The following is a 65,958-nucleotide window of genomic DNA, read 5'->3' on the forward strand; positions in this document are numbered from 1 at the left end:
GGTCCCACCTGATGACGGAGACTTGTGTTGTCTCCGAAACGTCGTGATTTTATTATTTTTACTAATTTAAATTTCATTTTTTACCTACGTGACTTTACCGAAAGAACTAAGAGTACTCCCACTTAAGCGAGCTCCTTGTGAGCCCATGCAACACAATTCTCTCCCTGTGAAATTGTCCTCATGAGCAGCTTCTTGGCACTGATGAAGTGAGCCCAATGCTCACGTTGCCTGAACCCTGCGTCACAGTCAACAGTGTCGCTGTTGTGTTTATAAATATAATAACATCTTTAGGGGTAACTTGCTCCAGGCTGAATTTCGGAACATGATCATGAAATATTTAGAAACAATTGCCATGAATTTCAAACTTTGTTTTCTCTGCTATATAAAAAAGACACATTCACAAAACTTCACCTATTATATACATGTATATTTCACATTTTTTCGCATCTAAGGGCAGTTTTTGACGAATATTGTCTTAGAGTGTAAGTCTTTTGGTGCACATGTACCGATGTCAACGTAGTCTCAAAAAATGTTTCCTACAACTTTTGCAGTTGAGTATATTTCCATGAATGAATATCATACTAATGTAACTTTTACACTCTTGGACACTGTCTTGTAAAAAAAAGTATTTTTATTGCACCAAATAATAATACGTGTCAATAACTACAGTAGACATCACGGTACTTAAACATGTGCCGTCTGTAATCATTGTGCCACAAACATCACAACATATTTCTCGTAGTGATATTTATTTTCCTAGAAACTAAGGATATTTATTACACCAGAACTTCAGTTGCCCATCTGTATTAAGACATGTCTTACAGGAAGAATTCGATTTTTGATATACATTACATTATACCAACATGTGAATTCATCACTCCGTGTATTTGTGCAGGGCCCCAGTGATAACGCTGTCAAAACTGCCCGCAGCAGTTCAATAATGGAATGAACTCGGCGTAGATCGTGTGCCGTGCAGGGTCTTTGCGCCCTACATTAACCCTCGCCCTGCTGATACAGCGAACTTGAGTCCCGCAGCCTTTTTAAGACTAATGACTTAAATAATGGGGGAGTAAATAATTCAGGTTATTTATCGCTGATGAGGTTGCATTTACAAAACAAAGGCACATTTCCTGACTTCACGGCTGTGTCCACGCTGGGAAGGGCATTTCATGGGATGCTGTCACTCAAGCCGGGCTGTAATGCACTCCGCCGTTCCCCTCCCTCCCCACAGAAGAGCGTTCAAATTGCTCGGTGGCGTGTGCGCGTGGGGGATTAGAGGGAGCTCTGGCCTGCGGAGGCCGTGCCCTGCAGGCAGATGGCTTGCACAGGCAGGAGGCGGCATTATTTATTGTTATCGATCGCGCTAATTCACACCGGTTATTCAAGGTGCCAAAATACCACGTGGCCTTTCCGTCAAAAGTGGGAAGCGATTAAGGCTCAGGGCCTTTTTTTTCCTTACCTTACCACTCTTGTTTCCTGAACCCATCAGCACACTTTGCTGATCTGCCGACTTTCAGTGTTTACTCGTTTAGGCTGTTATGGCATTATCACCTGGGAGGCTGCCCAATAATGATCCGCCCTGAATTCTAGGTATTGCGCGCTTACGACACAACTAGCGTTATAATGCGAGGCAAGAAAAACAAAGTGGATTTTTTTTTATGTCAAGTGGATTTCAGGGTCGACATTTTAGTTCATGTTTCTGTGCAAATGTGGCAAACTAATTAAAACTAAATTGTGTTTTTTACAATCCTCATAACCGTCTTGGCGTGGGTTGGCCATCGTCCAGCAGTGAATTGGCAAAGAACAGAAAATTATAAATGTTATTATGTTTTGCATATTACTGTTTTTTGGATGCACGCAGTATACTATATAACTTACTTTTAACTGGTCATCATCAGTAGCAATGATAAACCAACTACTGGATGAAGGCATCCCCAAGCACATCCGAGGTATGAGTACCTAGGACAGTTTTCTGGGTCTGAATCGAGATCAAAATGATGAAATGAGGCAGATAAGAGCAGATGAAAACTGATCTTAGTAACGAAAATCAACGTACCGATGTCCCCTATTCGGCTATATTTCCTGCCAGGGGCGTCAGGAGTAGACTGAATTTGCTACATTAGATTAACAGGTGACCAGACTACTTACGTGATGGTGTTCACCATCATCCCATCACTACCTCGCATGCAGTGGGCTACGTTACATCGTATCCGAACTGGCCAGAGGCAGGTGCAATCACTTGTCCACAAATAGGAAAAAAATAAGTCACCCAAATGGGACCGTGGTGCAACCACAACAGCAGAACACATCTTGAGTCTAAGGATCTCTTGCATGTGAACTCGTGTCCACTGCGATTATTCTCTGATGGCACAAGTGGATTCACAACCTGGACATCGATTTACAGTCGCGAATCAATTCATATCCAACCCAGTAAAGCCCCTCAACGAGTGGGCTAAACCGTTGGGAGAGCACATCTTGCCCTACTTACGCGAATACCTGACAGCGGCCACATAGGGTGTGAAAAATGTTCAACATACATCCATAGCCGCTGCCAAAGTGACACATTGACAAATCTGGTATGAACAGGCGAGGCTGGTGGTAAGCCTCTGGCTGTACTGTCTATAGAGATGGATACCGATCACCCAGTTTGCCAAGGAGCAGCGGTCGAACCAGACCGCTGAAAGAGAGAGAACCACGGTGGAAATCGTTGGGCCCGTTGTCACTAATGAGCTGACGGAAGGGACAGATGATGATCCTCTTCGTCGTGTCTCCTGTCTAACCTCTATGGTCTTCAAATATTGACTTAAAGCTTATTGTCTTTCCCCAATATTCCGCACAGCCCATCGTTGCTGGCGTTGGCATTTACAAATCTTGAGGAGTGCATTGTGGTGCTGCAGGGCATCTCAGGAGATGATCCATAGTTTGCTACTCCTGACAAGCTCATTGGTCGGTTGTGTAGAAGCCCCCCCCCGCCCCATGATTTCATGAGAGAGTTGCATGGCTGGTTTAGGAGTGGTTAATAGATTTAGCCTTCTGGGGAATAACCCTCCAGAAGTTACCAGGATGCACCGCGATGTTTGCGCGACCAGTTTGGTGAAATATGGTCAAACAACACCCCATGACTAACACGGTATGGGGAGGCCTTCAAATCAGCACTTGACTTCCAAAGGGCCATCAATTATTATTGCCGTGTTCTCCAAATTAAGACGCACCCCTCCCCCCCATGTAAACCAAATTTATGGATGCATCTAAACATCGGATAGATGTGTGGGACCGGATTTAGATACTTTGTTGACACCGAGCTCAGGTTTTTTTTGGAGGAAGGCTCAGTTTCCAGTGGGTCCCATCGTCAAGCCGTATCGCACTGCCATTGCCGAAAGAACAGCCAAAGTTGCATTAAGTGTGCATGTCTCTGTCAAAGAACGGCGGCATTTGTGAACTAGTGGCGTCACTAGGGGGGTGCGGACCCCCCATCAGAGAGGGTGACACCAAAATGACTGTCTGTACAATTTTTGTGCAGTGTTTCAGCATACATTTTTTATTTTAAAAATCCCTGTAGTTAGTTATACCAACTTTTTTGTTGTTATAACTAACTAAGCCCAGCTTACATGTACTGTATCAATATACCTACAAGGCTAAAACTCGATGCTAATTAACTTTTTGAACCGTCATTGTTACCCAACTACAGAGACGCTTCGAGTCACGTGGTCTCGCCTGCACGCGCTACAAGCACGCGCTGTTGTGTTCGTCGCTGCTCGTGTTTTTATAGTCGCTGATTTTGTCAAATTTTCTGGTGTTTTAGCTACAATATTGTGGTAATTTGTATTTGTGAACCTATATCAATAACTTTCTTGAGACCGAAGTAGTAATTAAAGAAAAAAATGCAATTTAAAGGTGTAATTTTAATTTTGCTAGTTGTTTAGGTCACTACCATTGCCATTGCATTCAGTGATATACGGAAATTACGATTTACGAGTAACATTAGTACAAAAAAACATTACTAAGGGTTCTCTATGGTCTGGTACGGGCAGAGGTCCATGAGGGGTGACACCATGAGTTAGCACACTGGGTGACACCAACCTTAGTGATGCCACTGCTGTGGACTCACCCACCGCCAGTGCTGTTTGATTCACTGCTGCATCCTTTAATTGTGATGGCTCAGATTGCTCGCCTGAAGCAGTTGAGACAAGTGAAAAGATGTCCTCTATTACACCCCGCCACCAGCACTTCTGTCTTAAATCCCCACCCCGACTATGTCCACCCAGCAGCATTCTTGTCTACTAAATGAAACTTTTTTTTACAGGCAAGGCCCACTGAATTATGTAGCTCTCTTTCAGAAGTGACATGGCCACAAATGATAGCTCAACGAAGTGGCTTATCATCATGTGGATATTTATGGCAGCCAAATACTCAAAGCGCATGTTTCTAAACGTGGAGGGGAAACCCGGAGAAACCGGAGACCACTGGGAGAACATGAAAACTCCAAATACACAAGCATCAGGGTCGGGATATAACCCACGAACCTCCTGTATACCAGGCGAGGTAGTTAACATCTCTCCACCGCGTGTGATGGGGTATATCGTGGCTATTCTCACCTCATCCAAGACGTCTGGTCATGCATTGAGTGCGTAATCGTCGAGCTGCGGGGATAGCGTCCTCGGTAGCCACATAGCACAGAGCTGCAGTGTTTGACATCATGTAGACCCCGACGGCGAAGGCCGGCTGCGCAAAGACCTTGTCCTGTGTCGGGAAGCTGTTCAGTAAGGCCAACTGAATGCGTGGAGGCTTGGAGCCAGGTGGAAAGACTGTAAGATCCGTGATAAGGAACTGGTTTTGGTGCAAAATTTTCCCCACGTTCCCAACCGCCAGTCACTCCGCCATGCAATGCTGGCGCGGCTGTTTGGACCGCAGTGGTCGTCCTGATGACCTAATGTTAGACGCGCGGCAGGTGGATTTGACGAAATGTGCAGTGGACATCTAACGAGCTATCTGCTCATGGATCGTGATGATGATGATGATGATCTTCTTGGTTCTTTCGGTAAAGTCACGTAGAAGGGAAGTAATAAAATAATAAAAATGAAACATAATAAAATAATTCTCACGACGTTTCGGCCACAACGCAAGCAGCCGTCCTCAGGTGAAAACCAGGTCTGTCGGGGAGACAGCGTCTGAATAACGCTGTCTCCCCGACAGTCCTGGTTTTGAATGACGCTGTCTCCCCGACAGACCTGGTTTTCACCTGAGGACGGCTGCTTGCGTTGTGGCCGAAACGTCGTGAGAATTATTTTATTATGTTTTATTTTTATCATTTTATTACTTCCCTTCTACGTGACTTTACCGAAAGAACCAAGAAGATGAATCCCTGCAGTCACGAAAGCTTTAAATCGAGATGATGATGATGTTGTAGGCTCCAATAATACCCTCTCGATAGAGAAGCTCCCGAAAAGATTCCCTGTAGTGGAGGCCTTTCCAGTTGCGTGGGCATGGCATTACTGTCGGGCTGCAACATTTATTTTCTACTATAATCACCCAGAATGTCTGTCCGTCCCGCGTGTGACGTCACTCCACATGAGGCCCACCCCCGCGTGACGTCACTCCACATGAGGCCCACCCCCCCTCATTATTTTTCATGAGTGGGTGGATTTTTACAGAAACGCAGAGGAAGGTCGAGCTGAATTAAATAATTTATTCCGCAAAGTCGCTTCAAATGTGACGTTTCTTTACAGAAAGTGACGGTTAAAAATAATTATACGCAGCACACTGCTACATCCGTACGTGACGTCACTGCAAAAGAGGCCCCTCCCCTTTCATTAATATTCATGAACGCGTGGAAATTTACACGAACGCACAAGAAGGTCGCGCACTCCACATGCCGCACCCCTCCCCTCATTAATAATCATGAGCGGGTGACGTCACTCCACATGCCGCACCCCTCCCCAATAACTGAGGGGGTGACGTCGCTCCACTTGCCGCACCTCTCCCCAATAACCATTAGCGGGTGACGTCACTTTACATAAGGCAACCCCCACCCCCCTCATTAATAATCATGAGCTGAACAATTTTTCTCTTTAATATTTCAGATTTACCGCAATATACACCCGTCCTTGGACGGGCAAAAAGCTCGTCTTTTATAAATATCTCACTTGTGTGGAGCTGAGCTTGGTGTAAGCTGTTGGCCACTGGGACAGCGCACACTTAGTCGGAGGCGTTGACGTTGAAATTAAGAACATCTTATCATCGCTAACCTCCAGTGCAGCTAACTCGACTGCACTCGTTACCAGTGCTGAAACAAATGAAAACCCTTCTGCTGTTTTGTGATCTTCGTCTGGATGATGTTGATGTCGAGCAACAAGTATCATTTTACACTTGAGATGGTTGACGAGCCTTTGTGTATTCGTGAATCTGACATTGCGTTCTCTTCTGGATGGCTCGAGTCGCACATAGCCGGAGCTTCTGTTTTATTTACATTGTAGCATAATCATCAGGTATGCACATCTGATACTGCGATGCTCTTGTGATGTTCTGATCAGGCTCACAACGCGAGTGCTGTACTCCATCACCCAATTCCAGCAGCAGTCGTCTGGCGGACTCGACGACTTGTTTGTGGACAATGCCCTCTATAGGACGTGGTACTCCACTTCAATCTTTGCTTTGCTGAATACAACATTGTCGATATTCTCATCGCCCTGCTCTGTGTGCCGTTATACATCGTCGGGGAAATTACACGTTTGGTTTATCGTAAAATAAAAGCGGTATAGAGAGGGCAACTGCAAGCGATTGCGTGTTACAAAAAAGCTCGGAAGCTGAGCAGGGCGTTGAGCCGGGAGTGCGCTTTGATGGGTGACCACCGCGCAACGAAGACGTTTTCAAAGGGCCGCTGCGGAAAATTACCGGTAAAACTCTCCCGGTTTGTGACTGCGGTCACCCAGCACAGGCCGTGGAACCAGTGCCGGATTATCCTCGGAGCAAACGTAGCTACATATGTAGTAGCTACGGGCCCCGCAATTTCAAGGGCCCCGCGTTAAATGCTTTAAAGCTATCAATTCCGGTTCAGCGATGCTGCACTTGCTCTATTACTATAGTACTATACTGCCTTCAACTTTTATGAACGACTGGGTGTTTAAGGTTAGCGATTTGTCGTATTATCTGGCTGTATAGCAAATGAAAAAATACAATTACTTTACTATGCAAGTAAAAAATTAGTGTTTTAATATTTACGTTTATTTATTTATTTAGGACCACTTTATAACATATGCTACAGGCATCGCACTAGCTTAATCCGGCACTGCGTGGAACATATAACGACTCAATGCCCGATTCACGAATGCGAAGGAGGCATCACAGCGACACACTCCACTACTACTCACGCAATTATCTGGCGCAACCACCGCAATTGTAAAACGACAATTATTTCTGTACGATCTGCATCGACATCAGCCAGGCTGCCGCGAGGCTTCCCGGTGGCCATTAGAGGGCAGTGCAGAAAGAAACAATCGACTTGTAGTAATTCGACTTCGATGCTTCCACATCGACGTTCACCGGCTTCGCTAACCCACAACTAGCGTCGTTAATGTACGGCCACATGAACCACAGAGACATTGCATGGCGTGGGGGAAGGGTTTCCCAAAATTGAGGTACACCAAAAAGCGAGATATATCACGAGAAGACGAATATCTCACAATATCAGAAGAGCGTAGAACGCCACGTGAATGTATTGATTTTGAGTGGTGTTTTATTGCGCGGCTGACAAAACCCTTGACTTTTAACGTCCTGTGAAGACTTACAGATTTCCCAGGGCAGTTACTTCAGAAAGAAGACATCCCTCGGAAAACCAGGAGAAGATGGCAACAGTCTAAAAAAAACCGGACCCACATGCACGGGCGTGTTTTGGTATTTAAAATACGTGCTTTCCAAAGCTCCTTTATATTTTCATTTCAATTCGTCGATTGTCATATCTGTAAATGGCGAGACAACGCCATCATCGTTACAGAACTAAAACAGACTGCAGGCTGGAAAACCACAAAGTTCCAAGTAACACAACGAAACGTGTAAAAAAGCACCGGGTCTTTGTGCATTATGCAAAACCCACGAGCATTTTATGAAGAAATGCATTGTGGTCCTGTTGTCTTAAGTCATCATCAAAATATTGTTGGGCACGTGATGGACTGACGGGCAGCAGCGATACACTTGGAGACCGTTGTCATTTTTTGTTGTCATCTTCAGAGAAAATGAGCGCTGAAGAGCAAAGTGGTCAGCTATTCCGCCTGCTTCTCCACCAAACCAGATCTCTCATCTTACCTGCCTGATAAACCCCTCTGTGTATATCGGTGTTTTGTACGACACTTTATCGAATATTTCTTTTTTGTGTTCTAACGTTTCTGAGTCGGTGTCTGGTGGATATTCATTCTCATTCGGATCCGGCCGGCAACCCCACCGAGCGTGAAGTGGCCATCATCCTGCAGTGGATTTACACCAAAACGACTCCACGCGCACAATGCACGCTTGGCACGTCGGAAAGGAGCATCGTGGTGATGTCGCAGAGGACTGACCTTTCCTCCGTTCAATTGACAATTCCAGGGGGGGGGGGAGCGCGCTGTGGGTAAGGGGCTGTGGATTGCGTGTAATTAAGGTGCCGTTTGATGGAGATCGCTGCGCAGCATGATTGGGAAACGGCGCGCGTGGGGAGCCACAAGGGGGAGGTTATTGATCGCAGGGCCAGATAAGGTGCAATACCCCTCATTAGAGCATGACTATCGACAGAGCATTGACCCTCTCGCTTAATAACCCTAACGAGCGGTGTCAAAATGTCAATGTGTGGTGTGGGCGGGAGGGTGGAGGTTGAGCGTCAGAAGATGCCAAGTGCTTATTAACGAACGGGAAGAAAAAAAAACTCATTAGTTTTGAGCAACCTTTTAAATCGCAGCCTCCTAATCGGTGCTTAAATTCAGCAGTCCGGAACGCTGTTCCAGAAATTATTTTTGGCACGCCACATCCGTCCAAGTCTTATTTTGTCTGTATAATTGTTTTTATTTACTGTAAACTAGCATTGCCTGCGCATTTACGCTTATTTTGGCACAGGTATAGTCCATTGGGCAATACATGCTCATTTTATATGGGAACCTAGTGACATAAACCTGGTTACAGTAAAACAAGTAGACAAAACAATCCACAAACAATTGTTCCAAAGTCAAGTTTGAAATGGCAAAGTCGTGTTTCGACGTGATACAACCAGTACTACGAATACAAGACTGGCAGAACCGCATCATATATACAACAAACATTTAAAATGTACAAAGCAGGGTGATCGATTGCAAATACATACAACAGTGATTTAAAATGGGACAATGATGGTGAGTTTTTAGATCCCCGAACATTTTCGCTCAATTATTCCAAAAATGAGGGGCCGCCACCACCACACGGAAGGAATTGAAACCGAGTTTGGTTCTCACATTGGGTGAGTGGGAGGGGGGCTTTGGGCAGGAGCAGGGAGAAGCTTCTAAGGATACGGGAATTAAACCTGGGGTTCAGATCTTGTCTGCGGATTGACTCAATTATCGGGTCGATAAAATAGGTACCACTTTATAGGAAAGTCAATAGTAGTTGTGCGATGGAGAGACTCACCCCCGCCAGAGTAATGTGCAATTTCTGGCAGTGGCTCTGGACTGTAAAAAGGGGCTGAGCATCACCTTAATGCTCACTTGAGAGGGGGTAAATCACCTTGACTTCAATGTTATTGTTCATAGGAATATCTGGCACAATATATGAGTATAGAAAGGAGCACTTTTTTATTCAAGTGGAAGTGCGTGGCTGATAATGCCCACTCTAAGCAAGCCGAGTAGCCTCCTGAAAGATATTCAAACTAAGCCCTGCTTTTCCTTGGCTGTTGTTTAACGGGTTTGTGTTTGCCTGGATTAGAAAATGGTTTCAGGGATAATTTCCGCAATCATTGGCAAAGGAAGTGCTCTCGTGGTTGACACAGATCATGTTGTATCTGTCACTCACGCATACGACTGGCATGCAACTGTGAGACATTACCTTTAACCTGAACTCAGTCGTGTCTGACGTCCACGACAGTGATTATAAATACTAATTACTTGAGCCCCTTTTTTCGATCCACTGCTAGATGACATATAGAGGTTTGACCCGGCTCAACCCCGCCTAGCTTGCGAGATTCGATGAGATCGAACCCATTCAGGGTGATCGAGCCACTAGACCCACATCTCACCACTTCACGGTAGTACAACGCTCATAAAAGCCATCGGTTTTTAAAAATGACATTTAATTGTTTATTCGTCAAAACCATCCAGATGAGTATACAGTAGTATCATTACAATACATACGCCACAGGCATATCAGAAGCATGGGTGGAGCAGTGTCGCACTGGTTAGCACGCTGTGGTGCTCTGAGCCCTGCCACGGCTAAACATCAGGGGCGAGTGCTATCTGAACCGGTCCTAGATCCTGCCTTCACCAACTCGGTTTGACCAGCGTGACAAAGTAATGTCCCCAAAAAAAACCCCGTGCTTAACATGGCTTGAGGAGGCCTCCATCCAGCAGTGGATTAGCAAAGAGCTTTGCATGTATCATAATGAATTGATGCATGTGCCACACTGGACTGTGATCTTAATGGACGAGCTGTTATTTTTTTTTCCATAAGGCATGGCATAGCGGTAACGTATTTGCCACTCATTGCAGAGGTTTGCGATAAGAATGCAACGGTCACCCTGATTAATACTGCGGGTGTATTGACTCAATCTACGTTTGTTCTACAGTGAACGTTAAATATTCCGGGATGTCATTGGCAAGAGTAGACCGTTGTGTGCTGGCGTCATGGTCGAAATTTGCAAAAAAATCATATTCCCGGAAAATTGCTTCATTGGAATGAAACCGAGCAACATCATCCGCTACTGCAACACTTGGCAAGGCCCTCCTGAAAAATAGTCATGAGACTCTTGCGAGACTTTTCTGGGTAAACAAACACAATAAGTCGAAATTAAAGTCGACACGATGCAGAGCATATCTCTCCACCCATCCCGTATCGCCTCTGGCTTGGGAGACTGCCTGCGCTGTCCATGGCCCAGGACTTGGCAGTACCCTGCGTGCCCGCAAGAACGCTTGGTGCCTTTACTCACCGACATGCATACACACACACACGCCCCGACACCAGTCAATTCATTTATTGCAGCCAATGCAGTTCCTCGGCCAGGTGGCTCAACGGTGGACTGAGCGGCTCGCAATCTGAAGTTTCCGAATTAAAATCCAGGTTGGGGGCATTGACTCAGCCTATAATCCCTCGGGGGTCGATAAAATATCTACCACTTTGGGGGGAAGTCAACAGTGGTTGTCGTATGGAGAGACTCATCCGCAACCAAAATCAATTTGGAATTTCCATTAATGACACAGGGCTTAAAATCGAGAAGCTCAAAAGTAAAGTAAGACCTCTGGGCCGGTGTGAATAAAGTTACACAAATGTGATTATACCGGGTTATAAGACGCACTCCCAAATGTTGCTTTAAAATAAAGGGGGGTGGCGGGGGGGTTGTGCCTCTTAAAGTCCGGAGAATACTGTGACCATTGAAGCTGAACCCTGATGAAACGCGTGCAACGTGGACATTAGACCACCAGAGGGAGCCTCGACAAACTCCTGAGATTTAGGGGCCCGTGCCACGCGTTACTAAATTGGGGTTGTTGGAGCGGTGAACGTGTCTCATCATCGATGACTCGTTCAGAGTCGGTCCAGTTGGATTTTCTGAAGTGAGCCAACTGATTGGCACGTGTGGACATTCGATCGCCACGGCGGTACAAAGTCACCATGTGGCACATCGGCCCTTAGTTATCGAGTGTACCGGGAGTGCAACTGCACCGGGAGCCCAGACATCGGGATACAAAGAGGGGGTGGGGGGGATTGGACACGGATCCCCTTTGCCTGCACCAGGGGCTCCAGGGTATGGGGATGGGTTTGAGGGGTCAGATTGGGCACGAGTGAATTTCCCGGAGCTGCGGCATTTGCCATGGGCCAAGCGTTAAGTGGCAGAATTTTTTTTTATGTGTACAGAGGTCCGTGTAATATTATGATTTGTGGGTGAATCGATGTAGCAACCAACTTTGAGCAACACATATGGTCATGAATACCCACTTTGTCTTTCGCAGGACACGTTAAACCCACAACAGTCTAACCACTGCACTTTAACGAGGAGTGGAGCAGTGGCACAGTGCTTAGCACACTATACCATGATTATGGCGACCCAAGTTCAATTCCTTTACGATGGTGAACATGAGCGGTGCGTCATCATACTCTCACTTACGAGTATGATGAAGTATGCCCAGAACAACTCCTAGGCCCTCATCCAGCAGTGTATTGACATATCGGCTGTAAATCACGTGTTATTTACACTTTCAGAGACACTTTCACCACCGATCCCTGACCAGGTGTGCAGTATTACTATCTAATCACGTGCTTTTCTTCTGATGCATAACTTGTGTTGCTTTAACTTACACGGCATGTAGTTACTTGCGATACGAACTTCACGGATCCTAATATTGAATAGATATTTTGCAAATTTGCTCAACTTAAACGTCGGAATGGGGGGGGGATTATCATGTATAATCGCAGATAATAGAATGAATTTGCCACGTGACGTATCTGTGTTAGAGAAAAAGAAAACATGCGGATAATAGGAAGCAATTCGACGATGGGAAAGCCTGCGGACGATAGGGGCCGTCCATATATGACGTCACGCGATTTTGGAGGATTTTTGACCCCCCCCTCGTCACACGGCGTCACAAAAAGTCAGACCCCCCCCCAAATATGACGTCATAAAGTTCTGCCCCTCGCCCTCAAACAATAAAACATGCTTCAAATCGCTTTAAGCTATTGTCATTGTAGTGCGTATTTAATGTGGCGCTGCACTCTGATGTTGTAGGAAAAAACATTTATTAAAAAGTCGATTTAATTAAGTAGAGCGTGTTGTCTATATGTATTTAAAGTTGCGCATTTTGATATGACGTCACATTTCTCAACCCCCCCCCCTCGTCACACATCGTCACAAATGTCTGACCCCCCCCCCCCTCCTAGATGCGTGACGTCATTTATGGACGACCCCATAGGAAAAATAAGAGGTACGTACAATAGGAGTTTGCACGCGTACTAAAGCTCCCGCAGATAAAACGGAGTTTTTTTGGGAAATAGGGTATCGGACAAAAAGGCCACAGCCGTTCCAGGTCCTCGCGGTGCCTCTGAGCCCATGCCGTGACACACGAGGCGGCTCACGATGTTGCACCCAACTTTTGCCGGGGGATTTTTTTTGGCATCCATGTGGTTGCAGCTGGCTTCTTGCAGAAATACCCACACGTGCATCCTGTTGAATTTTCATCTTTAGCAAAGTCACTGCGTGGGAGGGAGGGAGAGAGAGAGGAGGTAGGGAGAGAGAAAGAGAGGCAGAGAAGGAGCAGGGAGTGGGGGGGGGCCGGTTGCGGGGTGGGGAGCGGGAGAGCCTTCACTTGGGGGAGACCGAGGAGGAATCATATTTAGGCCACGGAGTTGCACGTTCCTTAAAACCGCTGCTGATTAAGGGCAGACTACTTCTAAAGCCTCGCCGACCTTAAAACAATGAACACATAAACGTAGCCGATGAACTCCCTTCCAAACCAGAGGCGCGTCTTTTAAAGTATGCGTATCTCGAGTAACCCTCACCGCGAAACAATAGGCCAGTGGTTCTTAGCCTGCGGTGCATGTACCCCCTGCGAGATGCCCTTTTGCGGGGGTGTTAGAAATGCCAGATTTTTGTTAGCGGGTAAATAATCGAAACACAAATTAAGCACGGTCACGTAAGTACAACTACTTTGTTTCATCAAACCTGTGTGTTTATGAAGATTGCACATTTTCTACGTTTGAGAACCAAGGCTGTGCAGTAGATGTTAAGAACCACTGCAATACGTGGACGGGACACACTTTACTGTGACGACAATTGAGCGTATTGGTCTGATTTGTCTTTACATGAAAGAGAGAAAGTAAAGTTTCCACAACAAAAATGGGTCTCTATGCGAGTCGACGAATCTCAATGATGTATGCATGTTGAACTTCTTTCGCACCATACGTAGCCGACCGTGCCAATCGCGAATCTCCACGTGCGTTTAACAACTCGAAACCATGCGAGCGCATAGTAATAACGCCACTGGCCACTTCGATCATTAGCTGGCATCATTTCAGGGCTTCACCGAGCTACTCATGTTGGCTCACTCGCCAGCCTCCGCGTGCACATACAGGGAGGGGGTAGTCTGAAGGTTGCTGATTCTTTCCCCAGCATAGGGAAAAGCAGCATTGTGGCAGTACCATGACCACCACCAGCAGCAGCTGTCACGTGTCGTTATGTAACTTGCCGCCGCACATTGTCGCCAAAAGCAAATAAAACTGATGTGAGCGAAGTGAAAATGGTTGTCTTGTTGTTTATGCAGTGCACGCACATACACACACCGATTTATGAAAGCAGTGTAAATGTGTTAAAACAGTAGAAAAATTATAAGAGCACCAGTGTTAGGCAATTTGTGCCATTTTTCAACTCTTTTTCGTTTAAGAAATGTAATTCACTTTCAGGTACATTTTTTCCATTATACACGTGCCAGTCCACCCAGCAGTATAAATTGATGAGGATGAGCAATACATTGCAGGGCCGCAACTTTATTATTTTATTCTACCTTGAATGCAGTCATATTCACAGCATACATTAAAGGGTGACACATACCACTTCCAGTATGATTATTTAAAACAAACACGTTCTCCTGTTGTGACAGAACAGCCTCTGGACTTTTTGAGTCTGTCCAAGTGGCAACTCTCACTTTGCCGCACCCAGATGATGAGACTCAGAAAGTGAAAACCATCCCGGGTTTTCCCACTTAAACTACTTTAAAACATTAGCCCATAAGACCGGCAGCCTGATGGGCATAAACATCACTGTATATTGCGGCGGAATATTTTTATTGTTGATAAAAAAAACAATGTGTTTCGCAACCCACGATAACCAATGGGCACCTTGAAATAACGGTTACATGACACCTCCATGACCCGCACGGAGCGGGGAAACCCCTCATCCAGCAGTGGATTGTACTTCGCAATCTGTCGGCATGCCCGACAAGGACTTTCTGTAACAAACAAAAAAAATGCCTTCCTTCGCAGTGAATCATGTCGGCAGCGGTTTGGGAGGGGGAGCTTTTTTATTTTTACCCTCCAGCCACCAACTCCTCCTCCGTAAATGTACTTTTTTTTAAACAAGCCAATTTTTTTTAAAAGGAGAGAGAAGAAAAACAATCCATGGAACCTGTTCAAAATGCTGCTGCTGACCCCCCCCCACCCGAGACACACACACATACAACTTCCTCTTGTGGAAAAATGGCAAGAAATGTGATCGGGGCTAGCTGCTCTTTCTGTACACCCACGCGCTCCATCACCACCACCACTATAGCCACCACCACCACCACTATAGCCACCACCACCACTATAGCCACCACCACCACTATAGCCACCACCACCACCACTATAGCCACCACCACCACCACCACTATAGCCACCACCACCACCACTATAGCCACCACCACCACTATAGCCACCACCACCACTATAGCCACCACCACCACCACTATAGCCACCACCACCAGTATAGCCACCACCACCACCACTATAGCCACCACCACCACCACTATAGCCACCACCACCACCACCACTATAGCCACCACCACCACCACTATAGCCACCACCACCACTATAGCCACCACCACCACTATAGCCACCACCACCACGACAGCCATCACCACCACTATATCCACTGCCACCACCACCACTATAGCCACCACCACCACCATAGCCACCACAACCACCACTATAGCCACCACCACCACTATAGCCACCACCACCACTATAGCCACCACCACCAGTATAGCCACCACCACCACCACCACTATAGCCACCACCACCACCACTATAGCCACCACCACCACCACTATAGCCACCACCACTATAGCCACCACCACCACTATAGCCACCACCACCACTATAGCCACCACCACCACTATAGCCACCACCACCACTATAGCCACCACCACCACTATAGCCACCACCACCACGAAAGCCATCACCACCACTATATCCACTGCCACCACCACCACTATAGCCACCACCACCACTATAGCCACCACCACCACTATAGCCACCACCACCACTATAGCCACCACCACCACGAAAGCCATCACCACCACTATATCCACTGCCACCACCACCACTATAGCCACCACCACCACGATATCCACTGCCACCACCACCACTATAACCACCACCACCACTATAGCCATCACCACCACACCAGTATAGCCACCACCACCACCACCACTATATCCACCACCACCACCACTATAGCCACCACCACTATAGCCACCACCACCACTATAGCCACCACCACCACTATAGCCACCACCACCACCACTATAGCCACCACCACCACTATAGGCACCACCACCACTATAGCCACCACCACCACTATAGCCACCACCACCACTATAGCCACCACCACCACTATAGCCACCACCACCACGAAAGCCATCACCACCACTATATCCACTGCCACCACCACCACTATAGCCACCACCACCACGATATCCACTGCCACCACCACCACTATAACCACCACCACCACTATAGCCATCACCACCACACCAGTATAGCCACCACCACCACCACTATATCCACCACCACCACTATAGCCACCACCACTATAGCCACCACCACCACTATAGCCACCACCACCACTATAGCCACCACCACCACCACTATAGCCACCACCACCACTATAGGCACCACCACCACTATAGCCACCACCACCACTATAGCCACCACCACCACTATAGCCACCACCACCAGTATAGCCACCACCACTATATCCACCACCACCACTATAGCCACCACCACCAGTATAGCCACCACCACCACTATATCCACCACCACCACTATAGCCACCACCACCACCACTATAGCCACCACCACCACCACTATAGCCACCACCACTATAGCCACCACCACCACTATAGCCACCACCACCACTATAGCCACCACCACCACTATAGCCACCACCACCACTATAGCCACCACCACCACGAAAGCCATCACCACCACTATATCCACTGCCACCACCACCACTATAGCCACCACCACCACGATATCCACTGCCACCACCACCACTATAACCACCACCACCACTATAGCCATCACCACCACACCAGTATAGCCACCACCACCACTATATCCACCACCACCACCACTATAGCCACCACCACTATAGCCACCACCACCACTATAGCCACCACCACCACTATAGCCACCACCACCACCACTATAGCCACCACCACCACTATAGGCACCACCACCACTATAGCCACCACCACCACTATAGCCACCACCACCACTATAGCCACCACCACCAGTATAGCCACCACCACTATATCCACCACCACCACTATAGCCACCACCACCAGTATAGCCACCACCACCACTATATCCACCACCACCACTATAGCCACCACCACCACCACTATATCCACCGCCACCACCACTATAGCCACCACCACCACCACCATATCCACCGCCACCACCACTATATCCACCACCACCGCTGCAGCGCAGTGGGAGGTGTTTTGCGGTGAACATTGCTGTCCCCATGCATCTCGGCCTTCTCGTACCAGATGATTACTTCATGTGGTCGATGAAGAGACGCTGCCATAGATAGACTCAGCCGAAACTATTTAGCCATTGTATGTAACAAGATAATACTCTACCAAAACGGAAGTTTTCATCCTGATTGTCGCTGTTGGGGTTTTTGCTGTTGCTCTCGGTTCGCAGTCGTAGCACAATACGATATCCTTTCCTGGACACGAAACAGCCGTCTGTAGATCCACTGCTGGATGAGGGCCTCCGCACGACGTTTCAGATCGCGGGGGTTGTTGGACCATACTTCGCCACGCTCCCCAGCGCGGGTTGGAACATCATACTGCACATACTCGTAGTTTTTTCGGTAAAGTCACGTAGGTAAAAAATGAAATTAATACAAAATAAAATAATTAAAAAATCACGACGTTTCGGAGGCAACACAAGTCTCCGTCATCAGGTGGGACCGTCACAGCAAATCTGGCTGTATAAATACAGCAAATCTGACTGTATCAATACAGCAAATCTGGCTGTATCAATACAGCAAATCTGGCTGTGATGGCCCCACCTGATGACGGAGACTTGTGTTGCCTCCGAAACGTCGTGATTTATTATTATTTGATATTTATTAATTTTTATTTAATTTTTTACCTACGTGACTTTACCGAAAAAACTAAGAGTATGAATCCTTGCAGTCATGAAAGCTTCAAATCTCGAATCATACTGCACACTTTAATTATGTACGGTGGAACTTCTTTCACACCGTACGTAGCCAACCGTGCTGATCGGATGTGCGGGGAAGGACAAGAAACTCAAGTCGAGGACAGCACTGGAATTGTTTGTACTCCCCGTCTGCTCACCAACACTGAGCCCAACTCAATCGAAATGCTCCTGGTCCCGTCCGATCTCAGGATCGTGCTTCGCTCGGGTGATCACCACGTGCATCATAAGTAGAACACTATCTCTGTTCTGTATGTGTGCGTGTTGAACTTCTTACGTAGCCGATCGTGATACTCCAATTGACCTGTTGGCTTTCCAGTTCCACATTATCCGGCGACATTGGTTTAATCAACCAAACCCGGTTTCAACTCGACGGGTCTCATCAGTCGTGGCATGCTCGTTAAATAAGCGCTGGCTGAAGGTTTAGATTTTTTTGCTGGTGGTGTGTCCGTGTGAAATGCTGTGTTTTTATGTCTTTCTCACGCGCCTCACGGCGTTGTTGTCGTAAGAGATGGTGATTAACGTGCCTGGCGAACACGTGTGACTGGACAACACACGTGGAAGCCAAATTGATTTCAGCTCCGGCTAACAGTATGTGGTTTAAAACATTTTTATTTAACACACTCGCTATACCTGTAATGTTTGCACGTGAGCAGTGCCGGATTATCCCAGTAGCAAAAGTAGCTACACGTGCAGCTACGGTCCCCGCACTTTCAAGGGCCCCGCGCTAAATGCTTTCAAGCTATCAATTCCGGTTCAGTGATTCTGCATTTGCTCTGTTACTATAGTACTATACCGCCTTCAACTTTTATGAACGACTGGATGTTTAAGGTTAGCGATTTGTCGTATTATCTGGCTGCATAGCAAATGAAAAAAATACAATTACTTTACTGTGCGAGTAAAAAAAATTGTGCTTAAATATTTACGTGTGTTTTTAAAAATATATTTCAGGCATCATGCTACAAGTCCCGCACTAGCTTAATCCGGCACTGCACGTGAGGTCTGCGCCAACATTACAGGTGAGTGGCAGTAGGTGGGCTCGGTCACGAGTTTGACTGCACGAACGCAGCGTCTCTTCACCTTACCGGGGATTGCCACACCTGTGACACGAACTTTGTTCCGGCTAGAAGAAACAACAACAAAATATGTTCCAGCGTAGCGGCGGGGATTTTGTGCCGACTTTGCGACAGATTGTCATGTTGTGTATGTGCGCGCGTGACTCATTCCGACTCTTGTCATTTTTACAGATTTGGCCCCGGGGGGGGGGGGGTCGAGGTTTTTGTGTGTGCGTGTGTAGACAGAGCAGGTAGAGGCCAAACAAACAATACGCATCACCCCCCCCCCCTTACTTTCCTTTTGCCCAAACATGGCCAAGGCTGCCTGACTCACTTCCGACAGTGCGCTCCCCTCCCTCCGCTCGCTTGCTCAACCACTCACTCGAAATCGTGCCGCTGCTGCTCAGAGTTCTTGCCGCACCCTCTCGTCCAGACGTTACCGCTGGGCAAATCGGCTGTCAGCTTTTATTTACTTATTGGCCGCCGCGTACAAATTCATCTGAGATGCATCACGCGCGCGCGCACCGCAGCTCTTTGGGGCCGTCCATAAATGACGTCACGCGATTTTGGACGGTTTTTTTACTCCCCCCCCCCTCGTCACACGGCGTCACAAAAAGTCAGACCCCCCTTCAAATATGACGTCACAAAGCTCTGCCCCCCCCCAAAATAAAACATGCTTCAAATCGCTTTAAATTATTGTCATTGTAGTGCGTATTTAATGTGGCGCTGCACTCTGATGTTGTAGGAGAAAACATTTATTAAAAAGTCTATTTAATTAAGTAGAACGTGTTGTCTATATTGATTTAAAATTGCGCATTTTGATGCGACGTCACATTTCTCACCCCCCTCCCCTCGTCACAAATGTCTGACCCCCCCCCCCACCTAAATGCGTGACGTCATTTATGGACGGCCCCTCTATTATTCAAGTCACCTCCGTGCCATTTGAAGTGGCCTGCGTTCTGGGCAGGTGCAATGTTGAACGCCGATAATCTGCGTTAAGCACGAAAGTGCCACCAGCTTAGAGTACAAAGCAGGCAAATGTTCCCCCCCCCATCGCCGTCTCGGCACACTTTCATCTGGGATTGTGAGCTAACACTTTCCATACAGCTTGCTTTCGTGCATTGTAATGTTTTCCTTCGGTGGGTTTAAAACAAAAGGAAAAATCCTCTCGCCACCGTAGAATGGTACAGTATATGGTTCCTCGGGCCTTCGTGAAATGCGGTATCAGCAGTGATCTATACACTTCTTGGTGAAGGCCTCTCAACATTGCCACCCGTCACTCACGGGCCCATGATGCCACAATCCATTCCACTCCTGCGCATGAGCTGATTTAGTAGCTTCGTCTCTATTCTCGAGGGCAAGTTTACCCCGTTGGCTGCAACTCTGTCGTTAGCCTCGTCCATCGGTTTCCATCCCTTCTGGTGACTCTATTTTGCCTGTGTCCTCTGACCGATGTATCCCGCCGTTTAATATCTGCGCACAGGAGCTACCATCTCGCTGACATTACATCTCGTTCATTACAATTCCACCGCTGAGTGAGTTATCTTCGTGCTGATGTCTTCACATCAGCCGCGTCCAGTTAGAACTGATCCTTTTCTGAGACGCAGTCTGATGTCATCGCTCCATCTCCCCTGTCTGCCCCTCGTGACTTCCATTCCGTCAATTATTATTGACGTCGTTCTTTCGAATGACATCGCTTGCCAAAGCTCGCCTGTTTGTTTTTGTCTGAACGACTGTGATGTTATTGGTTGTGTAATGATCGCATACGATTGTGTCACTTAAATACCAGCCAAGAGTTTGCTTTTGTTAAAATCGATGTCAGATTGTAAATATTGTGGCTTGGCTCTCCAACACACCGGTGTGCTGTACTAGTGACAAATTGTCCACGTTCCACCTTCAGACGCTGTCTTTCCAACAGACCTGTTCTTCACCTGAGGACGGCTGCTTGCGTTGTGGCCGAGACGTCGTGAGAATTGTATTTTATTATTTCCCTTCTACGTGATTTTACCGAAAGAACCAAGAAGATATCCACGTTCTGTTTACGTGACAACCCTTACTAGTTGGCTGTGTCGGGTGGTGGCGGGTTTTAACGACACATTTATATATTTACGCGATCTATCCCAAAAAACCTCTATGATGGAAAACCATTGTTGTTGCTCAAGTTATGCACTCCCCGAAGGCGACGCGGCTGTTGAGATGCGCTTCTGCGGCCGTCTGGAACGCTCTCGCTTTCGATATTATGAAGTCGCTGGAGCTATCTTGAGTGGAAAACTCATTTCTTGTAGAACTGCTTGTTGCTGTGTTTCGTCTGTTGTCCTTCCCCGCACCTCCGATTAGCACGGTTGGCGACGTACGGTGCGAAAGAAACGCATACATTTACATTAAATCTGCAGTACTATCGCCGTCGCTAAAAGCAGCCAAGATCCATCGTTTTGCGGCAATTATTTGTTCTGATCATTAATTTGGGCACCCACCCTCCCCAACGCCCCCTCGCGCGGTGTGGTTATTTAATTATTTTATTTGTAGCCCCCCCCTCCCCCCCCGGTGCCGTCCGCGTGCCCGTTGCCGTGAGGCGTCACGTGACGGTTGCAGCGCTCGGAAAATCGGTAGCAGATGGGCACCACCACCACCACCAACCACCACCACCAAGCACCACCACCAACCACCACCAACCACCACAATCACCAACCACCACCAACAATCACCACCACCAACCACCACCAACCACCACAATCACCAACCACCACCAACAATCACCACCACCAACCACCACCAACAACCACCACCAACCACCACCAAGCACCACCACCACCAACCACCACCAACCACCACCAACAACCACCACCAACCACCATCACCAACAACCACCAACCACCACCAACCACCACCACCACCACCAACCACCACCAACCACCACCACCACCAACCACCACCAACCACCACCACCACCACCAACCACCACCAACCACCAACCACCACCACCACCACCAACCACCAACCACCACCACCAACCACCACCAACCACCACCACCAACCAACCTCGTTCCCAACTGACGGTGTCGTTAACGTTCGCCTCCGAGGCCGCTTTTGCTCTCGGGGCCTTGAAAGCGACCTCGACAACTTCGCCCGGCACTTCCCAGGGAGAGACACAGACAGAGAGATGACGGCCGCACCTCTCGCTGGCTCTCGGGGACTGTGGTCGAGAGGGTCTCTTCTTTGAGGTGTGCAACTTTCGCTTTTCTTTACATGAAACTGCAAAAATCGGTCAACTAAAATGACAGCACCGATCCGAGGAGGGCACCGAAGCCGCAATGAAAGCATCACGGAAATTCCATTCGACTTTCGTTGCAAGAAATTAATTATTAGTAAACGCTATACATATAGCCATGGACTTTGTTTATTTGGAAGATTGTTTACTATTACAGTTCTGTATTACGTTATTTTTTTTTATCGTGCTAACAAGTCAAAATGGTCTGGTGCGTGTCTCTAGTATTTTATGTATATACAGTACATATAAAATATATATATAAAATCACACATTCTAAAATGTGCTATTAACAGAGTCAACCCTCCAAGTGGGAACTAAACTCCCAACCTTCCAATTGCGGGGTCCGCTCGCTTCACCGTTGGGAAAGGGGGGGGTAAGAAAACACATTTTGGAATTAAAAGGTGAAAGAACCCCGATGGACTTGGACCTGCTCGTTCGGTCACTTTCGCCCTCTCCATCCTTCTCTCCAGATGGGAACTAGTCGCTGGCGTTGCTGCCTCGACGAGGCCGCCCACGACGGTAACTCAATGCGCCTGGCGCTGTCCACGGCGCTGCTGCTGCTGCTCTCCGTCCTCCTGTCGCTGCTGCTGCTACTGCTGCCCCTGACCGCGGCCGCGGCGCGGGGCCAGAAGACCCCTGGCGACCCGGTCGACCTCTCGATGCTGCGCTGCAAACAGGCGGACGGCCCCGGGAAGCTTTTCCCGGGGTACGGCTGCTCCTGCCACGCGAGATTTCGCCACGCAGAGCACCGGGGGGATGGACTCGACTCGTGCTGCACGGTGACGGGGGGAGTCGGTGGGACGCGTGGGAGTTGAGTTGGGTGGGGGGGTCACCAACGAACTCCGTGTTCATCTTCTTGGTTCTTTCGGTAAAGTCACGTAGACAGCTGTCTCCCCGACAGCTGTCTTGCGTTGTGGCCGAAACGTCATGAGAATTATTTTATTATGTTTTATTTTTATTATTTTATAATGTTTAATTTGTATTATTTTATTATATATTTATTATTATTATTTTATTATTTCCCTTCTACGTGACTTTACCGAAAGAACAAAGAAGATGAATCCCTGCAGTCACGAAAGCTTTAAATCGAAATTGAACTCCGTGTTATGTTGAACTTCTTGTAGTTGAACTTCTTGCGCACCGTACGTAGCCAACCGTGATAATCGGTGGTGCGGGGGAAGGACAACAAACTAAAGACAACGCCACTTTAGTTTGTTGTTGGTGGTGGGGGAGGGGCCGGGATCGATTCTTGCACACGGGCTACCACCAAGAACGATTTATTTTATCATCTTTTTAGTTTTTTCATTTACGGGTAAGGCCGACCGAGCTATAAAGCTCTTTTTCAGAAGTGGCCTGGCCACAAATGATATAGCTCAACTAAACGAATGTTTCTAAACGTGGAGGGAAAAACGGGAGGACCCGGAAAAAAACCCTCTGCGACCTCGGAGACAACACGCACACTCCAAATATGCATGCAGCATCAGGGTCGGGATCGAACCTACTTCCTCCTGCATAGCAGCCGAGGGGGATATCATCTCGTCACCGCGATTGTTTGAACTCACCCCTGGGCCTCTCCAAGGCCGACTCATCCGCAAATAAGTACTGGTGTGATGTGTGGACATCGCTGCTAGGGAGACAAAGGCGGCCGGGCGTGGTGCAGGCCACCCACACCCTCGTGTGCCGTGCCGGCATTCATAGGTGCTCGCTAACAGCAACTCGTGCCAAAGGTTTGTTAGTGCTATATGGGGGATCTTTGCCTTCGTGGAGGGTAATAATGAGGGCTTCATTTCAGCTGGAACAGGTCTGCCTGAACGCCATGTAAGGGAACGTTTTCGGAATCCAGCCACATCATCCATCTCAAACTTATTTTGTCCTCATGATTCTTTACTTTGTCCTCATCCAAGCGTGATTTGGTTCAAGGCAATGACATGAATGAAACATGTTCATATCAGTAGATTATCACGTAATTGAGCTTTGTTGGCCAGAGGAAGCAATTGAATGCCCATTACCTTCACCCGCACCTCCAATAAGTGCGTTTGGCTACGTACGGTGCGAAGGAAGTTCAACATACATACCTGGGGAGAGCGGCTGTACAGTGCAGCACTGTCAGTCCGGTCAACTGAGTTTAATTCAAGGAAACAACATCATGAGTAATGGATATTTGCATCGACTCTGGGCTCCGCAAGTCACCATTGCACATTGACCAGAGTAGTGAAGTATGGTCAAACAACTCCCCCCACTCACTACCCATGACCGACATGGTATGGAGAGACTTTTATCCAGCAGTGTGAAATGATTGCTATGTAATGTATTCCCAGTCACCGAGAGAGCATTATTAATGATGCCCAGTAACTAAGAGATTTAGCTCGACTGTAATGATGCATAGATTAATGGATTGACAATCATTATTATCTTTAAATTCATGATTTATTGAACCCTACGGCCACTAGTGGCCATTTTGTTGGCCACAACCACAATGTACAAACAAATGCGGGGGGGGGGTGGGGTTAATGAATTGTTTGACCTCTAGACAATATCTTTGACACAAACTATGTGAACTTTGGCACAGAATGGAAGAGTTTCAGATGAATGCAAGTTAACTTTGGCACAATTTTGCACAATTCACCGTGCAATTCGGCACAAGTCACCAAGAACCGTGGCTTCACCAATCGACACAAACCATCGCGGTGAAGTATGGTGATATATCTTGCCTTCACGGTCGTGTAGCCTGAGATGGTGACAGCTTGGGGGAGGCCTTCATCCAGCAATAGATAGAACATGTCAGCTGATGATGATTTATTTGATCTTTAAGTATTAATCAACATGATTAACTTTACTGTTGTGGACATCAGTGGGCATTTTATGATACTTCAGTTATAATGTATTCTTACACTCGCAACAAATGCATCAAATCATGTGTGTAATCATGGATTATTTACAATCTATTTCATCATGTTATTAACATCACAAATATTCACGGAGAAAAGACAACTGTACAAACAAGACAAACACAATGTGAAATACAAATGAGACGTTAAAAGTTTTTGTTCATGAAATATTGATCCCACATTGTGACAAATCGTCAAAAATGTTGTCAGGGGAGCTTCGATAATTACAGATCTACGCTTCGCACATACCAACACACGCTGTGGTGGTGATCCGCGTAAACCTAGAGCGTGAATCACCATGAACTCTGACAACAAGTCATTACATTTTACACCAATCGCATTTACTGTCTTTCCATATGTCATCGGTACGTTTATTTGCCCGTCTGTACATTTGTCCATTCATTTAATTGTATTATGCTTTTAAAAATCTTGAGTAGTTGTAAGTGTGAATTCTTATAGTTTGGGGCGGAGCAGTGGTGCAGTGGTCAGCGGATTGCACTATAAACCCAGTGACCATAATTATTTTCCTGGCTATGGTTAACATCAGTTGTGATAAATAATTATAATTGAACCTAATCTGGGCCCCTTTGTAGCAACCTCCACTGATCAGCACGGTGAAGTATGTTCAAATAATCCACATGACCAACAAGGGAAGTGGATGTCTTTTTCGATTCGAGGAATGACATAGGGATATACGAAAACAACATGTATCATTGTAGAGCAGCAGTGGCCATCTGGAGTCTCCCGAGCCACGTGCGGCTCTTAATCCACCACATGCAGCTCTATCGAAGGGGCATGACGTAGAACACACTATCATGGTGGCAAAGAATAATGAATTTCTCCTGTGCTGAAAGCTGTCAATATATATGCACTTATATGTACACTTGGCTATTTGCAGAACTTAAGGGTACTTTCTGGCTCTTGGTCTGTTACAGGTTGGCCACCCCTGGTGTAGAGCCTTGTTTCAATTACTTAAGTCTCACTGGGGTTCTCACCCGCTTCAAAATCCATGGCATCTGACTGTCCGTCTGTCCACCCATCCCTTTGTCCCTCCGTTCATCACCGTGGCTGAAGGTGGCCCACTGTTGCGCCCGCGCCGCCGTCCTCAACCACTGCCAGTCGGGGAGTGGCCTGCGGACGCTCCAGGCCAGACTGAAGGGGCGTCCTTCCTGCAAATGGAAGCCCACGCCGTCGAGCAAGCCCGCGCTGCGCTCGGAGGCCGTGGTGGCACCGGATGCCACCACGGCGGAGGCGCCGGAAGCCGTAGTGCCGGCGGCGGTGGCGGAGGTGGAGGAGTCCAGGGAAAAACGCACACTGGCGGTGGAGCGGGCGAACGGCGTGACGTGCGAACGGGCGCTCAACGAGTGCGAGCGGGCGTTGTACAGGTGTGCCCGTGGAGCAAAGGTGATGTCTGACTTGGTCGGGCCGTCCCAGGTGAGTAGGATCTTACTATTGGTTTTATTTATTCACGTATGATCATGTTAAAGTTCAATCTCGGATTGTGTTTTAGTGGGAGACGCTGACTGCAGGCTTAATTGATTCGTAATGCAAAGTAGCCACGAGTGGAAAACACAAATGAGAGTACGGAAGGTCACAACTAACACGTTTCTTCCATTGCACAAAGTTATACAAAATCGGGAAAACAATCCACAGGATAGCGTTCCAAAGCAAGACCCAAAGAGAGCTCATGGTGGTACAGCAGATAAGGACCAACACCTTCGATTAGCTCATGTACCTCCGATTAGCACTGTTGGCTACATACAGAAAGAAGATCGACATATAAGTACATACATAACTTCTGTGAAGAGGATTATAGAAACTGTGCAAAAGTGATCACGAAGCAACTGAATGGCAATAGCAGAGCGACTGCTCAATGTTTTCGTCTACAAGCATTCAACCACTATTCCGACTGAGTCAATGTAAACAGCTGCTATCTTGTAGCTACACACCTGGCATGTATGTCACGAGGTGTCCAAGAGGTTTGAAGATTCACGTATTTTAAAAAAAAATACTTTAACGTTATGCTAAGTGTGTCATTATGGCATTGTGACTTCATGAGCCCTTTTTACATTTTATGTTCTCAATGAGTGCATACTCTCTACTATGGCATATTAATCAGAATGTGGACAATGAGAAATGGAAAGACACATGTTTGGAATCACAGCGAGAGACAGAAAGAGAAGCACGTGGATCAGAGGACATATGCAAATAGACACATCATTTATATTATAAATGACAGTAAGCGGGCGTCTCCAGGATACATTGCTACAGTGGATGATCGCCAACGGACAAGACTGGTAATTGAATGGCTGCCAAAGGAGAGAATGTGCCTCAGAGGATGACGATGGCAGAGATGGAGCGTTGAAATCAGCTCAAGTCTAAAAGGGAGATGGATTGTAGTATCACAGGACCATGAGGGATTGCGATGATATTGAGAGAGCATCCAGCAGTGGATAGATAATGGTTGACGATGAATCATAGTTTCGAGCCCTCAGACACAAGACACATTGTGATTGTTTGGGTGTTAATGAATTGTAACATGCCTAATGTTTGATTAAACTGGCACTTCCCCCCTCTGTGTCTTCCCCCACGCCGGTTTCTAGGATGACGTCTGCAGGTCAGACATCGACCAGCCGGTGTGCTCGGTGGAGCCAGCCAGAGACCTGGAACCCATGATTCCCGCAATTAGCCGTACATTCATACCTACAACCAGACCGACTGTCAGCTCTACCGCCAGACCTACTTCCGGACATACAAACAGAACTACTACCGGACATACAACCAGGCATACAATCATACCTACTGCTGAACATACAACCAGACCTACTGCTGAACATACAACCAGAACTACTACCGGACATACAACCAGAACTCCTGCCGGATATACAAACAGAACTACTGCTGGACATACAACCAGACATACAATCAGACCTACTACTGAACATACAATCAGACCTACTGCCGGACATACAATCAAACCTACTGCTGAACATACAACCAGACCTACTGCCAGTTCTGCTGCTGGTCCTACCACCATACCCACAGCCAAATCTACCACCAGATCTGTTGGCAGACTTACAACCATACCTAGTTCCACTTCTGCAACTGGACTGACTGCCAGTACTACTGCCATACCATTGACTGTTAGACCTACAACCATACCGACTGACAAATCTACCAGATCAAGTGAATATTTATTTAAGCGTATTCTGATATTCGAAAGGAAAGATACTGCCAGTTCTCCTGCTAGTCCTACCACCATACATACCGCCAGTACCACTGCCGAACCTTTCACCAGATCTTTTAGCAGATCCGCTGTCACACCTACTGACAAATCTACCAACAGATCAATTGACTACTCATTTAAGCGTCTTCTGATCTTCGGAAGGAAAGATACCGTGAGAGTCAGGGTGAACGGAGAAGATGTACACTCGGCACAAAACAATACTTTGCAACCGCCTCCTCTGAGAAGCGGCGACGCACACCAACCAGGACAACACCTGAAGCCCCTGGTCACGTTTGGCAATGTCCGTGCACAGAGACCACCACACAGTCTCGGCCGTGACAGTGCACAGACGCAGAGACAACAAACTTTTGCGGACGACATATTTGGCTTTCTCGAGAAATACATTTTCAAAGACGGCGACTCTCACAGATAACGGCCCTGCAATTGCGTAAATAGGAAACTACAACAAACATATAGGTTGGAGACTCTATTGCTGTTTCTAGAATCGATGTTTTGAATAACGACGGTTTGACAATGTACGTTATCGAGTAAAAAAATGAAACGCAATAAAAACTAACACACCTTCGACGCTCGACCTCTGGCTCTCTTCTCACAATGCTCATGAACTTCACAGGTTCCGTACCTCGACGGCTTACTCGCAACTAGAGCCCTTGTCACGGCACAGAGGCAAGCGGCGGTATGAAGACAGGCAGTGGTTCACAGGCAGGCTGTAGTGGTGCACTGGTGCACAGGCAGGCTGTAGTGGTACACAGGCAGGAGATGGAATGCCTCGCCGCACGTCAACTCGTGCGCCTCACTGCACCGCACACGAGGCCTCTCACCCAAGAGTTCAATTGCGTGACGGTCTCTCTTTTTGAGCTGAGCAAATCTGCACCTTGGCTGCTGGCGAAGTAATTTCACTCTAAACTGCGGCGTGCTATGTGTTTTTTAAATGTGGGATTAGTTCAGAAACGAATTCAGTCGTTGGGAATTGAACTCATCCTCCCTTTTTTTGTTTCCTTGTCGTCTACAATCATTCTTCCTCGTACTCTCTCTTGCCTTTTTTCCTGCTCTTTACACCAGATGGGGCTCACGAAGAATCAGGCGTCGTTGGTTATTTTGAGGATGTGTTCCCATGTATGTATCCCTTGTTGTTGACGATATAAAATATAAAAACAACACAGCACGCCACAGTTCAGAATGAACTTCCTTCAACAGCAGTCAAGGTGCAGATTAGCTCAACAGCACTAACTTCTTATGCTAGAACTCAGATAAGTAACGGCTCCAGCAAAATTAGGGCACGGAGCAATTCTTTTTTAATAAGCTGGTTTATTATAAAATACATGTGATACAGTATTCATATGTACACACGGGGGGGGGGGGGAGGGCGTCTTGCATTATACAGCAATTCCAAGCAAAATGTTTATTCACTGCAAATGTTCTGCGTAATGCAACCGACCATCATGCAACACAAGGGGACGAGGAGTCGCGCGCGCGTCACGAGAGGTCCTGCGCCACGTCGCCAGCGGCCAGGATGATGAGACGGCCCGTAGTAAGGGCAGTGGGGAAATAGGTACAGTATTTACGAAAATATATCGTACGTGACCACGTTTGAAAACAAACACAATCGGCTCAGTATTATTATTTTTTACAGTTCGCTTTTTCAGTTTTTCAAATGATCGGGTTTTTTTAAACTCTAAGCGAATTCGTTTACAGCAACAACGAAAAAAATATGGCACCACCTGGAACAAAAAAATGATTTTACTTGGGCATCGTTGTCCTCCCCCCCACCACCTCCACATTGCTGCCGGCGCGTCGAGATGTCGCATTTTCCGTCCCTCCGTCCACCCAGGCCCTCTGGGTACTCTGTTCGCCTGCCACTAAAAGGCTCGCAGGTGCCACGGGCGCTTGGCAGGCGCCGGCTGAACAAACAAGGGCTCACGAAACACTCGTTGACCTTCACCAAACGCTTCCCTTGCAAAGGGCAGGAAATAGTGCTCAAGAATCCCTTCCTATTGCCTTCCGAAATATTAGGGGCGCACTGCCCGCGTTCGGCAGTTGACGGGGCGTCAGAGGAATTAGCCAGCGCTTGTTTTGCGATTGCGTTTCATGGTTTGCGGCTCGGCGGTAGAGTGAGAAGATCGCAATCGGTATTGATGCGAATTCAAATCATGGTTGGAGCGTGGTTTGACTCAGCCCATCATTCCTCCGGGGTCGATAAAAAATAAGTACCACTTAGTGGGGAAGTCAACAATGATTGTACTATTGGATATTCTTGCCCCCGCCACGTGAATGTGGAATGTACACCACTGGCTCAGGGCAATAAATAGAAGATGAACACCATCTCAATTTTCATGCGATCAAGAAATCAACAGATTTTTTCCTGTTTCATGAATGGGATTTTTGTTGTCATTTTCCTATCAAATTAATGTACGAGGTACTTATTTCCATACCGTAGCACTGACACATCGGGCAACCCAGTGTCCCCCACTTGTCACGGTCTTGTGTCATCGCCACTTGGAAAAGTTCCCACGAAACACCTGAAGATGCTGTTCCTTCTGCACTGTTTGGCTCTGGCTCCCTCCACTCACAATGTGTGTGCCTTGATATAAAGTGTAACACGTCACCAACGAGAATGAAGTGGAAAGGAAAAACACCCTGCAAACTAAGCAAAATCATCTCCCTATCAACGTTTTAAGAAAATATTTGACTCATAGGATAAGTACTTTCATTGTTAGACTGTAAAAAGCATGGGGGGGGGGCACAAACAAAAAACATTCAGCATAAAACATTCAACAGCATTGAACACGTTACTGGCTTTGCCAACACGAGTTGGCCATGTTTCCACAGAAAATCAGCACGCAGACTATAAGTTTTACGTTCTCATTTAAGCCGGTAACTGGATCTTCTTGAATGCATTTAAGCTAAACTATATATTTTTTACATATCTTTTAAAAAGGTTTAAGGTTTTCAGGGAGTGAAACATTAATGCAAAACAAGTTGAAACTTAAGACTAATAAAAATGAGATGACTATCGACACCATAGGCAGAGATCGGACAACTAAACAGGTACGTGGCACTGCACGTGCTGAATTATATATCCTTACGACACACACATTGCACAATTATATAAGCAGATGAAAAGTATTTGGAAATTAAAAGAAAAATACTATTCATAACAGTCTATTAAAAGAACAACGTATACATCTGTTAGAAAATTAAAAGGTGCATTTTACAAACGAAAGCAGAAACGCTACACTAAGGGCGAGAGTCGAACGTCGGATTGCGATGAATTTGAAATTGTGCTTAACTGCAAAATATGCACTCAAAATACCAATTTCACATTGCTGCTGGCTATTACAACGCAAAGGCAGATTAAGAGCAAGTGCTACGACATACACTACTTTACTTATTGGCTTGATTAAAAGCAAAACAGCCCTGGTAAGTGATAGACCAACATTTTCTCGGGGTAAAAAAAACAAACCGTAAAACCTCATTAGATTCACTTTTTCCGTATTAGCGACATGCCGCCAGCCTGCCCAAGACGTGTTCAGCGATCGCGAGCCCGCCTCGCCTCACAGACAATTATCGCTTGAGCTGCCGGGCGCCTTAGCTTGCTGTCTGGCGGTGGATGTGCCCTGGCATGCCCCCCGCCCCCGAACCCGAACCGATGCGGGGTGCACACGTTTTCTTGTGGCCGTTTTTGGCCAGCAAGTGCGGACATGGCGAGACGTCTGCGCAAATAGAGACAGCCCTCGTGCCCGTCGCGGCCGCCCCCTTGTCGTCCCGGGGCTCCACTTCCGTGCCCCCACCCCACACTCCTTGTCCGGCGATCTCGAGCTCGCAGTGCTGCCATTCCAGCGTTCTTTCCCTCTCTCTCTCCCTCTCTCTCAGCCCGCAGAGCCGTGGCGTCAACAGAAATTGCAGCCATTGGATAGGTTCCCTTTGTGCGGGAAATGAACGGGCCTGGGCCGTGTTTGGCTTGCTTGAGATGCTCCCAGAGTCACCCGCGCCGGGGTAGCACGTCTTGCCGTACTGAGAGACGCTGAATGCTTTGTTGTGTTTGTATCGCATTTTTTTTTTTACCCGATGTCTCAAACTCGTGGCTCTTTTCAACGCGCCTGGAATCTGGGCAAGATTTTTAACCCTGGATTTCCAAATATGAAGGGAGTGACCTACTTTATGCATGAAAGAATCTGAAACATTCCCCCCCCACCCCATCCTTACCCATCCCCAAAAAATGCAGCCCAGTTTGTCATCGCAAGCCATATTCAGTTGGCTAATGAATATAGCGAGGAATGGCATTTTAAAAGCACAGGTAATTATTGCATTATTAGCATATTCCCCTGCTCACAATGCCTCACACAACGACAGATCGGCATAATTTGCGCGCTGCAAAAATGTTGAAACGCTCACAATACTCCGGCAAGATTGTGGTTGGCAACTGCCGTACATGTTGCAAAGGTTATCCAAGGGACGGCAATCCTTTACTGTAATAACAAAGGCCACGCTGGTACAGTTGAATACGGCACGGCACGTTAGCTTTACAGAAGTCCTGCTTTAGCGCTGTGGGAAATTGGAGACGACATAATTGAATATAATTGTGCCTGGGTATTTGTGATAAAATGTGAACAATATGCTGAAAAAGTTGAAGAGTAGAAATATATATAAGTGCTTTGGTTTTGGTAAATGATTTGGCAGTGATGAAATCCACATGTGCCCTGCATCAGTGAATTACTCACTATTGGTGTCATTATTTTTTTCTTATTCTGGGTGCTCATTTAATTAAATGGGGCCTAATGAGATTTTCCATAACGCCACGCATAGAACGCTTTATTAAAAGAGCTTATAATCTGAAGGAAAAAATATATACTTTAGATTCCAATTTTAATTCAGAAAAATAAGCATTGGAAAATTGGTGATGGCGGGGGAGTGAGGAGGGGCCTTAATTTGGAGATGATGACGATGTATCATCAAAATAATGCAAGCTGCATGTGTCAGTGACGAGCTGGAAATGTACACCAGTTGGCAAAGTGCTATAGAGAAAGAGAAATTTAAGAAAAGCAACATCCGTTGAACGTGCTTGCAAACCGAAGAAACTGCAGATGGGCACAAAAAACACTTGGCACGCAAGCACCAGAGCTCAAGGGAGAGACGTTCAGCCACGGATAGAGAATCTCCGCTTCAGCGTCTGCGAGAATAGTGCTACTTCTCTGCGCGCGTGCGTGTGTGTTTTTCGAAAAAGTGGTTAACCGTGATCATTTAAGACGAGGATCTAAAAGGTACCGAACGATGCGCGGGGAAAGCGAGTGTTGACCGGCGCCGCCGCAACCGGCGGCGTTCATGAAATGCTGGAGCAGCGCACGGTCGGAGAGCCCATCTGCGTGAGCACGCGGTCCAGCCACTGCAGAGGCCCATTGAGGTGCAGCTCAATCCAGCACGGTGTGCTGGTGATCGTCTGACGCCTGATTCGAAACAAGCAGTGGGGTGTGGGGGACAAAGGGGTGTAAAGGCAACAAGAAAAAATACATGAATTAATAATCACCATAATAATAAAACAAACATGCAGCATTGCACGTGCATCAATGGTCTGCGACATGTTTATTGCTGTGTACATTTACTTTTCACATAAAACTGACAGGGACACTTCATACACGTGGATAACCCTCATTTCATTGTTAAGTGAGTAATTCAGACTGACTGTTTACGTTCATCCCCTGCAGTAGCTGTGCGAATGAGAGCTGCGTTGCAGCCTTGGCCTGCTTGCGCCAGCTAAAGCCAACGTTGATTGCGTTACAGGGTAAAAGGTCACATTTTGCACTCTTTTTGGTCTTGCAAATGCAGTTCCTCTTAACTTTAAACCATACCAGTGCCAAGTATTTCACACATAAGTACAAGGTAAAGGTGCAGCCCTGTAAGTCCCTACTCATGCAACTGCTGCAGGAAGGGATTCCGCGAGAGGGTATTTTTGGCCTACTCTTCTAGGCTAGTCAGATGACTTAGAAAATCGTAGGAGTACCCATACTTTAGCCCACATCATACAACCTGCCAATCGACTAAATGCGGTCTACTCATTTATACAGCTGGGTAGACACAGGCGGGAGGGATTTAAGAAACGTGCACCATTGTTTAAACATATTTACTGGGCCTGCATTGGAACTTTGCCATACTGGCAACCAGCCCCAAAGTCCAGATCTGGTTCACCAGGGCCAACTCCCCCGCACTGTCGTCCAGACACGTTTTGAAGTTAGGAGAAACCAGCAGGGAACTGAGGTTAAATTACACGAACTTTTTTTTTGGTCCAACTTATTTTAACCACTTGGCAACGATCCATAAATACGCGTTTCTTCTGGTGCTGGACACCACTGGGAATATCACGTGCGGGGATCTATAGACGGATGGAATAATCTGAGCCAGTGCTGTCTGAATACGCAGCCAGCATTTAAATTCCGCGCGGCACCGGGCGCACCAACCCATGCTATCATTCGACCTCCTCGCTAAGGGTGCGTATAGTATAATGATGTCACTGCTGTATGCATGGCTGTGTGTTGAACTTTTTTTGCATCGTACGTAGCCAACTATGCTAATCGGAGGTGCGGGGAAAGGACAACAAACTAAACACAAAAAGCAGTTCTGAAGAAATGAGTTTTCAATCTACATTTAAAAGTGCATAGCTCCAGTGGCATCTTAATATTGGAAGGAAGAGCGTTCCAGACGGCCGCAGAAGCGCATATGAACGCGCGTGATGCGGTGACTATCTTAGCTCGAAGGCTGCTGCCCCCGAGGTCTGCTGGAGTACCCACCCTTCCCCCCAGCCGTCTGTGCTACCGAATTCCTACCCCTATTCAAGTCCACATTCATGACCTTTCTTTTTGCCCTCTGCCTAAAACTGACTGCCTCTCTCCCCATAAAATAAAATGTCACTCTTTCTGTGCAACGTCTTGAAATGCGGGTCACATTTAGATCCCATATGAATCCACTTTGCATTGTGTTGGCTAACGCAGAAGCCCATAGCCTCATATGGCATCCCATATACTGATATATAGGTGCACATTCTTATATAAAGACCCATATACCCACAAAGAAACCCATAGAATGACACAAAGACCTACGAGTGCCTCTCTCTACAAAAATGTGCCTCCTGTTACTTACAGCGTACTGAGGTGCAGTCACATCGAGGCACTATATAGACATTATATGAATCCAAATATATATAACCGCGTATTGCCTGTGACTGCCTCTCTCTCTATGTTGGACAATATTCCCACCGCTAATTTGCAGCGTCTTGGCATAAGGTACATGTTGAGACGCAACTGCGCCTCATCAACACGACCGCTGTTGTTGCTGCCCTCACCTGTACTCGGCACCCCAGCCTTTGACGAAGCTCATGCGGATGGTGCACATGCGCGTCAGCTGGTACACGGCCTCGAAGCCCTGGTGCACTGACTGAGCGAGGAGCGCGGCGAACTCCTGGTTGTTGAAGATCTTGAGGTTGCAGCCCGGCGGGATCTTGCACACGGTGGCCGGGTGCCACCCGTAGCGCTGGTTACAGTTGGGGCTCTGCACGAAGATGGCGCTTTCACTGAGGCACTCGGCAAACACCTCCCCACCGATGTAGTAGAGCCGCACGCCGCGCCCTGCGGGACACAGGTAACTTATTTTCCACTGCACAACCGAGCTGTGCCAGGGCCTTTGCGGGTCAGCTCGTGTGTGGTTTAGGACGAGCTAGAATTTTTTAGTTTTTTTTTCCCACTGCAAAACTGGAACTGTGATGTCAGCGTGCTGCAGACGTCATGTGAAATGAATGAGCCGAGACACGTGCAGATGACACAGTGATGCTTTGCCCTGACTGGCGTCACATGTAATCGGCATGCCATTAGCCCCTCCCTTGGCCCTGCTTGGCCCCGAACCATATTCACATGTGCTTGTGGGTCGAGCGTATGATGGTTTGATCGTTGCTTGGCACGGCAAATTGGCAGTGGAAAACCCACCCGTATCGTGAGAGGCATACACTGGCTCGGCTCAGCTGTGCCAATGGAAAAAGGGTAAAGAAGGACTAATTGGGCACGTATATGACGAATTTAATTATTTAATTAAATCGTCCATATAATTTTCTTAAAGCAAGGGTGAGGAATATTTTCAATACTGAGGGCCAGATAGAACCTTTAAATGCGTTTAGTGGGTGAACATTAAGAACTACGGTTCTGGACCACAATGCTTGACCAACCCACACTAACTAGCATGATGCAGCATGGTCAAACAATCCCCATGACAGACATGGCATGGGGAGGCCTTGTCAGTAGCAAATTTGCAAAGGGCTCAAAAGCCACTGTTAGTTTACACTAATGACCGCTGCATTTACTGCGAAGTTAAAGAGAATCGGTTATTTAGTTTGAATTGTGACAAATGATCAAATCACTGGGTAGGTGCATCGTTGCACCCCTAAGCCAACAGTGCTAGTACTGCACAAGCAAAACAGTGAAGTGTGACACCGTGGAATATCGTATCCTAGGATGTGCCTTTAAACTCGATTTCCAGAAACATGCTTGACTACTGAATTGCACAAGAGCCTCCGCCAACCCCATCAATCTCCGAAACTCCCGCCCCTCCCCGCCCCCTGGTGCTGCACTACTTTAACTAACCGATGTGCCGACGAGTCATCTCCACCACTTGGTTACGGTTGACGTTGGAGAGGAGGCCGAGGCAGAAGCGCTCCGAATTGGAGGGGTCGGTGAAGCCGTCCACTGTGAGTGAGGGCTGCGACGCGTGGAAGGTCTCGCCGACACGCTGGTTCAGCTCGTAGTAGCCGATGGAGCACCAGAACGCCGGCTCGCAGTACATCACCGGCTGCAGGTCCCCTGCAGAGCGAAAGTAGCGCCCCGTGTGACTGTGGGACTCGTGCACCGTGCGATGACACGACGGGCCGACGTGTGGCGGGGGCGGTGAACGAAAGAACGGAATTAAAACGTGGTTGGGAATCGTCAGTGGAGTTCTGCTTACCTGTAGTGCTGCTCGACGGAGGCATGGGAGCGGGAGACATCTGCTCTGATGACGGGCCTGCAGAAAAGAATGGGTTGGGTTTTTAAGGGAAACAAAAGCGATTCTATTTAAAAGGGCGTACCTCTTTAAATGTTCTTTGCCAAGAACGCTGCTTTACAAATGCAAGTACAGTCGCACCCATGTAAAGGCCAGTGCATCACACATACATTATAAATAAATAAGCAATTTTAAACGTGATGTTAACTGTGAAACCGAGCAAATGCAATAACATTTCTCCAGATGCGAAACAAACTATCTTGATCTTATCAAAAAACCTATCCAATTTCCAATAACAATGTGAAGTTAATCGACTTACTTGAGTCCATGCTGCGGGGCATTTGCATATCACTGCTTTCCCCATCTTCACTGAGATAACCCGGTGGAGGGGTCTCTGCAGGGGAGACGGGAAGCAAGACGGCATGCACATTAGCGATGGCACCGTAAACACATTCATACAAGAGCACGTGTGTTGGCCTGCATACTGGCTTTTTTTAAATGTCCAATTTTAGATCGCAAGGTAATGATAGATCATCATCATCACCAGCCATGGTCAACCCACTGGCTGGTCGAAATTCTCACCAAGCCACCACCACCACTCTGGTTAATGATTATGGTTAATTTGGCTTCGACCCTAAGCCTGCAAGACACAGGTGATCTGCTCATGTGCCACGTGCCGTGGATGCTTTAACTATCGGCCAACGGACACGGCACGTGAGTTTCCTTAAAAGAAGAACAGCTCTGATGATTTCCTCATATCCTCACCAGCGTCCCAAGACAGCCGCACAACTTACTTAAATATTGTAAAACAGTGTACGTATTTTGTATAGCCCTCTAATGTGTTTTTGGGGTTGCCTGGACGTTTCACTGCACGTTCGATTAGCACGGTGAGCTACGTATTCAACATACATACACGTGTTGAGGGGCTTTATCGGAACCAAATTGAGCATCTCACTTTGTCCCGCGGTAATGAGAGTTAGCCCACGGCTCCGTTCAGTTCTTGGAAGAGGCTCCCAGCACGTGCAGCGAAACGTGTGATGTCATGCCGAACGACAACGCGCAGTAAAATAAAATAAAAACACATCGCCAGTATCTTTCCCAGCAGTGGTGTGTGGCGACAATGAATTAAATTATCTGTGGCCACTGCACCTTCCCTTTATTTATAAATATCCATCCGGGAGGAAGTTTACACACCCCGGCGAGGGCTTTGCAAACCGCCTGTGGATCTATTAAGCAGGGAGGTCACGGGGATGAGGAGCGAACGTAAGTGCCATGTGGTGCCCATTTACATTTTGGGAAGTGAAATGCGAGCGTAAAAAAAAAATAACAAGCAAACATTAGTTTTATGCCCTGAAATAAGTGCACATTTCCCACAAGCTCAACCCTATTTTCCACATAAAAGTTCAAGCATGTATTATATCAAAACAATTTACTTTTATTGATTTGGAGGTCGGTGTGGTGCGGTAAAGTGTGGGTACTGCCATCTCTTCCAAGACGTCTGGTCAGTGTCGAAGAGTAGGGCAAAATACACTCTAGGAGAGCTCTATAAAGCTCCGTCTAGTTGAGGCCCACTTTCCAGCAGCGGCACTTGCAAGAAATTTCAGGGCTGCACCTTTGCCTATACTTTTATAGAAACACTTGTATTTTTTTTCTGTCAAACTTCTTTCGCATCGTACTTAGCTAACCGCGCTAATCGGAGGTGCGGGGGAAGGACAACAAACTGAACACAAAAATATGTTCTCAAGAAATGAGCTTTCAATCTAGACTTTAAAATGCATAGCTCCAGTGGTTTCCTAATAGCGGAAGGAAGAGCATTCCAGATGGCTGCAGAAGCGCATCTGAAAGCACGCGATGCAGTGACCGTCTTTGTTCGATGGCCAGCAAAAAGCCGCTGCTGCGAGGATGACCGGAGTTCGCGTGATGGTGTATGCTCCTTGACGAGATCAGCAAGGTACTGTGATTCATTTGTGGCAAGCACTTTGACACTGTAACATTAGATGCAAAGTCAACAGCACGATCCAGAGCTCTCGTCCTTCACCCTCGTCTCAACTCTGCACGATGACCTCCTTCCTCCACCTGTACCTTCTCTAGAAATCCTCATCCACACCTTCACTGCCTCTCACATTGACTACCACGACTCTCGTCTTTACAACTTCCTCAAGTCATCTCTAAGCTCTGTATGACTCATCGCCCACACTCGTAAACGAGACCACATCACCCCATTCCCCAGATCCCTCGATCCCTCCAGGAGCTCACAATCAAATCCAAAATCAACTACAATGTCGCCTTCACCGTCTTCGAGATCTCACACATGGACTCGTGTCGCTGCTTACCTCTCCCCTCCTGACTCTATTCCCCTTCATGAGTTTTCCTTTCCAGAAACCAATGACTTCTGTCAAAGCCCGCGGTCAAACTCCACTCTGCAAGGCCCCCTTTGCAGGGACAGAAGTAAGGAAATGATTCCCTTGCTCCTGGCCTAGGAGCTCAAGAACATCGACTCGGCTGAGCAAAGAGCGATCGCACGTGCGTCAGTAAAAAGGACGACGCTGAAATTTGGGCGTGCGGTCGGGTTTAGCAGCAGCAGCAGCATGACCCAGCTGGCCTCACCCGGAATGTAGGTGCTGGGCAGGCCAGTGGGGAAGTTGGTGTTCTCAGGCACGGAAGTGTAGTCGTCCAGTGGCGGCAGCTCCGGGATCTCCGTGTGGCGAGGGACCAGCACGGGCGGCAGCACTGCGAGTCGGGGACCGGCACAGAGCCAAGTGATTTACGGTTCACTGTTGGGATGCTGCCACGGCGTGATGGACAGCACACTGGACTTTGTGTACTAACCACGGCAATTGGAACAATGGGAGTAAGGTCACGTAGGTATAAAATAAAATAAATCACGACGTTTCGGGCGCAACACAAGCGTCCGTCATCAGGTGGGACAATCACAACAAGAAACAATTGCGCCCAAAACGTCGTGATTTAATTTATTTTATTCCTACGTAACTTTACCGAAAGAACCAAAGAGTATGGATCCCTGCAAGTCACGAAAACTTCAAGTTTCGTATATACCTCCCCAGTCTCTATCCGTCCAGCAGTATAAATGGGTGCGTGAGAGTTCATCGCTCGGCAGGTTTGGTGTGGGAGCACAATTTAGTATTCATTCCTGCATGAGTGGTCAATGAGGTGGAATTTAAAACTGAAATAACAGATGTAATGAAAACAACTGGGTAGGATATCTAGCAAGGGGACATGAGGTGCCCGAAGGGCAAAATTAACAACAGAATCGATAAGAACAGAGGGAATACAAATAGTTGAGAGCAAGTGACACGGTGGGGTAGATGAGGATATTTGGAAGTGCGCACTGCATGGTGATGGCGAGAGCTTGCGAAGGGTGAAAGACAATGTTGGGTAGCCATTGCCCAGCAGTGGGATGTCAACAGCTAAGAATCGGAGAGAGGTGACCTGAGCCACTCACCGGGCGTCTCCACCTGCTCGTAGTGGTAGGGGTTGACGCACACCTCCATCTTCTTGAGGTTGAAGGCGAACTCACAGCAGTCGATGGCGCGTAGCTCGTGGTGGCTGTGCAGGTCTGGCCAACGCCACAGCCGGCAGTAGATGACGTGCGGGAGGCCTTTCCGGTGTGACACCTGCAGACGCCCATCCAGGGACCTGCGCGCAACAAGAGGAGCGTGCATTACAGGAAGCCTATGGCCAAATCACACGGGAAGCTGAGCAGGGTTGAGCTGGACAGTGCGTGTATGGGTGATCGGCACACGTGCCAGGTTTGCTATAGGTGGTTGTGGCTGTGTGCTACGTGGTGGGTAGCACAGGGCAGTGCAACCAAGTCCACGCTTGTAGTGAAGAGTACTTACGTGCTCTCGTATGTAGGTTCCACGCAGTCCTCAACCTACACTGGCCAGAATGGTGATGTATGGTCATGAGCCATGGCATGGGCAGGCCAACGTTCAAGCGGTGGGTTGATAAAAGTCTGTAAACCATTATTATTGTTATTATGGGAAGTAGCCCCTAATGTGCTTTCACAGTCAAGTATGGACTTACAAATGAAGATTACAATTTTGGATATGTTTATGTGTACCTGGTGAACATGCAAATGTGCCTGTGACCAAATTACCCTATAGTCTTTCAGGAAAAAAAGGCCATTTATAATCATCAAGGTTTTAAGAACTGCAGCGGCCTTCGTATATCCCACGTTTTAATTGCCACTCTAAAATATAGTCATGATGCAAGGGCGCACTTTATGGAAAACCAAAGTGAAACTCATAAAATATTCCACCTAAACCTGTTTAGTACTCAAAATTTCACGGTGCGCAATATTTTCCGCAGATTTAAATAGGTGGCTTTCACATACGGCGATGATTTGTATAAATAATCCAGTGGAAACAAATTCAACTACAAATAAAAAACTACACTGTGCCTAAAAAAAAACCACATGGAATTAATTATAAGCAATACAACAAATCAATGTGCTCATGGATTATACATCATCATCTCCACTGTTGTGTACTTGCAAATAAAATCAACGAAACAAGTGTAATATAGTTGATTAAAATTTTACTTTACTTTAACCATTACACATACATCGTACACCTTATGCGAACCCACTTAAATGTTTGCAATGTCACCTGAACCAGCATCCTATAGGCAAGTTACTCTTCCGCTGGCACAAACTTTTATTTGAATGTGTCTCTTGGCACGGAAAAGCTTCACAGTGAAATGCTGCCAAATTACACAGCACTCCGCTCTAATGCAGCAGCGGTGCGCACAGGTGCAGCTTTGTGCCAAGTACAGCACACACTGCCCACGGTTTTTTTTATTAAAATAAAAAAAACACAACATTGGGTTTACAACTCTGTGCGATTGCCTGAGTTGCAGTGCATTATTTACCAGATTATTAGGTTGCTTATTGAAAAAAAATAAACCTCGCCGCGTTCGCCATTAACACTACATTATAAAATCATAATATCCAACACGCTGACGTTTCGGGTAATGGCCCTTCTTCATGGCGGAGACATGGAATTGACTTTCAGTTGGAGATCGCTTTTTACAATGCAAGGCTGGGAAAAGCTGACAAATTAAAAGTTTTCCACCGACGTGAACAGTTTTCCCCATGAGTAAACACTGAATAGAAAACGTGTAACTTTGATAACACTCAGGTATTGAGAAAAACTTTTCATATTTCAAAGCAAACTTTTAATTTCCCAACTTTCCTCAAGTTTCAAAGTTGTGTATGGCACCACAGTGTAATGTGCATTCTCCACCTATGAAGTCAATCTCCTTGCTCTGTCTCTCTCTATTTTCATTGAAGGGTCACTGCCTGAATCGTCAGCCAATTATATGTTCTATCATTTAGTGTTACCCTCTTGCATGCACGAATTTTCCCCAACACGCCAAACATTCACTCATGGAATTGGTGAATCGTGAAAACGGATAACCCTCGTGATAAAATGTCTTAATGCACAATGACTCTATTGCAGATAAATAGGTGGAATTATTATCATTGCTATCACATTGGTTCTATCGTTTGAGATTCGTAGCAGTGTGGAACTGAGCCCACAATGCTCTTTTTGAGCCATAATTACCACGACAAAGCAAGGTAATGGGATAATTGGCACAATAAAACCGGCAGTCTCCATACAGAGCGCAATGCATCATAAACATCACTGCCGCACTTGCAGGTGCATTCATGCTAACAGTGCCGGGGTGGGTCCCAAAGCAATGAAAACCAGAACAAAAGAGTCTACGCAGACTCTCCCATCGCAGATTCTTTCAATACAATATGTCTCTATAACATTGAAACGTGCAGCTCTTTTGTCAATCCACTGCTGGATGAAACACGCGTTTAGAGTATTTGGCTGCTATAAATTTCCACGCGATAAGACACTTTGTTGAGCTATCAATTGTGACCAGGTCGCTTCTTAAAAAGAGCTATCTAGCTCAGTGGGCCCTTATCTGCTAAAATAACAAATTGTAGTAGCAGTATTCTTGGTTCTTTCGGTAAAGTCACGTAGAAGGGAAATAATAAAATAATATAAAACAATTAAAAATTCTCACGACGTTTGGACTGCAACACAAGCAATCATTATGATGAAAGAACCAAGAATATGAATCCCTGCAGTCACGAAAGCTTGAAATAAATAAAAATGTAGTAGCAGTAGTTAGGATCAAGGCCTCCCCATGCCTTTTCGGTCAAAGTGAGTTGTTATACCATACTTTATCGTAATGGTCAGTGTGGGTTGACGAGAAGGGAGGCCTGGATCGGTTCACTTGGTGCTAGCCATGGCAAGGAATCTAGCTCTAGTGATTGTTTATTTACTAATTATCCAGAAACACCTCGCTACGTTTTGGGAGTCTTCTTCCATGAGGGTCCTGCTTTGGGATGTTTGGCCAATTCCTCGTTGTACTTGTGTAGTGCGGCTTCAAAGACACGGTCAAATTTAGACGCTGCATAAACCCAAATATTATTGTGCATCATGAAGGGATTAATGCTGATTTGAGGATTGAAACAAAAAAAGTGATCAAGTGATACCCTGCTCAAGTGAGCATCGAGGCGGTGCTCGTCTCCTGTTGACACCCCTGAGAAAGTGGTGGAATTTCCACATTCCTATGGCGGGAGTGAGTCATTCTCTAGAATAACCACTGTTGACCTCGCCACCAAGTGGTCCTCACGTGATTGGCCAAGGGTTGAGGGTTGACTCAGCCCATCATCCCTCTGGGGGTCCATAAAATGACACATACTGCCTTTTATATAATCTTAGAAGCATTTGGCCTGCCTCTCGTATGCACGAATTTATACATGTACTGAAACACGTGTGTGACTTGAAGTGTATGAGTTATTCGGACTGGATTGCGGACGTGCGTAGGAGCACACACATACGTCTTCCAAAGTCTCACAGCCCCAGCATGTTGCACCGACGTCCCCGGTGACGTGTAAAGGGGTGCACTGCTTTTGCGTGCGAGCGTTTGCAACGTTACGCATAAACATTACACAACCCCGCACTGCAACACTTCCGTTAACTCTTCAAGGCCATTTCAGAGTTAAGGCTGTTGTTGTTGCCCCCTGTAGGGGGTGCAAGGATGCACACAATTATTGATTGACGTCTATTCTTAGCGGATTACAAAAATCGCCCGGAATGCACCCGGTCGCGACAGTTCTCAGGAGCTAAGCAGGGATGTTGAAGAAGCGTGGACATTGCCGGGATGAGCTACCACCGGGAGTAAAGCAGGCGTTGTCAGCAGAGTGCAGTGCGGTAATATCCACCGTCGTACTAACTGCACGATACGATAATAGCCATGCTTCCCACGGTCGCCAAACCACACTGACCAGTGGGGTGAAACATGGTTGAATACCCCCCCCTCCCCACCACGTGCAGCGTTGTGAGTGGATTATTAAGGATCAATTACATCGATCGATCCTTAAGGCTCACGATAGACACACTAAATCACGCATCTCGTTTAAAACGTGTTTTAAATGCAATGCGAATGTTGTTTTAGGGCAATGTAGCCAATTAAACCGAGATCAAATGAGAAACAATGTAAACGAGATGGTCAAAGCGAACGCAGTGCAGTATTTTGGTGCATATTAACAAAGCAAATATCAAGTTGTGCATCGAATCGTGGCCCTGAATCGTGACAATTCATGGAATTGCTGTGCGTGAGTAGTCCATCCCGCCACGACTGCTCTCCTTTAACACCCAGTGAGTGACTGCCAGAGGTGGGACAAAGTCATTGTTATGCAAGTCCAAGTCGAGTCGCAAGTCATCAAATTCATGACTCGAGTCTGACTCGAGTCCAAGTCACATGACTCGAGTCCACATCTCATAGGTGGGACAAAGTCATTGTTATGCAAGTCCAAGTCGAGTCGCAAGTCATCAAATTCATGACTCGAGTCTGACTCGAGTCCAAGTCACATGACTCGAGTCCACACCTCTGGTGACTGCTCCGCTGCGCGAACGCGTAAAGCGAGGAGCGAATGAAGAGAATTATCAGTCTGGGGCGAATGCGAGAGAGCCGCTTCTCAAAAGTCAAGATGTTTAAACCACCCCAACCTCTGCAACGACGACGTTCCTTGCCTTATCACTTCATCTCGACTAACCCGCCGCTGGTCGAAAGCCAAATGCAGCTGGCAGGCCGACTGGTACAAAAGCGCCTTTGAGATCACAATTTTATAAAAGTCCCCAAACAAAACAGAGAGCGAGAGAGAGATGCCGTCGCTCGCGTGCATCGATTCGCTCGGAGCGGCAGGTTGGAACTCGCCGTGAGATGAGTGGTAGGGGGGGCAGTGCGCAAAAAACAAATGCCGCTACCTCTAATTATGTCTACGTGCCAAACCATGAAGTTCCACGTACAGACTGACAGCGGCAACAGACATCTGGATCAAGTCCAAACGATACCGGTGTGACATTTCATGGGTCCTCGGCGCTGTAAACAACCGTGGCACCGGAGTATTAATTTTGATGCCTCTAAATAATGGCAATTTTCCTTTAAACTGAATTGGCACAACTGCAATGCGAATTGTCGATTGTCATGCTTTACAGTTTGTGAACTCACAAAAGGGACTTGTTTTTTTGTCCCCCCCCCCCCCGCTGTTAAAAACCGTATTTTGCGGCTATTTTGTAGAACGTAACTGCCTGCACCACCGGGACTGGAATTATACTTTGCCATGTCGAATAACACGTTATCGATCGCAAGTTGCAACACGTGTAACGTATGGTCAACACCTTAATTTGTGGTCGGTTAAATCGTCAATTTTAAGCAGCAAAAAAACCCCAACTCCACCCCCCACCCCAAGACCACTCTTTATCGTTCCACGCACATCTTCCTGCACGACCTCACTTGCTCCACACACCTATTCCACCGCCCCGAAAGCTTTCCACGACCCGCAGACCCATATCTGCAGAAACAGCCACGTGCACATAACGTACAGGAGGAGTGTGGGCTGCAGACCATCGACACTTCGCACAAACGTGGCATTGTTTAGCCGTGCACTAATCTCGGCAGGCTTGCTAACTTCTCTCTCTCTGTAACCGTATACCATGTCACGGCTATAACCTAACGAGCACTCCACGTTGATTTTATTTCCTTTCGCCGGCCCTGCTAAAACCATCAGCATGTGAAACCTGGGGGGAGGGAGGGGGGGACTGCAGCTAGTAGGGCTCTGCAAGTCAGAGAAAGAAACGTGCACCATCAGCAAACATGTGTGTGCTGTGAGCTTCCCCTCCGTCCGCCACACACACACACCGACCCTCCCACGCATCCCGTACCCCCTGCCCGCCGCCCCCAGCCTCCCCAGCACGTCTGAGTCAGCCGAGAGGAAATGACTCTAAACCCACAGGCAAAGGCCCAGGGCCCTCCCCCAACCACTGCCAAAAGCCACCCCCCACCCCTCCTCCTCTACACTTCTTTTACTGGACCTACTTTGTTTTTTTATAATGCGTGACGGAAGATCCTTCCCACGCGCTTATGGACAAAAGGGATCCGTTTGTAGGATGGCCGCGGACGATGGCTCGATGGCAGTCGGGGGGTGGTACTGCTTGCTTCCGACAGTTGTGGAGAAAACTTGTCTCTGGAGGGATTTCCAAAAAGTCAACACGTTCGTCAATATAACCTCTGCTGAAGATGAAATATAAACATATCATGGGATCCGAGCAATGGTCCTTCTTCCATTCTTCAGGGCAGTGTCGCCGACGAACGTGTTGAGTTTTGTGTCACAAAATGTGTGCTCGTGCACCACTGCCAATACAAGTTTTCACGAAATATTGTGCTTTCCTTGGCAGGCTCCTTGGTGCTGACCACTTGTGCTTTAAGTGTTCAAAACCTGGGAAGCGGTTCACCAGTCTGACTTTTTAAAATGGAAACCGGTTTTTATCCTGCATGCGCATTATTAAAAGCATGCATGACATGGCAACAACAATTGATACGGAGGTAAAATGCATTTCAAATGCATCACGCGATTACCGTTGCCATCACCGTACCGTCCAAGGGACTCTTGGGTTCCAGCAGATCTAGATTTGAAGCTTCCGTGACTGCAAGGATTCATACTCTTAGGTTTTTTCGGTAAAGTAACATAGGTAAAAATAAATAATATAAATAATAATAGAAACAAAATAATAAATAATAAATAAAAATTGTAATGAATGAATGACATGCTTTTTTATTTATTTCTATTATTATTTCTATTATTTTTACCTACGTGACTTTACCGAAAAAACCTAAGAGTATGATTCCAGCAGATCTGCCATGACACCAGCCTCACCACGCAAGGGGCCCCCCTTCTACAAGGCGGTGGAACGTGGACGGTGGTTGGCGCAATGAAGGCCCACACATTTGTTGATGATCGTGACACCATTACACATGAAGAGTGTGAACGTGGAGGACTGTAGGTATGAGCAAGTGCAAATTGCAAACTGTAATGCTGCATGTAAGAAGAGGTTTTTATTTCATTTAAAATTATTTCAACGACACATCCTGTGTGAATTAATCGTCGCCTAAAACTGCGTCAAAATACCGAATGTCCATCCTCACCCCCCTTTCTCAATGTTGAGAAACTTTTTCCTGTAAACGAAACGCTTGCTGTATTTACCAACACACAAATTCCTTTATCCGGCGGCACCATGCCCTAAGAGTCGAAAGTGGACTCACTTTGCGCCTTCCTGTCTATTTGTGGAGTCTGTCTCCACCTACAATGGGCCCTTTCTCTACACGCCAGCCTCAAGCAAAGCAGAACCCATGGTCAACATCACAGTGGGCCAAATATGTCAGATGCATTTCGGGCATCGGTTCTGTTGGAGGTCTGTGTGTGCTTGAATGTGTCGCCCGAGCCGCTGCTGTATGTGCCCGCTCGGCGTATGCGCGACCACAGCTTCGGACTAGTTCTTCAACATTCCACAGTATTATACCACGGCACGTTCAATAACACCGGCCCATGTTTACAGTAGAATGAAAAATAATACTGTAAAGTTACGGCTCGTTGTCAACGCAGTGCTGGGTGAGGGCTTGCCCGCACTGTGTTGGTCGCCCGGGAGCTTGTTCACCATACTTCACCGTGCCGGTCAGTGCGGGTTGGTGAAGGGGCAATGTGGGGTAGAATGGTTCAGATATCACTTGCCATGGATGTTATTCTGTAGCCTAGCAATCGAATTCAAGTTGCGGGCTCAATAGTGCGGTGTGCTAAACCACTGCATTGCCGCATACATTGTGTGCGTGATTTGGGTTAACCATATGGATGAGTAACAGGTATGTTGCAATGATTTATGTATTTTTTCCCCGCAGGTCTTCCCTTGCAAAGGGGAGTTGTGTTAATGGGTTTTACCCGAGGGTCTAAATAGAGGGGTACGAGTGAATGAACGAAATTGCTTGATTTAAGCGCAGCGTTACATCGTAAACAAAATACTCAATGCATTCGTAATTGACGCTGCATTGTAATATACGGATGGAGAGTGGTGGCGCAGCTGTTCGCGTGACCTGAGCTGGATTCAAGTAGGGAGTAATATCTGAACCGGTGCTGCACCATCACAACCCCGTGCCCCCCCCAACATATCCAACTTGCATTGACCAGCACGGTGAAGTATGGTCAAACAACCCAATAACCAAAGTCAAGTAACAATCATCGTGACCAAGAGGCATTGGGAGGCCATCATCCAACAGTCGAATGATAACGTATCGTCATTTTTTTCTGCACTATTGATGTTATTACATTGCCTATGACCAAATCCCCAATGAATACAATTTTGTCAGGCTTGAGCCTGGATAGTGCTTGGATGGGTGACCACTCTATTGAACATAAAGCAGGCGTTATAGGCTGCAGAGCCACATTTTCAGCAGAGGGAAGTGCAGAAACATGCATTGTTGTACAGTACTGTGCCCCCTACATTTATGCTCCCCATCTTCACCAACCCGCACCAAGCGGAGTGGTGAAGTATGGTCAAATTGCACCCCCGACCTTCATGGTGTGGGGACACCCTCATTTAGCAATTGGACTGGAAAATTAGATGCGCGCATATATATTATTATTACAATATTTAAAAAATGTAGAACTGCAGCATAAAATTTCTAGCATATAAATGTCAACAGAATACACAATATTTATACGTGTACGTTAAAAACAAATTTACATAAAAATAATTATTATTGTAGAAAATGTTGCCAATGCAGTCAGCATCATCGTCACTGCTGGATAACGGCTTCCACAATCCACCTGGACCTCTCGTGAATCCCGCGATGTCACTACTCTAAAACCTGCACGCATGACCTGATTTCATCGCTCCATCTCCTCGGTTCCTGTGTTCTGAAACCTTGGCTGCCACTCCTTGAGCACACTATTCTCGACCACCAGCCATCATCATCATCCCTTCCAAGGATCCTGTCCTGCCCAAAACAACCAACTTTTCTTCTCGAATCCACGTGTCCCTCTCTCCATCTCTCAATGTAATTCGAAGCAATGAACGCCAACTCTCCTTCTTTGCACTTCTCAGTAACAGCAAAGGGATTTGCATAAACACGAGTGGTAATAGCAGTATACTGTACTGTCTGCATCGAGGATATGGTCAGCCTAAACTCTAGAGAACATCACAACAGCTGTCTTGGTGCTCTGTTGTGCAAAAAAAAGCTATTGACAAATATTTACTTATTTAATTGACAAAAAAATTGCACGTCTGAAATATTTCCACTACTTTATTCGGCGTATTCGCTCAACATCATCCGTGTCAAATCTGCGTTACCACCAAAGTGTCTCCACCCCCCCCCCCCCTCTATTTAAAGGAGATGACAAGAAAACATTCTCGATGTTAAGTGTTTAAATGATCCCATTTTTAATTAATATGACTGCATTTAAATGCACGTTTGACTAATCTGGTTGGGCCACGTGACTTGGCCCGTGACAGCATTAAGTCATTCGCGATGGCGTAGAAAAGCCGGGCACACTTCCCAGGCCACCTGGAAGCGTCGTTATCTTCCACTACCTCCCCCTTGCTCCGAACAACGCAGATGGCCTCCGCATTCTGGTTTACTGTGCACGGATCAGGAGGGATCCCTCTTAGCCACGTTCACATGCGGTGTTTAGTAGCGGTATTCCATTACTTAATTCCATCAATTGCCATTGATTTTTTTAAAATGTCGCGCCGAAAACACGCGAATCTACGTTTTTTTTCTCTTTCAATTTGTATATGGCAGTGGTTTTTAACCTGGGGTGCGAGATGCCCTTTCTGGGGGTGCGAGACATGGCCAAATTGTTTTAGAATATATATCATCGAAACAAATTAAGCACGTGCACGAAAATACAACTACTTTGTTTCATCAAACCTCTGTGTTTATTAACACTGTACATGTTTTAACGATTGAGAACCAAAGGGGTGCAAGGCTGCAGTAAATATTAATAACCACTGGTCTATGGTATAATGTTCTGAGGTTCATACGATGGTCAGCAGGATAGATGGGCGCATCTGCCAGTCATCTCAGTCAATTCACAACACTTGGGTCCGTCCTGTGACCTCCTGCCAGCGAGCCTCCGACACTCCACGTGGCCTCAAGATGCACCTAGCTTGGCACAAGTGCCGTGGTTATGTCACCGCCACTTAGGCTCACGTTACTCACACAGCCGCTAGAGGCCACGACATTCACCAGAATATTAAATGTATAATTGAGTCTGGAATAAAAAAAAACATCATGATCTTGAATTGTGACAGTTAATCGAAACGTGTGTGTGTGTGAGTGGCGGGGGGGGGGTGAATAGTTTACACAACTAATATTTAACATGCAGTGAGGGGTTATGTATAAACCCAGTAAGTTAGGTATCACTGCAGTCATGCAGCAGCAGCAGCTTAAAAGACCCCAAACACCACCAACAAAGGATGTCTCGGGACCTTTGACCATGTGCAAACAGACGGGGACGCTGGGCTTAAAACCCAACGTAGAGATGGGCACGGCACACCGCAGAGACGATCGTGGCGGTGACTGTAAACTCGTGGATCTCTCTGCGAGCACATCTTTCTCCTCCTGGGCTTAGGATTTTATATATTTTTTGCGAAAAGTGAACATTTTGAGGCCACGTGCACAGCAGCTGCGGCATTGATAACAGGATGGCTGAAACCGAGCCCTCCCCTCTCTGTTGGCCCCATCGTCGTGATGGTGGCGGCGGTGGCCGTCTATTCAGCAGCTGACAGGGGGGACCGTAAAATACTGTGCAACGTATAAATGACAAAAGGCAGCATTAAAAGGGATAGCCGATGCTCGCGAAAGCCCGGCAATGATATCTCACCGGCTCCATTCTGTGAATTATTCTAATGAGCAGTGTGTGGAATTAAGTAGCCAAGGAACAAACACCGCAAGTATAAACCCCACATGGCACACCACGAGTGCTCCGCGCGAAGTATCCAGCTGGCTTTAATTAAAGTCCTTAAACATTAACAAGTTGAATTCTATATCACTTTACCATTGAACAAAACCCATTAGCGCTGTTAGTTGAATAACAGGCATTGTGCAGATGAAAATGCTACAGCCCACACCTGAAAAATGACCTGGTAACACGACATCCGTTTCTTTTTAAAACAAAAGAAACAAAGAGTACATTACATTTTGGGTTTTTGGACCATTCAAGTACATACACGCATATGCCAAATTTGATGTATTAAGTTTTCATTAACTGTAGACGTCATTTATCGGGCTTGCAGTAAGTGCACACACGCACAGTTATAAAGTAATGACATATACAGCCCTGTAAAAAAAAATTCTTACACACAATTAATTGGAAAGCGCCATTCCGCTTACCATAGAGACAACATTATTTGCTCTTATTTTACCGTAAAAAAAACCCCGATAATTCACCCACAATCCCCCATGCCATAACACACCACGCATGAGCCAAGGGCTGATTTGTGAGCCACTCGCTCTGGGCACTCCTGGATGGATCCTGACAAGTTTGGCACTTACAGTAAGTGGTAGCAGTAGAACACCTCCCATCGACGTTCAGCGTTCCACCACCGCCAGTCACTCGGACGTTCCCAACTCCCCCCCTCTCCCCCCCGATGATATGACCCCACCAGTCTGGCCGAGGTCCAGCTAGCCGAAAGTCTGCCCAGACACCCGCTATAAATAGCCGTGCGACACAACAAACCGACTGAGCGAAAGGCGGGGAGGAGGAACTTGAAATGCCTCCTCCACATCACTTAAAGGTCTGTTGAGCAATCGCGAGCAAATCATCTGCCCAAGATAAAAATCAGCATCTCGCTTGCAAGCAGCGCTCCATCACTTGGCAATGCAGCGCTGTCATTTTCTGGCTAAAGTACGGTCCTCTGGCCTGCTGGCCGAGCGAGGCAACCGGCAACAGGGTGGAGCCTCCCCCCAATGTTCTCTCTCGGTGGCTCACAAGTGTTTACTTCGTGTAATCATTTGTTTTCGTCTCTTCCCCTCTGGGGAGACGGCTCTCCACTCTCCCGGAGGGAGGAACGGAGCCGGGGCACGAAAACATCTCTTGACAAATGCACTTCAAAGTGGTTTAGGTGTGAGAGGCGCTCTGTATAAACAATTAAACCGTTCCTGCTGCAGACAGTCGATGCCCATTCGCCCATGTCCTCCACCTCCTCCTCGGAGTTTGTCATTACGTACGTGTGGGAGCCCTCAAACTCTGGCAGAAGCACAACACATCGCACGGATGCCAGTGCATTATTGCGAGCCAATCCCTGGGCAGTTGCATGGCTACATTCCAAATTGTTGTGACTTTTTCGAGCTTGTGGAAATTTTATGTTTACACGTAAGGCTGCTGATGGAACTAAATATATGCTATTACTCCATAGAGAAACACTGTGATGGGTTTATCGCAGGTCTCTCTCTTCACATTATGCGTCTAACGTGTAGCAAAATGTCGGTCAATAATCATTATAGATTATTGTCGCATTGCAAAGGGTGCTGCTGCTTTGTCGGCCGACAGGTCAGTCAAGTTAGCCTATGGGCAGACCGACAGTGGTGGGGTAAAGTGTAAGATACTGTCACCTAATCTAAGACGTATGGCCAGCCTACACAAAGGGAGGCCAAAATCCCTATGGAGGTTATATAAAGCTACCTCAAGTAGTGGCGTCTTTGCAAGCAGTGCTGTGAGCAAAACATCTTACCATTGGCAATTGCCAATGGTTCTGCAGTGGTTAGGGCAATGCGCTAAAACTTGTGACACCGGTTCAATCCCACCCTCTTAGCACTAGGCCTCCAAACAATTTGTAAGTAAGGGCATTCATGAGTCAGAAATGACTGCTAGTGCTGTAACTGTATTTGCACAGCCATAGTATGGAACGTGTCCGAGAGGAGAGGGAGATGGAGCGGTGGGATTAGTCCACGTGAAGGAGCGAGATGGATTGTGGCAACACACAACCATGAAGAATGGCGATAGCACGGGGCAGCCTTCATCCAGCAGTAGACAATGACTAACAATGGGTTGCACTCGAAAGTACTACCACTGTCGAGATCGGAGTGATGAGATTAGTTCATGTGTGGAGGAGTGAGATGGGATTGTGTCATCGCAGGAATGTGAGGGATGGCAAAAGCCATCAAGAGGCTTTCATCCAGCAGTGGATGGACAATGGCGAATGATGATGCTGATGGTCGTATTTACTGCACTTTAGGAAGGCAACATCTTTGAGATCATCTCAACCCAATAAGTCTCATCCATCTCACTTGCCACTACCAAGTGCTAATTACCCCTGCGAATCTCTCAAATCAAACGGACTCTTGTCTGGTATTGTGCTTAGCGCGGTGTTGGATTTGAACTGTTCGACGTAAAAGTGTCGTGTCAAGTTCAAGAATGCCGGAGCTTAACTTAACGCTGTGAAACGCTGCACAGAGATTTGTTTAAGCAGCATACAGTAGGTGGCGACCAGCTACAGTATTCGACCCAATAGGCAGTGAAAGTGATCCTGTATGTACCACACTCACGCTACTCTGTAGATTTGGCACACGGGCAATTCTGCGCTTTGCGGAATTTACATGTTAAACGGAATTGCAATAACAATGGGGACATTTTCGACACAGCGATGTTATGCGTTTCGTTAAGAAACTATTAAAAGGAAAAGATAATGCCCGTGTTAATGGATGTGATTATCAGGGCCCTATTCTGTCCCAATTCTGTAACACATTACCGTGGAATTGAAAATTTAAAAGTGGAGTGGTGTGCAAACATAAACTTTCCACGTGTCATCAAGAATGCCCTACAACGCAACATAAATATAGAATAGGCTGATGTTTGGACCAATGACCCTTCTTGCTCTCTGCTCTCAAGTAGGGCCGTCGTTTGAAACGTCAGCCTATTATACATTTTTGGAAGGCAGTCCACTTGAATGTTGCGAGTCTTTGTGTGTGTGTTTATGTGTATGTGTGCATATGCTACTAGAATAGAGACCATTTACTGTTGTAAATGCATGTGTTGTTAAAGTGGGGGAGGGAAAAGGCGTGCAGTGGGTTGCCCTGTGATCCCAGCGACCTGAGTTCTATTCCCGGCCACGGCTAACATCAGTGGCGAGTGATATATTGTCTGGGCCGGGACCCTTCCCTCCACTCCCCCACTTTCATTTCTGAGCAGACGACTTAAGACCAAACGATCCAAATGACAGACACGGCATGCGTTTCAGCATGCGTGTAATGTTTATTATATTTTACAACCTTTAGTCAATCAATCCACGTGCTGGATAAAGGCCTCCCTCCCCAAGCTGCGTTGGTCATGGGGGGCGAGAAGAGTGGGTTCCTTTGACTATACTTCACCACGCTAGTTTAACGTGGTCAACGCGGATCGGTGAAGGTGGTACATGTAGGCAAAGGGGATGTGTGGCCGGAACCAGTTCAGATATCCACCACTCATCACTGCCACGGATGTTTGCCGGGACCCATAAATGAACTATTCGTAATGCAATGCGCTCAGCACAAACGCCGCCACCCCCAACCCCCAATATGTATTACACGTTGTGTGGATTTGTTTACTGGATGCAAACAGTTGTATTGATGGCAGCTGAGACGCCAGCCAGGCATGCATCTGGCATCTGCATGCCATGTGTTTCCCAGCCCCAATTCATTATCCCGCCTCCATCAGCAACATCCCCGCACGAACTTTACACTACATCACTGTACTCGCATCACCATCATCACAAGCAGCAGCGCACGACGCCTGCTCAGCCACACTGCGCGCACGTGTGAGCTTGGTGCGTGATTATAATGTGGGTGGCCGTGCAGCCACTGCACCACGAACCCGGCGAGCCGAGTTCGACTCCCGGTCCTGGGCCTCCCCCAAGGTTGACTTAGCCTCAAATGAGCATCTGGTGCGGTGGGTAAACATCGCGTCTTGGGGGGAGACAAAGGCGGTCGGACGTGGTGTTGGCCACCCAAGCTTTACCCCGACAGTCTGTTAAAGGCTACACGGCATACGTGGAGTCTTTGACTACGTGGGCAACGATAGTGGAGTGATTTGGTGCACGTTCAATTTCCGCTCACGACCAATAACACAGTGACGAATATCTGAACCGGTCCCGGGCCTCCCCTAGGTCGGCTCGGCCTCATAGGAGTACGTATGTGTGAGCAAAAGCAATGGGAAGACAAAGGCGGCCGGGCGGGCGTCGTGCTGGTCACCCCACCCCATCTTGTGCCGTGCGGGCCTTGAAAAGTGCTCGCGAACGGCGCTCGTCCCAACAGTCTGTGAAAGGCTATAAGGGGGATTATAAATATAATCTTTGCGTTTGCCTTTGTGCGAGTTGAACAATGGGCTGAAGGATGTGCAAAAAACACACTCGGACCGTTATAAGGAGGGTGGCCAACGATAACAATGCAGTATACAACAATCTCTCAACAACAACACCACCAACAACAACATCGACGTTACCATCTTGATACAGGAGGAATGAGTCCAGCCGGGCACTGAAGGAGACCCACGCATTAATTGGTACTACGCATTAATTGGTACAAAGATAATGCAGCAATTGGTTAGGTGGATGCAGAGAGTTTACCGAGGTCCCGTTTCGTAGCAGCATGCGTCTGAGACAGCCCATTTGAAACTTAACAGTCTCTCTCTTTCGGCAAGGCAGAGTTTGAGTCACAGAAATAGCAGAGAAGCCTCCTAACAAGACGGAGCAAAAGGCTAATAAGGCACAGCAGCAGCAGTTCCTGGACATGTGGACGAACTTTCCAACATGGTAATCTGTCATGTCCACCAGCACTCCCCACCTCCACAACCACCCCACCGCTAGAATGCTTGGACTGTTATTTCAAACCAGATCGACTTGCAACAAACAAAAACCCACATATAAAACACGAATTCGTGGCGAGCTACTAAAACCACCCAGGGAAACAAAAACTTGCCCGTACACAAACCCCCAATTAAACTCCACGACGACGTCGACGGCCAGCGAGTAGCGGACTCGATTTCCTCAAATACCTGGGGATGGTGATGCATTTGGTCGCGCTCGTCTGCGACGTGATGGCTTTCTCCAACTCGTCCAGCTGCCCAGTCTTCTTGAGCCTCTTCACCAAGCTCTTCACGGCTTTCTCGCACCATTTCTCCTCCTGGCTGCTCTGCACTTCGCCCTTCTTCCAGCTCAGGAGACGCTTCACGATGGGCGGCGTGAATGGCAAAATGGACGACATTGCTGCCTTGCCTGCTTGCCTGCCTTTGCTCTCTCTTCTCTCTCTGTGTGTGTGTTGTATGGGTTTTTTTTCGTGGGTCCTGTTCTCTGGGCTTGCTCGGTGTCTACCCACTCTCTTTCCCCTCCCTCTGCTCTCTCTCTCTCTCTGCTGCTTCTCCTCTTCCTTATCCACACGCGCAACTCTCTGGGACACTCGCAAGAGAAATAAAAAAAACTAAAACAAAACTGGGAAAGGACTTCCCCCACCACCCCCCTGCCCGTCCCCTTTTCTTGCTCTTATTATAATTATTATTCTTGTTTTGCCTCGTCTCCTCTGCCTGTATTGCCTATCCAGGAGTCCGCCTGTCCTGTCTGTCTGATGGAGAGATAAACCCCCTTTCTAAAGAGGTGGTGCGTGTTCAGACGAGCAGTGGAAGAAGACTGTCCGGGCTGCACTCTGCGCTTGACCTGGGACTGTGCAGAGCTTGTGCTGACTCCTGCGTCTATACTATAGACTCTATAGGATCATCAGCAGCAGTAGGCACACACTCTAGCTGTACTGCCTGCGTCTATACTATAGACTCTATAGGATCATCAGCAGCAGTAGGCACACACTCTAGCTGTACTGCCTGCGTCTATACTATAGACTCTATAGGATCATCAGCAGCAATAGGCACACACTCTAGCTGTACTGCCTGCGTCTATACTATAGACTCTATAGGATCAGCAGCAGCAGCAGAAATAGGCACACACGTGAGAGCTGTACTGCCTGTCTATAGGATCAGCAGCAATAGGCACACACACTCTAGCTGTACTGCCTGCGTCTATACTATAGTCTCTATAGGATCATCATCAGCAGCAGCAGCAATATGTACGCAGGATATCCGAGCGCAGGATAGCCGACTAAAGAAGGAGGAGAATGAGACGAAGGAGACTGATGAGTTTGCGTGCCGAGCGCTCGCTGCCTCGCTCGCTGTGCGGCTCCTCTCCGCCTGCGGCCGCTCGCAGTGAGCGCCGCGTTGCGATGACGACCGCGAGGCTCGTGCCGACCGGCCCCGCCTGCCCCCCCCCCTGCCCCCCCCTGCCCCAGGGCTCCAGCAGGGAAGCAGTAGCAGGGGGAGGAGAGGAGAGAGAAGAGAGAGTGAGTGTGAGAGTGTATGAGTGTGTGTGAGTGTGTGTGAGAGTGTGTGTGTGTGAGAGTGTGTGTGATTGTGTGAGAGAGTGTGTGAGTGAGATAGAGGAGAGTGTGTGAGAGAGTGTGATTGTGTGAGAGGAGAGTGTGTGTGTGAGTGTGTGAGTGAGTGTGTGTGTGAGAGTGTATGAGTGTGTGTGAGTGTGTGTGAGAGTGTGTGAGTGTGTGTGAGAGTGTGTGAGTGAGTGAGAGTGTGTGTGTGAGTGAGTGTGAGTGAGTGTGAGTGAGTGTGTGTGAGTGAGTGTGTGAGAGTGAGTGTGTGAGTGTGTGTGAGTGAGTGTGAGAGTGTGACAGTGAGTATGTGTGTGAGTGAGTGTGAGAGTGTGTGAGTGAGTGTGTGTGAGAGTGTGTGTGAGTGTGTGTGTGTGCGTGAGTGTGTGAGAGTGTGTGTGAGTGTGTGAGTGTGTGCGTGTGTGTGAGTGTGTGCGTGAGTGTGTGTGAGTGTGTGAGTGAGTGAGAGTGTGTGTGTGAGTGAGTGTGAGTGAGTGTGAGTGAGTGAGTGTGTGTGAGTGTGTGAGAGTGAGTGTGTGAGTGTGTGTGAGTGAGTGTGAGAGTGTGACAGTGAGTATGTGTGTGAGTGAGTGTGAGAGTGTGTGAGTGAGTGTGTGTGAGTGTGTGTGTGCGTGAGTGTGTGTGTGAGAGTGTGTGTGAGTGTGTGAGTGTGTGCGTGTGTGTGTGAGTGTGTGTGTGAGTGTGTGTGAGTGTGTGTGAGTGTGTGTGAGAGTGAGTGTGTGAGTGTGTGTGTGAGTGTGTGAGTGAGAGTGAGTGTGTGTGAGAGTGTGAGTGAGTGTGTGAGAGTGAAAGAGAGAGGAGAGTGTGTGAGAGTGTGTGAGTGTGTGAGAGTGTGTGCGTGTGAGTGAGTGAGTGTGAGTGTGTGTGAGTGTGTGAGTGAGAGTGTGTGAGTGTGTGAGAGTGTGAGTGTGTGAGTGAGTGTGTGTGAGTGTGTGAGAGTGTGAGAGTGTGTGAGTGTGTGTGAGTGAGTGTGTGTGTGAGTGTGTGTGTGAGAGTGTGTGTGTGTGTGAGAGTGTGTGAGTGTGTGTGAGTGTGTGAGAGAGTGTGTGTGTGAGAGTGTTTGAGTGAGTGTGTGAGTATGTGTGTGAGAGTGTGTGAGTGTATGTGAGTGTGTGTGAGTGTGTGAGAGAGTGTGTGTGTGAGAGTGTGTGAGTGAGTGTGTGTGAGTGAGTGAATGTGAGTCTGTGTGTGAGAGTGTGCGTGGGCGCAGACACAACAACACCACGACATCACACGCGGCACATCAACACTCGGAGAGCGCGTCCAAGAGGCAAAGGTCCCCCGTGTAGCCTCTGGCGGGCTGATGGGGAAAGTGCTCTTTGAGCGAGCAGCGATGTTCACACACAACAGATACTCGTTTGAGGCCGAGTTCAATTTTAGGGGGGTGGGGGGGATCGAACTTGGGTTCGCCGGGTTCGCAGCTGACCGCTACGCTCACCCAACACACACTCATAAAGACAAAGATCCCCCGTATAGCCTTAACAGACTGTAGGGACAAGTGCTGTTAGCGAGCATTTAAAAAGGCCGGCACGGCACACGAGGGGGTGGGTGGCCAACACCACGCCCGGCCGCCTTTGTCTCCCCAAGTGGCGATATTTACACATCGCACCAGGTACTATTTTGAGGCTGAGTCGACCTAGGGGAGGCCCAGGACCGGTTCAAATAATCGTCACTGGTGTCCCCCCACCCACCTAAAGAGGCTCTGTTGGGGCAAAGTGTTAGCGAGCACCTATTAAGGTCCGGGTGGCCTGCAGCACCATGCCACCCTTGTGACACACACAAACATCCCACCCCTCCCCTATAGCTTCAACAGACTGTCGGAGAGTTATGTGTTAGCGAGCACCTATTAAGGGCGGCACGGCACACGAGGAGGGGTGGTTGGTCAGCACCACCTCCGGCCGCATTTGTTTCCCCATTGCTGATGTTTTTGCATGGCACTCGGTACTAATTTGAGGCTGAGTCGACCTCCGCGTGGGGTCGAGGGTCGGTAGGGACCGGCTTAGATATTTGTCACCGATGTTGGCCATGAGCAGGAGTCGAACTCGGGTCACCGGTTTCGTAGCGCAGTGCGCGCTCACCACCCACGCATGCACCCCCACACACACACACTGTGCTTATATCAGAAGTGTACAGATCGTATAGGAAGCGTGTTTGGTATCATAAGTGTGTTTATATCGGAGGTGTGCGTATTTCTGGATGTAGTTGTGCTTTGCTCTACTCCCAGGATGAATGAAGACGTATTTTAAAGTTAATTTACAAAGCCAATGTGTGTGTTAGTGCATAAACAAATGCACAATTTGGATATAATATATAAAAAATATATATATGTAGTGAGCGAAGATCATCACGATATAACTATGTTAACGAAAGGAGCTGCACGAGTATCGTGGAACTTATATCGTAAGATATATATCGCCGTATCGCCATATCGCGGCGTTCCTCGCAAGAACTCGCGTGATGGCTCATGCCAAGGGGGCACACGGGCGGGCAGGCAATTGACCCCGGTAGCACTGCTTACCCAAGTGGTCTTTAATTGAGTTGACCATCTTCAGTGAAACAATTGGCACAGCCCTATTTGCCAATCCACTCCTGTGTTATCGTGATTATCCTCGCTCACTGTACCATGTTTTTGAATTGTTTGCTGTTACCTTTCTAACCCGCCCCATCGTATTCCCGCTGTATATGAATAAATATTCGGATTCTGATATTAAATGAAGGGCTTCCCCAAGCCTTTCGCGGCCGTGAGGGATATTTTGTTTGTTTGTTATCATACGTCAGTGGCCACGCTTGTGAAATGGAGTGGGATGTAGCGTGCAGAACAGTGAATTGTGATGCACTGCCCTCTTATGCCCGAAACGCCCATTACATCTGTTGTATGCTCATGGTTGGTGGTCACTCATCCCAGTAAACAAGCAACGTTAGGGGCCGTCCATAAATGACGTCACGCGATTTTGGGATTTTGGACGATTTTTGACCCCCCCCTCGTCACACGGCGTCACAAAAAGTCAGACCCCCCCCCCTCAAATATGACGTCACAAAGCTCTGCCCCCCCCCCAAATAAAACGTGCTTCAAATCGCTTTAACAATTGTCATTGTAGTGCGTATTTAATGTGGCGCTGCACTCTGATGTTGTAGGAGAACACATTTATAAAAAAAAAAGTATATTTAATTAAGTAGAACGTGTTGTCTATATTCATTTAAAGTTGCGCATTTTGATGTGACGTCACATTTCTCAAACCCCCCCTCCCCTCGTCACACATCGTCACAAATGTCTGACCCCCCCCCCCCTCCCCCTAGGTGCGTGACGTCATTTATGGACGGCCCCTTAGACCAACTTTGGACCAAGGTCAACCAACATTTGGCCATGCAGTTGGCCCAACGTCAACGAACGTCGGGCCAAGGTTGCATGTTTATTGAGACCCAGGCTCATCTTTACCTGCGTTACGCCCAACTCACGCAAAAAGTTCCACCTCGTAGCTGGGCTGTGTGCTGTTAGCGAGAAGCTATTAACGCCAGTGTAAACACGCACGCGTGTTTATGCATGTGACTCACGGACACACTCACACCCACCCACGCGTACCCACACAAAGATCGCCCATATAGTTGTAATCAAGTTACGTTAACCGGCACGGGAGGCATGGCGTGACTAACACCATGCCCCTTACACCGCAACACCAATGCTGATGTTGTTTTCACCACGATAGGTAGACTTTTAAGGTTGAGGCGATCTACGGGGAAGTCCGAGACCACTTCTGATACGACGTCAATGATTTTATTAGCCACAGCTGGGAATTAAACTCGGAAGAATGGGTTCGCAACGCAGTGAGATAACCACTGCATCACCACATTCACGTACAAATATCCCCCGTGTAGCCTTTAACAGACTGCTAAGGCGAGTTAGGGCTGTTATCGAACACCTATGAAGGCTGGAATGGCAAACGAGAGGGTGGCTAGCACCGCGCGCGGGCCGCCTTTGTCTCCCGAGTGGCGATATTGACACACCGCACCGGGTACTCATTTGAGGCTGAGCCGACCTAGGGGAGGCCCAGGACTGGCTCAGGTAATCGCCACTGGTGTTGGCCGTGAGCGGGGATCGAACTCGGGATGCCGGATTCATAGCGCCGCTTCCCACATATCCCACACACACACGTACGCAACATTGACGACACATGCTGTGCACGCGAACTCGCCTGACACGGGAAACGTAAAAGCAACACCACTTAAAGTCGTAAATATAGACACGATGGGCTATGTTCCCTCCGTACTGCAGTTATATGCCATGTGTCGGCAGATGGCCACAAGATAGTCCGTTTGGCAGGGGGTTACAAACAATCATCATCAACCATGGCGAATTCACTGGTGGATGATGGCTTTCCACAAGCAGCCGACAACCCCTAACCCTGCCGTCACATTAGCGCTGCGTGTCGGTTGCCTGTGCGTATCCGCACTCTTACTGTTGTCTATGCAAGACCTCTCTCGTCTCACGCATTCGGTGTGGAGGGAGGGGCTCTCACACTCTCACGCACGTGAGATTTGGTGTTTTTTGTAAAAAGCGACCGAGGTGATTACACCCGCACCACCACCCCACCACTTCATCCCGGTGAAGGAGAGAGACACAATTCCAAACTATTGATATCCATTATTTTATAGATAAGCACTTAGAAATTCGGCCATGTGTGCCCTTGGGACGTGATGCACGAGTTTGCAATGTGCTGAATGATAAGGACAAAATAGTATTTTAAAATCAAAGTTGAGAGCGCACGAATGTAATTGGTCTCATTCCAAGAACCTGTACCTGCTTTCTCCGGATGATAAATGATCGGGAAAGTAAGACGCGCCCCTAAACGTGTGCGCGGTACGAATAAAAAATAAAACTACCAATCTGATATCACATACACACATACAAATTACGAATCTGATATCACACACTTACCGCATTTTAAGACGCACCCCCCACAACTATTGTTTTAAAATACTGAACAGGGGGGAAACTAGTGCGTCTTATCATCCGGGAAATCCTATAGGCGATTGACCCCGGCAGTGATGTCACTAGAGTGCGGAGTGATGGCCACTTGAAAAAAACAATTCTATCGTCGTGGCTTGCAGACGTCGACATTGCCTTTTAGCTCCTGCACGTATTGCTGCCATCGTGCGTAATAGAATAGAAGCCTACTTACCAGAGGTGGGACAAAGTCATTGTTATGCAAGTCCAAGTCGAGTCGCAAGTCATCAAATTCATGACTCGAGTCTGACTCGAGTCCAAGTCACATGACTCGAGTCCACATCTCATAGGTGGGACAAAGTCATTGTTATGCAAGTCCAAGTCGAGTCGCAAGTCATCAAATTCATGACTCGAGTCTGACTCGAGTCCAAGTCACATGACTCGAGTCCACATCTCATAGGTGGGACAAAGTCATTGTTATGCAAGTCCAAGTCGAGTCGCAAGTCATCAAATTCATGACTCGAGTCTGACTCGAGTCCAAGTCACATGACTCGAGTCCACATCTCATAGGTGGGACAAAGTCATTGTTATGCAAGTCCAAGTCGAGTCGCAAGTCATCAAATTCATGACTCGAGTCTGACTCGAGTCCAAGTCACATGACTCGAGTCCACACCTCTGCTACTTACTCATCGATTGCCCAACTGCTAAATCTGATCTCACGCTCAGACAGATCAATCTAACGCCTCCCACTGGCCACGCTCACGCATTACTGTGGATTGTACGAATCGCCCTTGCCCGCGAGTCAGGGAGGTAGCTGGAATAAACCGTCCAAGGATTACCAATGGATTATCAGGGGCACAACTGTGGGGTATGTGGCAACGTTATGCGACGCATAGGGGCCCAGTCGGCCACAAGGGGGGCCCGAATCTGCGGATAAACAAGTACAAAAATGTGAATAAAATGTATTTTTAAAAGAATATTACAATAATGAAACATAAATGCCAAAATATGTTTTTTACAAGTAAAAAAAATATTTCTGAAAAATGCAAAGCGTAAAATATAAGAGCAATGCTGATGTTTGTTACTGAACACTAGGATGTTTTGCTAACTGATGTGCACATGAAAGCAAAACGCATGATAACTTAATTGTGAGTATTGTACCGTTAAATCTTCTGTATTAATTCTGTCACTGAGACTGTCTTCCTCTGAACTCAATACACCGGTGGATCTAAAATTATATATATTTATAGCCTACATATTATTGTATACGAATGAAAACATCCCTGGACATTGCAGTAAAAATGATTCGGGAGAAAGGAGGGGGTCCCATAGTCGTATCTGGCATTACCCCCCCCCCCCCGTTGAAATATCAAAGTGTTTTAAACCCATAAAAGTGCGAACTAAAATCATCCTATTCAGGTTTTTGTTGTTGTTGCACGGATGTATTTTTTTATATGGCCAATGAAGATAAACTATTAGTGATTCCGTTTTCAGTGATTTAGCCATTCAATTGCTTTGGCCAAGAGTTTCTGATGTCATCTTTTGGGAACGCCAAGGACAGGCTTAAGATACCATTTGCCACTGATGTTATCCACGGCCAAAACACTAAACCCAGGTGACGGTTTGTTGCACAAGAGGCAGGCTCCAATTATTTTCAGACACCTGTAAGTGTTAGATAAACCCCTCTCAGTCAATATCTCTCACACACTAAAGAAAGAGATCCCGAATAGTATGCATAGGCTGTTGGAGCAAGTCCTGTTAGGAAGCCTTTACAAAGATGCACCCCATACAGGCAGCACTATGCCCACCCGCCTTTGTCTCCCTAGTAGTGATGTTTACACCTTACACCATGCGAGTACAGTGCTAATTTTTTGTTTAACTTTTATTTATTCAAATGTTCGATGCATGGTACATTCCAACAATAAACACATGGTCCATTGTCTATGTACAGAGCTCATTGTTGGAATTGTCTCGGCAGATCAACGTCGGAGAGGCCCAGGACTGGTTCACATTTTCGCCACTTATGCTAGCCGTGGCTAGAAATGTAACTCAGGGCAGCGGGTTCATAGCACTTACCACTCCACTACCACTCTGCTCACGCACAGACACCGAAATGCACACACGTCCACCGTCTGCCATTAACCAGACACTGGGCTCTGTGCCTGTCTGTTCCATATGCTAATCATTTACTTTATACACTGACAGATAAGCATCCTCTATCGTTTACAGTTGGGTGGGTGATTCTGTTTCATAGCTCTCTGATGTGTTTTGCTTCATGTATTGTTGTTGACGAAGGTACGTTCCTTGAACAAACATGAACTATGCGCATCGTAAACTTTCCC

General features: G+C 47.3%; 1 protein-coding gene across 1 annotated transcript; it reads right to left on the minus strand.

Moving 5' to 3' along the window:
• Positions 1 to 32,921: 32,921 nt before the first annotated feature.
• On the minus strand, positions 32,922 to 57,733 carry LOC144721971 (mothers against decapentaplegic homolog 3-like). Its single transcript, XM_078599981.1, has 8 exons — positions 57,284 to 57,733; positions 41,342 to 41,535; positions 40,486 to 40,608; positions 38,198 to 38,272; positions 37,843 to 37,899; positions 37,485 to 37,700; positions 36,197 to 36,479; positions 32,922 to 34,307 (listed from the first exon to the last, which is right to left on the minus strand). Exons 1-8 carry the CDS (start codon positions 57,490 to 57,492, stop codon positions 34,184 to 34,186), a joined length of 1,281 nt encoding a protein of 426 aa, XP_078456107.1. The 5' UTR covers positions 57,493 to 57,733; the 3' UTR covers positions 32,922 to 34,183.
• Between the last annotated feature and the right edge of the window lie 8,225 nt (positions 57,734 to 65,958).

Source organism: Lampetra planeri, chromosome 13, assembly GCF_965212315.1.
Source record: "Lampetra planeri chromosome 13, kcLamPlan1.2.h2, whole genome shotgun sequence".
Classification (NCBI taxonomy): domain Eukaryota; kingdom Metazoa; phylum Chordata; class Hyperoartia; order Petromyzontiformes; family Petromyzontidae; genus Lampetra; species Lampetra planeri.

Excerpts from the sequence above, each read along its gene's own strand:
- LOC144721971 (XM_078599981.1), bottom strand. The coding sequence starts at position 57,492 with ATGTCGTCCATTTTGCCATTCACGCCGCCCATCGTGAAGCGTCTCCTG. Across the intron at positions 37,900-38,197 it reads GCCCCGCAGCATGGACTCAA|GCCCGTCATCAGAGCAGATG; the intron begins GTAAGTCGATTA and ends TCTTTTCTGCAG. Across the intron at positions 34,308-36,196 it reads GGCTGGGGTGCCGAGTACAG|GCGTCAGACGATCACCAGCA; the intron begins GTGAGGGCAGCA and ends GTTTCGAATCAG.